Here is a 64810-nt window from a genome sequence, read left to right on the forward strand (position 1 = left end):
AACAGACACAAAGACAAACAGACACACAGGCAGACAGAGCAACAGACACAAAGACAAACAGACACACAGGCAGACAGAGCAACAGACACAAAGACAAACAGACACACAGGCAGACAGAGCAACAGACACAAAGACAAACAGACACACAGGCAGACAGAGCAACAGACACAAAGACAAACAGACACACAGGCAGACAGAGCAACAGACACAAAGACAAACAGACACACAGGCAGACAGAGCAACAGACAAAAAGACAAACAGACAAACAGGAAGACAGATCAACAGACACAAAGACAAAAAGACACTCAGGCAGACAGAGCAACAGACACAAAGACAAACAGACACTCAGGCAGACAGAGCAACAGACACAAAGACAAACAGACACACAGGCAGACAGAGAAACAGACACAAAGACAAACAGACACACAGACAGACAGAGCAACAGACACAAAGACAAACAGACACACAGGCAGACAGGCAGACAGCGAAAAGCAAGAAAAGGAAGGAAGAAACGCCCACTGCACTGCCACGGCCTTCACTCACTCAGTCATTACAGTACAAACAATCTCCCCCCCTCTCCTCTCCCCCCCCTCTCTCCTCTCCCCCTCCCCCCTCCGCTTCCTCCTGCACACCACCCCCACAGTCTTTTATCACCCCTACCCTCACGTTCCTCTCCCCCATCACCTCCACTAACACCCAACACCCCTCTTCCCACACCACCACCAACTCTACTACCTCAGCATTTTAGCACCCCCACCCTCACGCTTCTCTCCCCCATCCCCTGCACTCCCCCCCCCCCCAACTCCCCCTAACTCCCCCCAACTTGTGAATGCCCCGTGTGTTCACCTCTCGCGCCATCCCTCTCCTTCGTTCATCTTCTCTTCTCATCTCCCTGTTTCTCTCCCTCTTCCCTCCCTCTTCTAATCGTTCTCAGCTTCCTCTCTCTCTTTCTTCTTCTTTCATCCCTTCAGTCATTTCTTTCCCTCTTATCACATTTTCCTCCCTCGTTTATCTCCCCTCCTTCCATCCCTCTTTCCTCATCCTTTCTCATATCTCTCCCCTTTTTTACCCCCGTTATTCTCCCCATGCCCATGTCCCTTTCTTCCTTAAATTTCCATGTCCCTTTCTTCCTTAAAGGCACACGGTGTTCTCTTCTAAATATTTAAAGGCACATGGTGTTCTTTTCTATGTTCTGCCCCCTTCTTTTCCCCTCTCTTCTTCCCTTCTCCCTTATTTTCCTTCCTCTTTCCCCTCTCCCTCCTTCCTTCCTTCCACCCGTATGTCACGATCCGTAGCTTCCTTCACCCTCCACTTCCTTCTTGTTTCGCTTGAAGGAGTTGTCGCTCGAGGGGAAAAGATGAAAAAAAAGTGCTTCTGGAGGAGACATGATGTGAAGAACCATTATATTTTTGTTATTATTATCGTTTGAAGACTGTCATATGGCTAAGATTTTGTTTGTGTATTTATTTGTTTTATACTTATACTTCTTGTTGTTATTATTATTGTTATTGTTGTTGTTATTAGCTGTAGCAAAGATCTTTTAAAACCCAACGTAAACCTAACCTAGCCATATAAAAGATCTTTGGTAGTAGTAATAGTAGTAGTAGTAGTAGTAGTAGTAGTAGTAGTAGTAGTTGTAGTAGTAGTAGTGGTGGTAGTAGTTTTATTATTAGTATTTTTTTTTGTGTGTGTGTTTATATGTGTGTGTGTAGTATGGGAATGTAGACGAAAACTGAAATAGAGAGAAAAAATATAAAACTACAGAATATAGCAAAACGCGGGAACGAGAAAGAAGCAAACGATGATGAGCAGGAACAGAGACAGTCATGTGTGAATGTGAGAATGTAGAATGAAATGGAGATAGATAGAAATAAACGATAAAATTACACAATACAGAAAAAAAAACAAAGGAAGGAGAAAGAAGCAAAAGATGATGAGCAGGAACACAGTCATGCATGTGTGAATGTGAGAATGTAGAATGAAATGGAGATAGATAGAAATAAACGATAAAATTACACAATATAGGAAAAAAACAAGGAAAGGAGAAATAAGCAAAAGATGATGAATAAGAACAGAGGCAGTCATATGTGAGCGTGAAAATGTAAGATGAAATGGAGATAGAAAAAAAAAACCCCGCTAAAATTACAGTGAACGAGAAAAAAGGAAAAGAAGGTTAGTTGATGAATCGGAACAGAGGCAGTCATGTGTGAATGTGAGAATGTAGAATGAAATGGAGATTGAAAGAAATAAACGATAAAATTACAGAATATTGCAAGATGAGTGAACGTGAAAGAAGCAGAAGAAGGTTAGTTGATGAATCGGAACAGAGGCAGCCATGTGTGAATGTGAGAATGTAGAATGAAATGGAGATTGAAAGAAATAAACGATAAAATTGCAGAATATTGCAAGATGAGTGAACGAGAAAGAAACAAAAGAAGGTTAGTTGATGAATAGGAAGAGAGGCAGTCATGTGTGAATGTGAGAATGTAGAATGGAGATAGAGAAAAAAAACGTTAAAATTACAGATTATGGCAAAACGCGGGAACTTGAAAGAAACAAAAGGTTAGATGATGAATAGGAAGGGAGGCAGTCATGTGTGAATGTGAGAATGTAGAATGGAGATAGAGAAAAAAAACGTTAAAATTACAGATTATGGCAAAACGCGGGAACGAGAAAGAAGCAAAAGAAGGTTAGTTGATGAATAGAAACAGAGGCAGTCATGTGTGAATGTGAGAGTGTAGAATGAAGTGGAGACAGAAAGAAATAAACGATAAAATTACAGGATATAGCAAAACGCGGGAACGAGAAAGAAGCAAAAGAAGGTTAGTTGATGAATAGGAACAGAGGCAGTCATGAGTGAATGTGAGAATGTAGAGAAGGTTAGTTGATGAATAGAAGCAGTCATGAGTGAATGTGAGAATGTAGAATGAAGTGGAGACAGAAAGAAATAAACGATAAAATTACAGGATATAGCAAAACGCGGGAACGAGAAAGAAGCAAAAGAAGGTTAGTTGATGAATAGAAACAGAGGCAGTCATGTGTGAATGTGAGAGTGTAGAATGAAGTGGAGACAGAAAGAAATAAACGATAAAATTACAGGATATAGCAAAACGCGGCAACGAAAAAGAAGCAAAAGAAGGTTAAAGGTTAGTTGATGAATAGGAAGAGACAATGATCGGGTTTTCTGCTTGGGTGGAAATCACGAATCGGCGGTGCTCTGTGAATGGAAGAAGAAAAAGACAGATCGGGAGATAAGACGCTGCCGTGATCTTATCGGGGGAGGAGTCAGAGCTATGCGTCAGAACATGCAACACACAGATTGAAGGCAGTGTAAAGACAATGATCAACTTGGGAACATTGTCATTTCTAGGCCGTTTTTTTTTATTTAGTATTTTGTTTCATTTATTCATTTATTTTTTTTATTATTTTTTTTTTTTGCCTTTTTTCCCCCTTTCCCTTCCTTCCTTTTCTTTGTAGTGGAAATAAACGTCAGAAATTTTATACGTCGTTTGCTAATTTATATTTCTACTGTTACCTTCTTTTTATCCCCTTCCTTCCTTCCTTCCTTCCTTCCTTTCCTTTCCTTTCCTTTCCTTTCCTTTCCTTCCTTCCTTCCTTCCTAACCTCAACCTTATCTTTTCTCGTCCCCTTTTTGCCTTAATTACCTTCCTTCTTTCTTTTCTGTATTGTGCTATTTTTTCTCTCATAACTCCTTCCGTATCCCTTTTCCTTTCCCTCCTTCCCCTTTTATTTGTTGTCTTCTTCCATTTTCTTCTTATTTTTTTCAGTGCTCCTTCCTTCTTCCTTGTCCTTTTCTTTCCCTCTTTTTCAGTATGTTTTATTCTTTTTCTGTTATTTTTACTCTCAATCTCTTCCCCCTTATCTCTTTCTTTCTTTCCGTTATTCATCTTTGTTATTTCCTTCATCGTATTCTTTTTGTGTGTGTGTGTGTGTGTATGTGTGTGTGTGTGTGTGTGTGTGTGTGTGTGTGTGTGTGTGTGTGATGTAGATGTAATTTCTTCTTTGTCTTTCTTTCGTAGGGGAGACATCGTCATATCTACGTATTTTTTTTTCTTCGCCACCGTATCTCACCTTTACCTATTACCTTCCTCTCTTTCCTCCTTTCCTTCCTTCTTTTGGGTCTGGCAGTCACTCCCACCTTCCCCCTCCCCCTCCCCCTCTCCCCTCCCCTTTCCCCCCCCCCTCCCCCCCCTCTCCCCCTCCCACTAGTGTTTGCAATTCGACAGGAGATGAACACAAAGGGAACGAGGGGGAAAAAAAAGGAAACGGTAGGATTAAAAAAAAGAAAAACACGATAAAGAAAAGAATAAAACGAGAGAGAGAGAGAGAGAGAGAGAGAGAGAGAGAGAGAGAGAATAGTGAAACAATGATAATAGGAAAGGCCAAAGGGATATGGAAGGAGTTATAGTAAAAAAAAAAAGAAGTACGATACAGGAAAGAATAAAAGAAATAAGAGGGAAATAAAGCCGATGAATAGAAAAACATAATTATGATAAGGAAAGGATATGGAAGGAATTATAGTGAAAAAAAAGGTCTTGATATAGGAAAGAATAAAAGAAATAGAGATAGATAGTTGACGAATAGAAGAGAATAGAGGAAAAGGATAGACGACATAAAAATAAAAAAAAGATAGAGAAAAATAGTTAATGAATAGAGAAAAAGGAAGAGAGGAAAAGAGGAAAAAAAACACGATATAGAAAAGAATAAATGGAAGTAGAGAGAAATAATTGACGAATAGAGGAAAATGAAGAGAGAAAAAGGAAGGACGATAAAAAAAAGAAAGAAATAATTGACGAATAGAGGAAAATGAAGAGAGAAAAAGGAAGGACGATATAAAAAAGGATAAAAGAGATAGAGAAAATAGTTAATGAATAGAGAAAAAGGAAGAGAGGAAAAGAAACACGATATAGAAAAGAATAAATGGAAGTAGAAAGAAATAATTGACAAGTAGAGGAAAAGGAAGAGACGAAAAGGAAGGACGATAAAAAAAAGAATAAAAGAGATAGAGAAAATAGTTAATGAATAGAGAAAAAGGAAGAGAGGAAAAGAAACACGATATAGAAAAGAATAAATGAAAGTAGAAAGAAATAATTGACGAATAGAGGAAAAGGAAGAGAGGAAAAGGAAGGACGATATAAAAAAGAATAAAAGAGATAGAGAAAATAGTTAATGAATAGAGTAAAAGGGAGAGACGAAAAGAAACACGATATAGAAAAGAATAAATGGAAATTGAGCAATAAAGTCGATGAATAAAGGAAAAAAAGAGTAGAGGAAAGAAATACGGTAATAGAAAAAAAAGAGAGAAATGAAGTCGATGAACAGGAAGAGGAATATAGGAAAAGGACCATGATATAAGAAAGAATGAAAGGGAAATAGAGAGAAATAGTTGATGAATAGAAGAATGGAGATAAACAAGTATATTGACTCAGTGCGTGACGTCAACGATTTCTTGTGAATGGAGATGGAGATTGCTGATTAAGATAGGGCAGAAGGTGATGGAGAAGGAGGAGGAAGAGAAGAAAAGAAAAGTAAAAAGGAGAATAGAGGAGAGGAGAGGAGAGGAAAAGGAAGAGGAGAGGAAGAAGAAGAAAACAGGGAGAAAGAAAGAAAGAAGAAAAAGGATAATGGAGGAGAAGATGATGGAGGAAGAGGAAGAGAATAATAGAAAAGAAAAGGAAAGAGAGAAGAATAGAGGAGAGGAAGAGGAAGAGGAAAGAAAGAAAGAAAGAAAGAAGAAAAAGGAAGAAAAAAAGAAGAATGGTTATAGAGAAAATGGAAAAAAATGGCATAAGGAATGAAGGCGTAGAGGCGTAAAGGAGGAGGAGGAGGAGGAGGAGAAGGAGGAGGAGGAAACAGACCGTAAAAATCTCAACAGGAAAAGGTTGTGGTAAGAACGAACGGTTTGGGGAAAATAGAGGAGGAGGAGGAGAAGGAAGAGGAGGAAAAGGACGATAATGGCGGGAACAGTAAAATAGAGGACATGGGAGAAGGCATAAAGAGAGCAAGAGAAAATAATGTAAACGAGAGGAGCGAAGAGAGAATCATGATGTAAGAAGAGAGAAGGGCAAGAGGAGGGGAATGTATAGACGATAATAAAGGAAGAGGAGGAGAAAAAGAGAAAGACGGGAAGAAGCAGCTTAAAAGAAAGAGAGAGAGAGAGAGAGAGAGAGAGAGGGGGGGGGGAGGGGGGGGGGACTGGAGAGAATGAGAGCAAAAGAGGAGTGAAAAGAGTGATTATGATGTGGTAAGAAGAGGGAAGAAAGGACAGAAGGGGAGGAAGGTGTGACGCGAGACCATGATGTAATTAACCATAAGGAAGGAATATCAAAGAACACGGCGATGGAAGGCACAACGAGATAAAGAACCGGCGTAAGAAGGAGAAGAATGAGGGGAGAAATTGCATCCACATTTCACACACACATAAAACAAACAAAAAAACGGGAGTACGATGAAGGAACAGTAGAAAAAAAGTAGATAAAATGAGAAAACAAAGAAGAAGAAGAATGAGGGGAAAAATTGCATCCACATTACAAACACATTAATAAAAAGAAGAAGAAGAATGAGGGGAAAAATTGCATCCACATTACACACACACAAAAAAAAAACGAGAATACGATGAAGGAACAGTAGAAAAAGTAGAATAAAATGAGAAGACAAAGAAGAAGAATTTAGAATGAGGGGAAAAATTGCATCCACATTACAAACACATTAATAAAAACAGGAATACGATGAAGGAACAGTAGAAAAAAAGTAGAATAAAATGAGAAGACAAAGAAGAAGAATTTGGGACAAGGCGATGGAAAGCACAGAGAGATGAAGAAGTGAGCGTAAGAAGAAGAAGAAGAAGAAGAAGAATGAGGGGAGGAAAAGAGCCAAGGAGGAAATTGCATCCGCACTACACACATAAAAAATAAAAAGACGGGAATACGATGAAGGAAAAAAAAAGTAGAGTAAAGTTAGGAGACAAGGAAGAGGAAGAATTTGAAGAAGACGACGAAGACAAGGAAGAGAAAACAGTGAAAATGAATTAGAGAAAGAAAAATGGAAATGAAAGTAAAAAAGAAAGAAGAAAAAAATGAAGAAGGTGTAGAAAGAGAAAAGGTCAGTGGGAATGAAGAAAAAATAAAAATATGAATGGTCAGAGAAAGAGGAAAGGACAAAAGGAATGAAGAGAAAGGAAAAAATAAGAATGGTCAGAGAGAAAGAGAAAAGGTAAAGGAAGTGAAGAAAAAAAGAAAAAAAAAAGAAGAATGACTAGAAGAGGAAAGGGGAATGAAAAAAAATGAAAAATAAGAATGATTACAGAGAAAGAAAAGGAAAGCGCAAAGAGAAATAAAGTACGTAGAGGTGTATTGCTTGATCTGGCTACAGTGCGTGTGTGTGTGTGTGTGTGTGTGTGTGGAGCAAAGAGGTAGCGAGCGTCTATTGTTTTGCACGGGTGAGCGGCGGCCCTTTGTTCTCGTATGTGTGTGTGTGTGTGTGTGTGTGTGTGTGTGTGTGTGTAAGGCAGCGCTCACGTCACGCCACGTCCGCCCCCCCCCCCCCCAAAAAAAAAAAGAATAAAATAGCAGGCTGGTGTGTCACGTTCTCCTGGCTACCCTTTATTGCACTCCTTCTATTTCTTTCTCATTTATTCATTTGTATTTCTATCTATCTTTTTTTTCTCTCTATATATAAATCTGTTTGTCTATATCTGTCTTTTTATCGTTATCCTCAACCTCTAAATATATGTCTATCTATGTTTTCCATTTATCTATCTATGTTTATCTATATCTGTCTATCTATTGCTATCCTCAACCTCATCTTCTTTCCTTGTCCCCTTTTGCCTTAATTTCCTTTCTTCCTTCTTTTTTTTGTATTGTGCTATTTTTTTCTCTCATAACTCCTTCCGTATCCCTTTTTCTTTCCCTCCTTCCCCTTTTACTTCCTTCCTCTGTTGTCTTCTTCCATTTTTTTCTTTTGTCAGTGCTCCTTCCTTCTTCCTTGTCCTTTTCTCTCCCTCTTTGTATGTTTTATTCTTTTTCTGTTGTTTTTACTCTCAACCTCTTCCCCCTTATCTCTTTCTTTCTTTCCGTTATTCATCTTTATTATTTCCTTCATCGTATTCTCGTTTTGTGTGTGTGTGTGTGTGTGTGTGTGTGTGTGTGTGTGTGTGTGTGTGTGATGTGGATCTAATTTCTTCTTTGTCTCTTTCTCCCATCATTCTTATTTACTCTTTCCTATTACTCCTTTTCTTCCCTCAAACCTACACATTCCCCTTTCCTCTCCCTCTTTCCCTTACTCCCTCCTTCATCACTCTTACCTTCTCCATTCCCTCTTCGGTCTGCCCTCCATGGCCGCGCCCTGCCCTGCCTCAACCCTCTATTTGTTTTTCCTGACCCTTCTCGTGCCTTCTTTCATTAGTTCTTATCGTGACATCGTCTTCATCTTCCCTTGCCGCCTCTCATCCATGGCCCATCTCTCCTTTGGTTCCCCACTTGTCTTTCCTCTTGGACTGAATCGTGGCTATAAGAAGAGACCTCCCCGCAGAATCCCCCCCATCCGCCACTTTCTCCTGGACTGACTTAGTGTTGTTTCTCGCTTTCTTTTCTCTTTTTCCTCCACTTCGATCATCTTCCTTTACCTGTGTTGTTTGGGAAGGGTGGAAGTGGACGTGTGGGGGACAAGCTTTCGTTATGTATGCCTTTCTTTCCTCCCCTTCCTTCTTTTCCTCCACCTCGATCATCTTCCTCTTCCTGCGTTGTTCTGAAAAATGTGGAAGAGGACGTATGGAGGAACAAGCCTTATTTATCTCTTTATTTCCTCCCATTTCTCCTTTTCTTCCCTTCCTTCTCTTCTTCCTCTTGTTTCTATTGCTCTGAAAAATGTGGAAGAGGACGTATGGTGGAACAAGGCTTATTTATCTCTTTATTTCCTCCCTTTTCTCCCTTTCTTCCCTTCCTTCTCTTCTTCCTCTTGTCCTGTTATTCTGGAAGAGGAGTATGGAGGAACAAGCTATCGTTATTACATTCTTTCTTTCCTCCTTTCCTTCCATTCCTCCTCCTCTTCCTCTTGTCCTGCTGTCTGGGAGAGGAGGAAGAGATGTATAGAGGAACAAGCTATCGTTAATTCAATCTTCCTTTCCTCTTTCCTTCCATTCTTCCTCCTCTTCCTCTTGTCCTGCTGTTTGGGAGAGGTGGAAGAGGACGTACAGAGGAACAAGCTATCGTTAATTCAATCTCTCTTTCCCCTTTCCTTCCATTCCTCCTCTTCTTCCTCTTGTCCTGCTGTTTGGGAGAGGAGGAAGAGCACATGTCAAATCCTGCGTTATTTATCTTTTTTTTTCCCTCCGTCTCCTCCCTGGTCTCTTCCCTTTCATCCCGTTCTCAACCTCGATTTTCTTCCTTTCGTGGCGTTGTTTGCATGGGCGAGGTGAAAGGTCACGCGAGGAGTTTAGTGTGAGGGGGGGGGGGTGGGGGGAGGGTTGAGTAAACTGAACTTTTATCTTAATGTGTCTGTCTTTTTCTTTCTTTTTCTCCTTTACCTTCTTTCCCTCTTAACCTTTCATTCGTTTCTGGTTCTTCTTTATATTGTTGACCTTCCTTCATTACGTTGAGGGAAGGAGGAGGGTGAGTAAATTGGTCTTTTTTTCTTTTTCTTTTTCTCTTTCATCATCTCCTTCCATTCCTTCTTTCCCTTTCATTCGTTTCTGGTTCTTCTTTATATTATTCTCCTTCCTTTCATTACGTTGAGGGAAGGAGGAGGGTGAGTAAATTGGTCTTTTTTTCTTCTTTCTCTGTTTCTCTTTCATCATCTCCTTCCATTCCTTCTTTCCCTTTCATTCGTTTCTGGTTCTTCTTCATATTGTTCACCTTCCTTCATTACGTTGAGGGAAGGAGGAGGGTGAGTAAATTGGTCTTTTTTTCTTCTTTCTCTGTTTCTCTTTCATCATCTCCTTCCATTCCCTCTTTCCCTTTCATTCATTTCTGGTTCTCCATCTCGTTGCTCTTCCAGACAAAAGGAGGAGAAGGTTGCGTGGTGATTATTTTTCTTTCATTCTTTATTTCCTAACTTTCCTTCATTCTCTTTCACTCCACTTCCTCTCCTGTTCTTCCATCTCGTGCTTCTTCCACTCATGTCGTTGCCCGAGGAAGATGGAAGAGCCGACTGAAGGAGGAGGAGAAGGTTGAGTAAAGTGATTATTTTTCTTTCATTCTCTCTTTCTTAACTTTCCTTTCCCTCTTTCTCTCCACTTCCTCTCCTGTTCTTCCATCTCGTATTTCTTCCAGTCATGTCTTTGCCCGGGTAAGATGGAAGACGCGACTGAAGGAGGAGGAGGAGAAGGTTGAGTAAGCTGTTTATTTTTCTTTCCTCTCCTTCTTTTCCTTTTTTTCCTTCCATTTCTTTCCGGTTCATCCATCTCTCGTTACTCCTCCATTCAATACGTTGCCTGTGGAAGATGGAAGGGAGGGAGGAGGAGGAGGAGGAGGAGAAGGAGGTTGAGCAAACTACTCTTTATTTTTCTTCCTTTACTCTTCCTTTCCTTCTTTTTCCTTCCATTTCTCTCCGGTTCTTCCATCTCTTTCCTCTTCCGTTCATAACGTAACCTGGGGTCGAAGGAAGGGGGCACCTGGGGCTGCGTTTACATAGAGCTATACTATACGGGTATACGGGCACGTTTTCGGGGGGCACGCGTATAGCTGGAATCGAACAAAGGGAATTCCATATACCGCGCTACATAGGAGGGCACTATACGAAATGCCGTATAGCTGCGTATAGTATAGTATAGCGAGAATCGAACATGTTCGATTTTCGTGCACCGTATACCGCCAGATAACCATCGTGCTTAGTTGTGGCAGGCTGTATTTTTTCCAAGGTAAGTTAATAAATACATAGATTATTGAGATTCATTTCAGCGGAATTTCGAAGCACATGCACAAAATTAGGTTTTTCAAGATTTTGTAGCTGTTGTATGACATCCGCATGTAGTTGAAAAACACCGTCTCATCAGGATGATCGATCAGGTTCTGAAATGTGGTGTGGAACTCCCCCAACTCAGGTCTCATTTGGAAGTGCTGTCGTACCCATGTTTTTCTTTTCTTCCCATGTCTCTCCTCAGCCTCCATCAGTAAAAAGAGAGCCACATCTTCTTCGTCTGAAGAATCCATGTTGACGGCATCCGACTGGAAGTATAGTGTACGTGTGCAGCCCTATGTAACCCGCCGTGTCCGTATAGAGTATAGCGTATAGCGTATACCGAATAGCGAATATCGTATACCGTATACCGTATAGTTCTATGTAAACGCAGCCTGGGAGGAGGGGGGAGGGGAAAACAATTTTACCCCTCCTGCCCTCCTTCGTGACGTCTTGTGGGTCTTTCCTTCCTCCCCAGGGGCATTTTAGGGGCTGGGGGTGGCGGGAAGGGGGGGAACTGGGCGGTGGTGGTGGAGGCGACCTTTATGCCGCTCCGCTGACGTCATTCCATTCCATTCCGTGCCTGTGTGTGTGTGTGTGTGTGTGTGTGTGTGTGACGAGAGAGAGAGAGAGAGAGAGAGAGAGAGAGAGAGAGAGCAGAGCAGAGGAAAATTAAATTGTTTCGCGGTATGTAAACATTGAAAAATCCTCCTCCTCCTCCTCCTCCTCCTCCTCCTCCTCTATCATCACCATCCTCATCATCATCATCATTTTCATTGACAGGTCTCTGATAACATTAATTAAGGCCTCAGGCTCCCGACTTTCTCTTCTCTTATCCTCCGTCTCCCATACACACACACACACACACACACACACACACACACACACACACACACACACACACACACATCGTCTTTATGTCCCTGAATGAAAGTAATGGTAAAGTAGATACGCTTGGCCTCGGTGCTCATCTCCGTCACACTGGCCCCTTGAGCTTGTAGCGGGAACACAGGGACAGAGGGCCAGTGTGACATCCGGGTTACATTAGTTTACCATTCCCAGTCCTTAACCTGGTTGTAGCGGGGATCATGTTTCTTATTCGTCCCTCTAAGCGAGAAAAATGAGGAAAAAATCATTACTCACACGAACCATTTCATAATTTGTATCAAAGCATTTGTGATCAGTTTATGTATCATCTGTTTTTGGGGGTTTATATCATGGCACAAATTTGGTCCGTCGCTGCTACCGGGTTAAGGGAGGATGAGCAGCTGGGTGGGTTGTGCTGGTTGTACGCCGACTGCCTGGGCCGGTTACCCAAATTTGATGACTTTCCTCAAATCTTCACCTCTCTGTCTATCATCGGTCTACACTCTACAGCCATAAACACCTCGGGCCCCCATTACGGCTATTTTCCAAGGCCACAGAGAAAATTTACCAGTTATTCATGAGTGAGGTTCCCGCTGAAGATGCAGAAGTCGGGTAAAACTATCACTAGGATCACAAAACAGCCCATGCAGCAACTTCTACGAGAGGCTTTTCAAATGAGTGCCGATATGTTTAATTAAGTAAACGGGCTTTCACTTCAACAAACACCCACACCTCGTCTCCGCCTTTTATCCATTTCTCACCACTCACTCCAACCGACACCTCCCCTTCCCTCACCTCCACTCATCCCAACTAAATAAACCTTTCACCCCGGTCTCTGCCTATCCATGCGCCATCTCCCCTCCTCGTATTTGTGTGTATCTCTTCCTATTTTCCTCCTTTTTCATCACACTTCTTCACCTATTCGACTGACAGCTCCCCTTCCCTCTCCTCCACCACTCATCCCAACGAAATACACCTCTTTCAACTTTCCGGTCTCTGCCTATCCATGCGCCATCTCCCCTTCTCTTATTTCTGTATCTCTTCTTATTTTCCTTCTTTTTCATCACCCATCTTCACCTATTCGCCTGTCACCTCCCCTTCCCTCTCCTCCACTACCCAACTTACACCTTTCACCCCGGTCTCTGTCTATCCATGCGCCATCTCCCCTTCTCTTATTTGTGTGTATCTCTTCCTATTTTTCTCCTTTTTCATCGCACTTCTTCACCTATTCGACTGTCACCTCCCCTTCCCTCTCCTCCACCACTCATCCCAACTATACACCTTTCACCCCGGTCTCTGTCTATCCATGCGCCATCTCTCCTCCTTCTCTTATTTCTGTATCTCTTCTTATTTTCCTTCTTTTTCATCACCCATCTTCACCTATTCAACTGTCACCTCCCCTTCCCTCTCCTCCACTACACAACTTAACACCTTTCACCCCGGTCTCTGTCTATCCATGCGCCATCTCCCCTTCTCTTATTTGTGTGTATCTTCTTATTTTCCTCTTTTTCATGGCACTTCTTCACCTATTCGACTGACACCTCCCCTTCTCTCTCCTCCATTCATCCTTACTATATACACCTTTCACCCCGGTCTTTGTCTATCCATGCGCCATCTCCCCTTCTCTTATTTGTGTGTATCTCCTCTTATTTTCCTCTTTTTCATCGCACTTCTTCACCTATTCAACTGTCACCTCCCCTTCCCTCTCCTCCACTACCCAACTTACACCTTTCACCCCGGTCTCTGTCTATCCATGCGCCATCTCCCCTTCTCTTATTTGCGTGTATCTTCTTATTTTCCTCCTTTTTCATCCTACTTCTTCACCTATTCGACTGTCTTTGTATTCCTATCTCTACCTATTTTCTATCACATTTTGCTCATCTATTCTCCTTTCCTTCCACATCCTCCTTTGCATTGCTCTTATTCCTTTTCCTAGTATTCTAAAACTGCCTATTTTCCTCCTTTTTCACCACCCTTCTTCACCTCCCATTCCACTTTTTTTTGTATATTTATCTCCACATCTTTCCTATCACACTTTTCTCATTGACTCTCCTCCTCTTTCACATATTTTGCCCTCCTATTATTCTATCTCTTAATATTCCAAACACTGCCTTTATTATTTTCCTCCAACACTAATAAGTTCAGGTTCTCGGTTCTCCCCACTTCTACAATCACCGCATGCTACACTCTGCTATGTCGCTTTCTCCTCATCACAACTATATCTTCGTCCCTTCACCCTACAGCTACACACCATCATGCCTTCCTTTTTTAATCCATCACTCAGTAAAACCAACAATGACAACAGCAACGTCTTCCTCCTCTCTGTATCCTTCACCTTCACAAACACAGTAACGTCATCACCTCAAGTATTCCCCACACCACCTTGCTTTTCTAAGAGTATTTATATCCATCACTTTGCAAAATCTCAGGCTTCTTCCATTCTATTACAAACTCCATCTTCCACTCCTCTGTATCCTTCACCTTCACAAACACAGTAACGTCATCACCTCAAGTATTCCCCACATCACCTTGCCTTTCTTAGAGTATTTATATCCATCACTTTGCAAAATCTCAAGCTTCTTCCATTCTATAACAAACGCAGTCTCCCACTCCTCTGCACTCTTTACTTACACAATCATCATTACCTCATCTTATCGCCCTTTTATTTACATCCATAACTTTGCAAAATCTCAAGCTTTTTCCATTCTATAACAAACGCAGTCTTCCACTCCTCTGCATGCTTCACTTTCACAATCATCATTACCTCATCTTATCGCCTTTCTATTTACATCCATCACTTTGCAAAATCTCAGGCTTCTTCCATTCTATAACAAACACCATCTTCCACTCCTCTGCATGCTTCACTTTCACGATCATTATTACCTTATCGCCTCAAGCCTCATCCCTAATCTCATCGCCTCATCGCCCGCCCCTTCTATCGCCTCGCCCCCTACACCACCATGGCTTTTCATTTATTTCAGTCACCAAGGAGTTTCAGCTCACTTCTATGCTAACAACAACAACAACAACAACAACAACAACAACAACGTCTCCTGCCCATCACCTCCTATCGCGCCAAGAAGCCTAAAGTTCATCTTATCACCACGTGTATTTCCTTCACTATCTTGCCGTTCCATTTATTTATATCACTTAGCACAGTCACTTCCTCTCCCTTCCCCTCGCTTCCCTTACCTTTCCTTCCTTTTCTTTCCTTCCCTTCCCTTCCCTTCCCTTCCTTTCCTTTCCTTTCCATCTCTTTCCTTCCCTTCCCATCCCATCCCTTCCCTTCCCTCTCCTTCCCTTCCCTTTTCTTTCTTTCTCTTCCTTTCCCTTCCCATCCCATCCCTCCCCTTCCCTTCCCTTCCCTCCCCTTCTCTCCCCTTCCCTTCCCTTCCCTTCCTTTCCCTTCCCTTCCCTTTCCTTCCCTTCCCTTCCCTTTCCTTCCCTTCCTCTCCCGTCCGTTCCGTTCCCTTCCCTTTCCTTCTATACCACCACCATCTCCTGCCCTTCATCTCTTACCCATCTCCCTTCTTCCCTCCCTCGCCCTTCATCCTCCCCAGCCATATCTTCTTTCTCTCCCCTCCTCTTCCACACCTTCCCCAGCAACGAGGAAAACACCCCTTCCCACTATTCCTTCTCCCTTGTCAAAACACCCCTTCAGCCTTTCCTCCCCTTCCAAACATCCCCTCAGAACATCCCCCCTTGCCCCTCCTACACCTCTTCAGCATCCTTTCCTCAGCTCATCACCCTCAGAAGCCTATAGATTCCACATCCTCATTCTCTCGCGCCTCGGACAGTGTACCCGCCAACATCTAGGTTAATTCCGCTCGTTTTGGGGATTGTTCTGAGTGAAAGGCAAGATGGCATGGTGTGGTGTGGCCTTGGGTTACGATGGCATGGTGTGGTGTGGCCTTGGGTAATGATGGCATGGTGTGGTGTGGCCTTGGTTAATGATGGCATGGTGTGGTGTGGCCTTGGTTAATGATGGCATGGCGTGGTGTGGCCTTGGTTAATGATGGCATGGCTTGGTGTGGCCTTGGTTAATGATGGCATGGCTTGGTGTGGCCTTGGTTAATGATGGCATGGCGTGGTGTGGCCTTGGTTAATGATGGCATGGCGTGGTGTGGCCTTGGGTTACCACTGGCGGCTTGATTTGATGCGATGAGGCTTGAGGTCGTATTATAAGACATTTCGCGCGGCCAAGAACACATATTTGACAAGGCTTTCGTAGGAGTTGTGGGCATTTCCAGGAGTAGTTTTATGACCCTGGTGTTAGTTTGACCCTTCTTCTGTACCGTGAACCTAAGGAAACACTCATTAGAACCCGACTGACCCGCTCTTTAACCTTTAGAAATTGTTAATGTGAGAAGCGAAAGTGTCTTAAAATACCAACCTTGATGTGGCGTGTTCTGGTGTAGGGTTGAGTTGGTGTGGTTTGCTGTGGTTTGGTGTGTGGAGGCTTAGTATGGCTTTGTATGGCTTGGTGTAGGGTAGGGTTGGGTTGAGTTGGTGTGGTTTGCTGTGGTTTGGTGTGTGGAGGCTTAGTATGGCTTTGTATGGCTTGGTGTAGGGTAGGGTTGGGTTGGGTTGGGGTGGGTTGGGTTGGGTTGGGGTGGGTTGTGAGATTTACCATAGCACCTTCTTTGGATACTGAACGGGAGGAGCAAATAGTCGTATCCATTAGCGTGTTGGTTGTTTGCTTTTTCGTTTCATTCCTTCAGTTCGTGAGGATCGTATTCTCAGACGTTTTCGGCTCTCACAGCACAACGGAGATTAGTTGGATTCTCATGAGTGTTTTTTATTAATTTTTACGTTCATGGTGCAGAAGCCTTGTCAAAGTATCACTAGGCTCATAAAACTACCCATGTAAGTATGCACCACCCACCTACAACAACCTCTACGAAAGTCTTATCAAATGTGGGTAATGTTTGAGAATGTGGGCCTAATACTCTCTCTCTCTCTGGTAATGCGGGTGGAGACATCAATTAATTCAGTATACTACCACTATCACCACCGTCGCCGCCACCAGTAGACTGTCTACGTTAGATGGCGGATACTAGCGGAATAGTCTAGCCTGGAGTCAGTTCGATCCAGCGCCCAGTTGGTAATGATCCCTCATTCCTTAGGCAGGCCACGCACCGGGTTCTGATAAGCTACCAATGTGCGCAGGTGTATCTCGCACGTTAGTCGTATTACAGTGTAAGAAAGAATAATAATTGGATGACATTGCGTTATGGGAAGTGATTTGCGTGGAAATCAGTTCGAAGCACAAGAGCAGAAGGCACAGCAAAGAAATAATAATAAAAGAGGGTAGAGAGACTATGGCAATGAGGAAGAAGAAGATGAGGAGAGGAAGAGAGATGAGGAGGAACATTTTAAGTGGCGCCCTCTGCCAGAAAAGAGTGGGGAGGAGAGAAGATGAAGAACATAAGAATAAGATGGATGAGAAGGGGGCCAGTGGCTCCTGTAAGAGAGGCCTGTTTAAGGCCTAACTCCTTTACAACTCTAACCGCTAATATCCTTCCCCATCTAATGTCCTTAATCATGAATGGTAGTAGTAGTAGTAGTAGTAGTAGTAGTAGTAGTAGTAGTAGTAGTAGCAGTAGTAGCAGTAGTAGTAGTAGCCTAGCAGAAGTAGTAATTTATGAACAAGTGCTAGCCAGTCAGTCATCGCTTTACCAACCACCCAGATGACGAGCACCGGTGAATAAGTGATGACGAGCCCGGCCACCCATTGACACCGCAACATGACTACAATATCACCCGCCCTGTTATCGTTATGTTGTTAGGGCCTTTGTAGTAGTTGATGGAGTGTTTGCTGTTGGAGACTATTTGAGTCGTTCGTTTGTTAGCCCCATAGAAACAGTTGTTCCCTAAAAATCTCCTTAGTAATCCTTTATGACCGAGTTACAACCCTTTGCACCCCAGAAGACTCCCTAGAACTCCTCCTCCACGACCCAATTAGAACCCTTTGCCCCTCAGAAAACTCCCTAGAACTCCTCCTTCATGACCCCATTAGAACCCTTCGCCCCTCAGAAGACTCCCTAGAATTACACCTCCACGACCCCATTAGAACCCTTTGCCCCTCAAAAGACTCCCTAGAACTACACCTCCGCGACCATATTAGAACCCTTTGCCCCTCAGAAGACTCCCTAGAACTACACCTCCGCGACCCTATTAGAACTCTTTGCCCCTCAGAAAACTCCCTGGAACTCCTTCATGACCCCATTAGAACCCTTTGCCCCTCAGAAGACTCCCTAGAACTCCTCCACCACGACCCCATTAGAACCCTTTGCCCCTCAGAAGACTCCCTAGAACTACACCTCCACGACCCTGTTAGAAAGAACCCTTTGCCCCTCAGAAGATTCCTTAGAACTCCTCCCCCAGTACTCTGTTAAAACTCCTTGCCCCTCAGAAAACCATATTAAGCCTATTATGTAGCCTCGTTAGAACCTTTGCCCCCCTGAAAACTCCCTTGTTATCCTGCCCAGTCGACCACCCTCTAAAAGCCTCTTTACTGATCCTCCGTGTGTCGCCCTAACTTAGTTTTTCTCACTCTGAAAACTCCACCTGCGGCCATGTTAAAACCTCTGCCCTGGAAATCCCATCAAATCCAGTCTTGTTGCGCACTGAAGAGCCCCGTCGTTTTTAAGCCTCTTATCTCATTCATAGACCTAATGGAGTCCTGTTCAGTTCATACCAGTTCATACTCCTTTGTCGCCTTCGCATAATAGAACCTTTGCGCATCGTCTCTCATTTAAAACCTTGCCGTAGTCTCCCTGTCCTGCGCACTCTCTTAGTCTTATTCCGTAGAGTAATTCGATGCGCTGGAAGAACATCAGAACATAAGAACATAGGGAGACTGCAAGAGGCCGAGTGGCCTACACAGGGCAGCTCCAGAATCCCCCCGATACTCACGATGGGTGAGATGTAGTTTCAGAGGTTACAGGTAGAGGCTTGATCCTCATTTACCTTCGGTACGGGCGTACACTCCAGTACCCTGTTACCTTACTGTACCCACACCTCACTCATCAGAGTCATCTTCTCTAATGAATCCTTTGATAACCCTTCTGAATTTTGCTTCGACTCTCATTCGACCGGCTTTGGCTTAGTTGCCGCACTACACTACCACCTGTCATCTGTTCCTTTATTCTTTGCCGATTCTGATGAGCTTGTGGTCGAGGGCTTAACAAACCAACCGGTTCCCATTTTCTCCTGTCTTTCCTCTATACCATACCTGTTGCCGGGTCAGTTTCGATTCTCTTGCTTATTCGCCAAAAATCCCGTCGAACCGCTTCTGTGTATAGTGTTGCCAACTCGAGTGTGTATGTGTGTGTGTGTGTGTGTGTGTGTGTGTGTGTGTGTTTCTGGGGTCCGGCGGAAATTGGGGCCTTATGATGGGATGAATTGATACCTTTGAAATCAACAACAACAGCAACAACAGGGTACAATCGTGAGTCATGGAAGGTGGCGGGAAAAATATATATAACACCTTTTTTTTTCGGTTTCATTTCATGGGACAAGGGGAGTGAAGGGGGGTAGGGGGACGTCGCGTAATGGTATATTTTTCTCTTATTTTATTGTTTTCTTGAGTTGCGGAGGCGTGGACTTGACGTGGTGTGGAAGAGGGTTAAGTCCCCCTCTCGCGTGTGTCGGGTTTTGCAGGTAACGTTCTGTGCAACCTTTTGGTGGGCCCAGTGTTGCGAAACGTAGGACTCTCTCTCTCTCTCTCTCTCTCTCTCTCTCTCTCTCTCTCTCTCTCTCTCTCTCTCTCTCTCTCTCACATCAGTACAACAGGCCCATCTAGTTGCACACACAGACGCAAGCGAATCGACTACAAATGAGTCACTCTGATCTGTATTTCGCATTATCTTCAGCCCTGATAACTTCCTTCCATGTTAGGATAGGAAACTCATCGAATATTTCACCTGTACACCTGTGCTCCCCTCTGTTAGTCAATCACACCCCCGGCTGTACCCCCAAACCCACTCTTCGGGCAGCCAACCGTCCCCCAACCCCACCCCTTCCCCACCTCACCTTTCCCCTCTTCTCGTCCTCGCTGATACGCATTCCCGAAGCCTCCTCAGGTGAGCCAAGAAACTGTCTTCATAATCCGCGTTGGCAACCTGAGTGAAGGTATATATACACGGTCACAGCCTGAAGGAGAGTAGTTGTGTCTCTGGACTTGTTGTGTTCAGCACTGTCTTACCTGAAAATGTTCGCTGGATTCAATGAAAGCCCCTTCAGCTTGCTCAGCCCGAATAGAAGCCTGTTGGAGTGGTGATACCCAGAACGGGACACTTCGTACTGCAAGACACGTGGTGGTGATACTCGGCTAGACTGTACGTGAGGACGTCTGCTACTGCTACTTCTACTGCCACTACTGCTGGAACGTGCAAGAAACCGGATCTTTGATTACGCCTACCGCTAACAAGAGAAACCTTTTACTTAGCAAAACGTCTCGAATCTCGCAACCATGACCGTGGAAGATTGTGGTGAGTTTCATTATTTTACACCATTTCTATCGTCATCTTAATCATCATCAGCTGGTCCATAGTTTAAAAGGAGGAGATACACCCTTAGACTTATTAGGCGGTATACTATTCTATTATTTTATTTACTTTTACTGGCATATAACTGTGATAGAGGCGGTTATTGTTTTTGCTGTCATCGTTGCTCTCATTCGTTGTAGCAATTGTCAGTGAAAGCCAAAAAAAGAGGTGATTTCGTACTTTTTTGTTGACTTGTGTGAAAGCCGTGAGAGAAAGTTCGGGAATCGCGCGGAGTTTGCACCACGTCTGTCATGACAACGCTAAAAGCCACACTATTGCATGATGATGAGAGAGAGAGAGAGAGAGAGAGAGAGAGAGAGAGAGAGAGAGAGAGATGCAACGACTGATTTTTTTCTTCACGCGGTGAATGTTTGAGTACCGCCTAATAATGACTTGCTGGGAGTTCAACTTCGGAGTGGGGGCGGAGGCAAAAACCTGTTAGCGTGTTTCTATATAATCTTATGCTTGCTTCTCCTCATTTCAACTCATTGCTGGCAATACCACCAACCCATCAGTATTTTTTGTGGATATCTTTTTTTCTTTGAGTACCGTATTTATTTAGCGTCTTCTGCCAATAGGGATTTTTTTTTTTTTGTGGAAGGACTTTTATCTCTCTTGTTTTTCTCTTCTGTTATGTCAGGAAGTCACTTTAGTTACTGGTCTTGGGGCGGAGGGGAGGGGGTGCATTATATATTTTTCCTCCTTCACCATTAAAACTCGCGTGACACACAGGATAGCAGTGCCGCCAGCACACCACTTGCGTGGACACACAGTAAAGGCGGCTTTACACCTGGCAATTTCTGGTCGGCAATACAGCCGCGACGATCTAGCGGCTAGACCAGCTGGGTGCTCTCGGGAGCAAGTACGTTCACACGTGGGAGGAGCCGCCGGGAGCATCAAGACGTAAACTGCTAGTAAATGCAAGGGCATGAATTCATTCCAGACACCCCAAAAGGCTACTGCCATATATTAAAACCACAATGAGTTTGGTCCATTAGCCTAGTATTGTAGAAATACTATAAGTAAACGAGGTTTACCTTCAGTAGTATTGATTGATTGAGTGTTCATTGTTACATTTAACAACAAAGGAGAAGGGAGGAACATGCCATCGCAACCCCCAGGCATTACATAGTGTGATTATATAATACACGAAAATAATCGTTCCTTGCCTCCTTCGATATCTCGCAAAGAGATAAACATTTCTCGTATGTTGCTGCCACTCTCTCAAAAGTTGTTTTGCGTAGACTCAGCTTCTCATACAGCTTATCTTGTGGGTCCCACAAGTATCTATGCTGCCTAACTTCTTCTAGTAATGTCACCTCGGCCTCCTGGCTCCAAATATTGTTGTCTGTATCTGTCATTTTTTTGTTTTATTGGCGCCGACATGTTGTACTCGGCCGCCAGTCGGCAATACAAGACGGACGCGCTCAGCTGCAGAAAACTTGCCGCGAGAAGGGCTCCCAGACCCAGACCCAGACCAAAAATGCAGCCGCGCCTGAATTGCCGACTAGGAATTGCCAGGTGTAAAGTCGCCTTTAAGTTTCTAACTAATGATGTTTGAGGCCTGGCCTGGCGCCCAGCACTAGCAGGATGCCTGATGGAAATTTACCGTCCAGACTCACCGTGTCCATTGATGCGTGGCCGAGGGCGGGGGTGGAGGGAGACCGGAAATGAAATGAATACTCCTCACAGTTAAGTTTGTGGATTAAAATAGCACCCTGCGAACTTTAAAGAGGCAACCGTAATGGTGCCATTACTTAAATATTTTTTAATGGTTATGCAGTCGCTTAAAACGTCTCGTTTTCTATTTTTGACATTGCAATCTATTTTTTTTATAATAATCCTAGATGTTGCCAGGCAACAATCAGTGCTTGATTCACGTGATGAGGCATTATTACCAAGCGCCGCTTAACCGGCAACCTTGCAATCAGCGGCTGACAGGACGAGGACCCTGACCACCGCGAGATAAGGACACGAGGCCCAGCTGCGGGGCGACGTAGTTTAGCTTCTGGCTCATGGTGGGGTTGGCGGCGGTGTGTAGCGTTGCTGGTCACACCCTGGTCCGTGAAAGGTCCCGGCCGAGAGAAAGTGACAATGTGGCGCCGAGCGGGGCCTACCACTACCAGACAGTGTCAGCACCGGGGCGCCAGCGGCCAGGCAAACGTGACCACACGGAGGACCATCCTCGAGCCCCCTGGTGCAGGCCCCGCCCCCACGGCCCACCACCTGACGGACGGCCATGGGCGTGTGGCAGGCCCTGACAACGCTACCTAGAGCCCGCCACACACTGTTTAGGTTGACACGAGTGGTGTGACCCAAATGAAGTGTGTCACAGGCGGTGGCTTGAGAGAGGACGGTTGTGGGGGGACTGGTGTGTTCTGTGTTGGCTCCGCGACCTCCCGTGCTGCTGGGAACCTGTGTGCTCGTATCGGTGCTCCTAATTGCTGCTCTCGACGAGGAAATGTTAATAAGGGGGGAATTATAAACCGCTTTGGCAATGAAGGAAAACAATATAATTATCTTCCCTCAGTGATGCGGTTATAATCCTTTCGTGTGGTTCATTTTTTTTCTTTACAGATATATATTATGAAAAAGAAATGGAATGCGTGTGATAGACTTGAAACTATTTGAAAGTCTGAGTTATCCATAGACTATGCAATATGCTAATTCTCCTGCAAAGACATTGTTATTTGTTGTTGTTCCGGAGTTGTCAAACCTTTAGCCCAGTCCTTTACTGATTGACAAGTTCTATAGTCTAGCTTTCCTATCACACTCTATACATAAACATCAGTGTGCTTCAACACCATCCCTGTGACCACCCCTCATTCCCTCTATACCAACTTTACAAACTCTTCACAATGTTAACCTACGACCTCATCACTCATGTGTATCCTGCGGCCCTTGCAGCCACCCGCTGTGTCCCCAGTCATGAGGGCTCCAGCAGGCCTCATCGACCACGGGTAACTTCGTCCAAGAGGCCTCAGCACCTCATCGGGGGTCAGCAGCAACAGCCCAACAACCAGTGCAAGAGCAGGAAGCGAGAGCAGCAGCAGCAGCAAGAACAACAACCATACACCTTCTTCCTACCAGAATCCTGTGGTGTTGATTTTGAAGAGGACTCCTGCTTCCCTGATGACCCCTATGATGCTGGCAACAACAATCAAATTGACATCCTTGACCTCAATCATCTAAAGGTGAGTACCTAGTCATTTTCAAAAAGGACGATGACCCAGAGAAATAATAGTTTAACCTACTGGTTCTTCATTGTCTTGTCTAATAATTATGAACAGGACTAGAATTGTTTTGAAAACTTATTTATGACTATTTCTATTTTCCAGGAAAAAGAACTTACATCTGTCCACATCCCCATCACAGCTTACCCGAAGTCCCTGATTCAGTGGCCTGTTGACGGCTCTACAAAGAACAGGAGAATATCTGAAGTAAAGAAACAGGTAATGGACAATCACTTATGAGCCAGAATCTAGTCACTATTTTGAGGCTTAAAGTAACATATTTGTAAAACACTAAAACTATTATATATATATATATATATATATATATATATATATATATATATATATATATATATATATATATTAATTTCAATCATTGTCTTGACAGGTTAAGCTTCTTGGAAATTTGATCAAGATGACTGTAGGAGGAGCTGCACACGCTGAGGCTGTCAACGATGACAAGACTCCCACCAATCCCCCGCCCTTCTCTGGGCATGTTGATATGTCCAGAATCCCTGTCCATGACCTCGCCCACTCTGCCGATGAATCTACCATGGCCAAGTGGAAAGACATTGAAGCACATCTTACTGTTGGAAAATTAAAGGAGGTATGTACAAAGAGGGTGATGATGCTTGTCCCAAGAAAGAGATGTAAAATTGGCTACATTATAACAAATTCTAGCAGGAAGTCTGATACTTGCAACTAATAATTTTTGTTCCTATATATTGCACTAATTGTAGTATATCATAATCCATGGAAAAATCTTTTTTATAATTTTGTTTTTAAGACAGCAAGAACCTTACGACGCTTCATCAGTTCTTTTACCCATTTGTCCTGTGGCATTAAGCATTTTTAATTAATATGCCTATGTTTTTTGTTTCAGGCCAAACAGATTCTTCGTGACACAGACTGGAGCATGGGAAGCCCAGCCCGTGAGAACCTGTGGAGGGAACTGTGCCGCCACCACTCACGGGAGAAGGACTTTGGAGATTATTACTACTGGGACACAGTCAAGCAGATCTATGGCACAACAGGTGAGAACTTTTGTATCATTATGAAGACATGCTGGGGATAACTTCCATATCATGTTCTCTTTTATTGGGTTATCCTGTAGACACAACATTGGGAATTATAAGAAAAAAAAAGCTCTTGTTCTGAGATCATAATACTAATGACTCCTTAATCCCATTCAGAACTGTCTGAGTGTCATGTGCAACTTCCTGCCTTCATTGATGCCAACCACAAGGTGTCTCACTCCTTGTCCCCGAGGGGGGTGAGCGTGTGTGAGCGAGTCATTTCCCTCATTTCCTTCAACCACCCAGCCATCACCTATGCCCCAGCCCTCTACGGCCTCACTGCCCTCCTCCTGCACTACATGGAAGGTCAGTGTCGTTGTTATGTCCTTATTTTTTGCAGTACTTCACCATTTGTATTGCTTTGCATAACAGTTCCTTATATTCCTCATTTGAAAAGTCACAGTTATTGATTTCCACATTCATAATGATTGGTGTGAAAGAAAGGGAACATGAAAAGAAATTGGCAAAGATGGTTCAAGGATATCAAGAAATACAGTTTTTCACATAGTTAGGTGCATTGAACTTTACAACAGCCTGGACAAAGAGATTATCTTCTCTAAAAATTTAAATGAATTTAAACTTGATGGAGACTGATAAGGCTTATTTCCTTTATATCACACTTGGAGTAATACACGCCTGATGATGATGATCATTCATTAGCATATTTTGATATTAATTCTACTATATTTTTCTTTCAGAGGTGGATGCCTACTACTGTATCTCTGCCTTGGTTGGTGGATTGCAGAGCAAATTTCTTTCCCAGACCAAGATTGCCAATGAGGCACACTGGAGGGCTGCCATGATTCTTGGCAGGAAACATATTGTAAGTTTTATTTGCTTTCTTGGTGAGAATAGGTTGATAAATATTTGCAACATAAACTTGTGCAAACTTGTCCTTGTCTGTGTTGGTAGCAATCAATTTTGGCTTCTGTGTAACATGGATTCTATTTCCAGAGAGGGGCATTCACCACACTGACAAAATTTGGGGTGCCTCAAGAACAAATTGAGGAGACATTCCAGAACTGGTTGTGGTGGATCTTAACAGCATTGCCTCTCACACACACGGTAAGAATGATGAGCTGAGGTTTTATGTTGTTGTGTTGATAGGTTCACAGCATGGTTTATGAGGTGACTTCCTGGTTTCAGAGAAGTAATGTATCATGTGTCTCCTCCTCAGGTGCGAGTGATTGATTGCTTCCTGTTTGAGGGCTCCAAGGTTCTGCTGCGAATTGCTTTGGCTATTTTCCATCTGTTTGTCAAGACCCTAACTCATGATTCTTCCATGGTTGCCTCACTCCCTTCACGAGGCCTTCAAGAAACCCTTTACCAGTTTTGCCAAAATATTCAAGTAAGTAAAGAATATTTTTAATTTGAGCATAACCAATTGAAAGTCATATGAGTAGCAGATTTCAAGTTAAAGAATACATCAGAATGATGTATTCTGAAGTATTCATGCTTCATTCAGTGAAAGAATTGGATGTATTTATTGTAATGTACTCTGGTAGTGATTTGAAAGATTATAATACTAATTGTCTTTGCCTTTTCAGATTTCTCCCCAGAAGCTTCTGAAGACTGCCTTTGGGATTCGTGGCTTCAGCAAATCAGAAATTACCAAAGTGATTGTCCAGACCGAGATGTGCCTGAAGAGCCAGCGCACGATGGGGGGCACGGGAGGTGTGGGATCCGGGCAGATGAACCCCCCAGAGAGCCCCTCCCTGCACCGCTCTGTCTCCCTGGAGGGTCTGCCCACCTCAGAGTCCCAAAGCAACATCCAGATGATGTCACACACTCTCACCATCAAAGAGGTAAGCATCTCAAATTTTATGCCTGCAAGAAATCTCATTTGAATTACTTGGGGAAGCTTTTACTGACAAGACAGTTATATTGTATCATTTCTTTTCCTATACTAACAGCTGTATCTTAATATGGCGCTTCTGTGGGAAGAATCAGTATTTAACTACAATAAAATTCTGTTTGTCCATTTTCATGATTTTCAAATTTTACAATATTCAAGTTCCTGTCCTTTCATTATTATATAGTTTTCTTTTTTGATGTTTATACCAGGTAGTAACACCAGTGGATGACATCCGTAAAAAGTTTACTATTCACATGTTTCAAACAACTGGAAAGGCATATGCTCCACCTTGAATTGTCAAGATAAACAGAATAATATTGTACAATTCTTTACATATCGCTCCTTGTAAAAGGTTGGGTGCTTTAAGAACATATTTGCATCGTAACATACATGTACAGGATGATACTAATTAACTTTATAGATGATAATTACATCATAACATGTAGGAAAATACTTACCAGCTTTGTAGATCATAACATGGTGGAAAATACTTACCAGCTTTGTAGATGTGTCAGTTGCAGAATGTGGCTATGGGCTAACTTTTTAAAATGTTGATTGAATTAATCAATTATTGATGAACAGTCTCCAAAAGCCTGTGGTTTTTATTGATTATGGGCATTTGAAGCTTCCCATTTAGATGACTGAATTCATGTATATTTTTCTTGTTTTGCTGTGTTCAAGCTGAACTAATATTGTAGATGTGGAAAACAGTTGTGCTTCTGTCATGCTTTTCAAAATACCTTTCCTAACTTTCTGATATGTAGATCTGCTTACTAATCTTTTTCAAAACCTCAGACTGTGTGGTGCTAATGGTTCTTCACATTAACCTCTTTTTGTGCATGCTTACTCAAGGGCTCTCGCTCTCCTGCGCCCCGGGTTCGGGCCATGGGGCAGTACCCCATTAACAACGTCAAATCTGTGATCGTCTCAAAGGATGAGGTTTGTTGCCTGATGCAGGAGAAGGGCTGATGTGTGAGATTATATGGAAGGATGTGTTTTTACTATCATTTCCATCATCATTATTTGGAAGCAACTTAAATTAAATTTTAAAAAGGAATTCCTTCACCTGTTTACAGTTGGATATGGTGTGGTGATGGTGATGATAATGAGAAAATGTGTAGTGGCATAGGGTACTGTATGACTAATCTTAGTATATTGGTGAAGTTCTAAAACTGAACTAATCACATTTAAAAGTCAGACTTTGGATTTTAAGTATGAGAGCAAAGTTTTGTCAATAACAGAACAAAATTTGTGATATGTGAATATAAGCAAAGGCAACTGTCTGTATAAGAGTATTGTTTGCTGGACTTTGGTCACTGTGTATTGCTTTTCATTTTTTTATATAGTTTAATTTAATTGTTTTCTTTGACCTCACCAAATTTGTGAAAGGAGCAAGTTATAGCATCATTATTTTTTTTATTTAAGAAGTAACTTTCATTCATAATTTGTGTTCTAATTCTAGCTTGATTTCTTTTGCCATTAGTGTTTATGCATTTCTAATAACAAATCTTTTTTCTTAAACCTCCAGTTGCTGACACTGTGGTCTTGGCTGCCGATGAGAATGACTATGTACCAACCAACTCTCATTTACACCACTGAGGAGCATGGGTGTTCCCTCACCACCTTCTTCCAGGTGGGTGTAGAAACTGGACCCAGTATTTCAAGGTTCAGAAGGCCTCTCCACCTTACTATGAATATTGTGTGTGCTATGAGTTATAAAACCTGAACATGTGAAAAGAGAACATTTACAAAGTTCCTCCACATACCTAATACTCCTTAAATCATGCCACAACAAACACTGGAATGCAGATATGTACTTATATTTTTTTACCTCTTAAAGATTATGTCATTAAGGATTCTCTACATGATATATTGATGTAGCAGAAGTAGATGTATGTGGCAGTTTATGTGTCTGTATAATGCGTCTTAATAACCTTTTGTCTTCTTTGCAGCGTGTAGATAAGTATGAGCCTTCACTCATCTGCATCCGTACAGTGGAGGACAATGTGTTTGGTGCCTACTGCTCTACAGCATGGTCTCAGAGACACTTCAAGGATGAATTTGGAAACCGGCAAACGTATTTTGGAACTGGAGAAACTTTCCTGTTTTCCCTACGGCCCACTGTTGCCAAGTACCAGTGGGTGGGGATCTCCAGGCAGCAGGATGATGCTACACTGTCTTCGGTAGAACATTCTGCTGAGCTGTTTATGCATGCTGACACTAATATGATCACCATTGGTGGAGGGTGAGTAATTGAGTCAAACACAATTCTCATGTAGATGAATATACCCTAGAAATATTGAAGCTTTGAGATTTGTTTTTCCAAGCCTAGTGATTAACCTGAAATTTGATATATTCAGGACACTTGCACTGTAATTACCCCATGAACAAAGTGCATTCATTTCTAGTCAGCAGCCCCTAAATGAATGAATTTCTTCTTCCACAGGAATGGTCAGGGAATCATGCTGGATCATGAGTTGCGATATGGCAAGACAGAGAGATGCCAGACCTTTGACAATCCTCCACTGGCACCAAACGGAGACTTTGAGGTGAAGGTTATTGAGGTCTACAGCTTTGTGAACATGTAAAATACTTATTTATTACTTAAACACAAGATTGTATATATACTTTTTAGGCTGTTTATGTTATATTTTCAGTAATTGAAAAATGATCAATATTATTGTTTTTCATTTTTTTTCAATTACTGAGTTACCAATTATCATTATATTTTACATATCACTATTGCCGTCTGATACAAGACTTCTTCTTGGCAGTTTATGAATGTCATTAGTTGCCATTTACGTCTGTAATTATTCATAGATTGCCATATGGTTCACTTTGGTGAGCTGCATTAAGTGAGCAGTTTCCTCAGTGAACCAGCTGCCTTGGATGGGTTTTGGCCCTTTCTAAGCTGATATACAATCCTAGTCATATATTTATATATATCTACACAGTACCATGGATGAAACAGGATCAATTTCAAGTTTCACATTTGGTGAGGTGACTGCACTGTGGTAGGAAGTAGAATCTCATATGAGTTGATGAATAATTAACTTAGATGAAGAAGCAATAACTGTAAGCCTAGAGAGCAGTTATGAGTTTCACTGCCTTTAACCAACAATCTGTATGTTGCATGTATATGAAGTATTTTATGTATTCAACAGTATGTTCATTGTTGTGCTGCATGAATGTTTTCATCATACTCCAGATGTTCAGTGCAAATAGAAAGTTAATCAAAAAGCAGTGTATATTGTACAATAAGTTGCCAAGCAGTGCAAATTTGTTATCACATATAGTTCCTTTATTTATCATAAGGGTTCACTATACAAATTTTTATTGTCATATTACATGAACCATGATGTGGATTATGTTCTTTAATTTTAAAATGGAAATTAAAATTACTGCGCATTAGTTATATTCATATCATAGTGTAGTGTGAAAAGTTCTTAATAGTTTGCTTGAGAGCAGAGACCATCCCACCCAGCAAGTTTTCAGACCAGCTCTGCATTTCATTAATTTAGAGTTCTCATTATGTATTTTGCTTGAATTTGAGGCTGATTTCAAAATGTTTTATTTATTTCATTCTGGCAAAGTTTATGCCATACCAATATTAGTAGAATTATTTGTTTTGCTCACCTTGTTTCAAAGTAGATAATGATGCTTCAGAACATGAGAATCTTTGTGTCCACTGTACTGTGCTTAACCACCCCATATGGTTCAGAGTTTGTAAGTGTAGACATATTTTCCTTTAAACTAACTGTTTTCTCCATGTCTGATGTATTCTGTAGCTAGCTTGGTGTTTGTGATTGTCCTTGGAAGGTGTGTGAGTCAACATCTCAGTGTTGTGTGTTAGTGAGGGTAAGAGAGTCATTGTGATAAATTGTGATGTGTGTAGCTAGCTTGTAAATCAGTTCAAATTAAAGTATAATGTATGCTGTTACATTATTTTCAGATACATTTTGTATAGACAACATATTTTGATATTAATGTCTGCCAAACTGTGTTAGAGATTTAAGTTTCTGCTGAAAACACATATGCCATAGGACAAGAATCTCCTGTGTTGTTCAATTATATATTTAAGAATTATGTTGATAAGTTTGTAGATAAAAGATGTTTATGGCCAGTAAGTTATATCATTGTCGTAAACGGATTGTTTTAGATAATCACGTTTCACCAGTTGTTATGTTATTTTGTAGGAGAGGAAATAAAGAATGTTAAAAGAAGTGTTGCAACTATTTTTTCTTGATCAGATATGAGAAGATAGCCAGTAAGGAAGAAATCATGACCTTCACTTCCTGCATAAGCAAGGTAGGGAAGTGGAAAAAGCCTTGCATGCAAAGAGCAACAGCAAAAGATCATGAAATTCATCATTCATGACTTCCACACGTCCTCAGTCAATGCAAGGTAGCCAGATTTCACAGCTCACACTACTCATTCAGGCCAGCATAAACACACCAGTGATCTCCCATGTCCTGAGGGAATCTGTAGGGCAGCAAGATGATAAATAGTAGCAGGAAACTAATTATTCAGTGTTGCCTGCCGTTTAATTCTGAAAGCTGCTATTTTTCTCGGATCCTGATGGGCCGTGCAGTATTATTCTGCACAATGATCGATGTAGCCTATTGATGAAAGTCTTTTGTTACCAGTGATGATAATATTGTGTGGGAATGTGTCATTTATATTCCATTAGACTCGGCAAAGTTTTCATTCCTGACCCAAATGTGTTTTTTCCCTGCAAAAGATACAATGTTTGCCACCAATTAACAACAACAACAATTAACAGACATGAATGAGGTAATGCAGCAAGATGTGGTGGATAAATGTAGTAGTAATTGTTAATAAATGCTGCAGTAGAATGATGTTTATTGAGAGTTTATTTAGCAGCTCATTACGAGATAATTATGGTATAGGCCGAGGTAATAAGATATGAACAGATTTTGAGAGGGAAAGACGAAAAAGATCGAGGAAGAAGATATGCATATAGGGAAAATTTGGCCTGAAAACTTTTGAGTGTTGAAGGAAAGAAGAGAACAACGAAGGAAAGGGGAAAAAAATAGGTGGTAGCTATAGGAAAGGGTTAATAAGGGAGGCTAATAGAGAAGGGATCTGTGAGGAACGGACATGTGAAAAGGGTGTGATATGCAACAGTAAGTGGGTGCAAATGGTAGATGGGAGGCCATTAGTTAAATAAAATAACAGTTAAGGACTAGACTGTACTGGTATCCCTGGTTGAGAAATAGGCAGAGAAAAGGTCATAGAAAAGAAGAGCAGTTCTTTTTTTTTTTTTTTTTACATTGCAGCCTATTGCGCTGGATCCTGATGGTCGGTCCAAGGCTTTTTTCGTAGGTCCTGATGGTCATCTTGCATTGGCTCATGCTGCCCTCCCAGAGCTCATCTTTGATCCTAGAATCTAGAGTCCGGGTTGATAGGTGGTCTTCTGGACAGCATGTGGGTAAAATGGAGTGCAGAGAAAGGGAGACATGTAGACATTGTTAAGATGAAGTGACTCGCATCCCACTTATTGAGTTTAGAGAAAAAGGCCATGAAAACTGGTTGGAAAATAGGCTTATAAAAGGTCGTATAGGGGAAGAAGAGGAATTCACGTTAAAATGGAATGCAGAGAATGGGAGACCTGTGGACATTGTTAAGATGAGGTGCCTCTTATGCCGCTGGCTGAATTTACAGATAAGGAAGGCCATGTAAACTGATAGAGGAATAGGCCTCTATAAAAGGTAGTAGCGATCGGAAGAAGAGGTACCTATTCATGTAAAAATGGAAGGTAGAGAAAAGGAGACTCGTAGATACTTTTAATATGAGGTGATTCACATGCCACTATTAGGGTTCAGGGAAATGGCAGGGCATGGAAACCCCGATTTGAAGGGTAGTCTAAATTATACATGTGGAACATCGGCTGCTGACGTCACTACTCTTCCCGCCACGTGGTCAAGCGAGAACCTAAAGTTATCGTGACAAGGAAAATCGAGAAAAAAAATATTTACCCTTACTGAAGCAATCTGCATATTATAAAGTACTTAAAAGTTGATAAAAATTAAATACATGATCAGTAAGTACTTTAAAACCCCAAAGGTCTGTATAGTTAAGCCCTCAGTTTATGACAACAAAGTAATCATGGCTGAGAGGAAGAAGGCGAAGAAGAAGGCTCAGGTAATTCGCCCCATGTTGCTTCTCCTCTAGCACAAAACAGCACTAATTTCACGGAGCCATTTTAGGAGAACATAATCTTGGTGTGGGTGAAATGTGAGGCGCGGCCATCCCCTGGGGGCGCCGCGGGGAAGGGAGAGGCGGCGGGGAGGGAGGGAGGGCCAGCTGTTGAGTCGCCCCGGGGCCTATGGGGAGGAACGGCACTTTGCAGTCCCCGCCACGTCCCTCAAAGGTCGCTGACTCCTCCCCAGCTTAACGGGACCCTCAGGCCGGGCCACAGTGCCTGCTCATGCGTCAGTGTGTTGGTGCGCCTGGGTGGAGGTGACGTGTACACGTCCCCGTGAGGGAAGACGTGGTGACCCTCGGGGAGGGGGGGGGGGAGATTGGATTTGTCAACGCGCCCATACCTTGCTTCCTACCAAACGAAGCACTCTTCGGTTGTGAACTTGTGATGTGTCTTCACACCTGGTTGGCCCATCCATTCTCGACAGCACGCAAGGATATGTATGGAAAGTTGGATGGGCCAAAAAACTGGTGGCACGCCAGCCCATAAGTTGATAAATCATAATAGGAAAGCTACGGGTGTCTATTTGGGCTGGAAGGATGTAGAGAATGGATGGGCCAACAAGGTGAGAAGACACATCACAACCGAACTCGGGGGGAAAGATTGGTTTTGTCAACGTGCTCATGTCTCACTTCCTACTTTATGAACATAAGAACATAGGAAAACTGCAAGAGGCAGAGTGGCCTACACAGGGCAGCTCCAGAATCCCTCCCACTACTCACAATGGGTGAGGTGTAGTTTCAGGGGTTACAGGTAGAGGCTTGATCCTCGTTTACCTTCGGTTCAGGCGTACGCTGTCTCCTTACTGCACCCACTCCTCACTGCCACCTGTCATCCTCGTCCATCTTAATGATATGCCTTCTCACCTGGTTAGCCCATCCATTCTTTACATTACGTCAAGGATATATAGTAGGAAAAGTTGAGTGGGCTAAAAAACTGCTGGCATAAGCTCTGTGTGGGACTACTTGGGCTGGAAAGATGTGCCATAAGCAGTGTACTTGTGTTCAGTCATAAAAATCATAAAGCACATCAGATAAGTGAGTGTGTAAGACAGACTTGGGTAAAGATTCATTTTAGGTCCGTGCCATTATCTCATAATCTACTTAATGAAACATCATTATCTCTTCATATATCTTTTCTACAAACCTTCAACAGTCATGGAAATGCTTTGAAAATCCAATTCAATTTTTTTTACTCTTGAAAATAGGGGATAATGTTTACGAAAGCGAGTCGCCTCCTTTGGTGACGACCGTGGCGACACTGCAGCCGCCGCAGCTGTAAAATAGCTCGCAGAGGGTTCAGGGTCAGGGAGCATATTTAAACTACTCCAACCGAACTTTACGACCTACTAACGGGGGGGGCTGTGCCCCCCCGTTAATTTTAACCCCCTCACTCTGGCGACGGTGGTGTCCGACGGCATCACCGTATGGAAAGGGTTAGTTCTCTTCTAAACCTCTTAAGAGGAAATGGAAGAGGAATTTAGAGGAGGATTGAGAGGTTTAGAAGAGGACTTACTTTTTCCATATGGTGACGCCGTTGGACGCTGGCCGGAGTGAAGGGGTTAAAGCTTTGAGTCACTAGGAAAAGGGAACCTATCAAACTTCCTGGAAAACTAGAAGTGTTAAGATCAAAACAAGTGTGAAAATTGTGTTGAAACCCACACAGATGGGGGAGGCTGAGTAGTCCAAGGGGATGAAGTGTGAACATAGGTGGGTCGAAGCCCTTGTTAAGTGGTTCATGTTCATTCATCTGCCTTTAGTGGCCCTGAGAGGGGGTTGTAAGTAAAAGCATATTGAATTTTGGCTACGGTGAGCCATAGATTTTGACTTGTGGGATACCATGGGCTACTCTGCTTCCCACAGTTGTATGGGTTCCCATACACATCTCATGGCTCTTCACACTAGTTTTGATCTCTACACTCTTTCCTATGTTTCTTTAGGAGATTTATGGGTTAGTAGAAGACATGTGACAATAGAGAAGCAGTTGGTAAAGTAGGAATGAGATATTGACGCGTTAATAAAACCAATCTACCCCTTGAGCGTCTATGACACCGTGCGTAGGGGGAGGGTCACAGGCTGTGTGAATCTTTGATGAAGTGAAGGAATCCTATAGTGAGAAGCATCATTCTGGATAATATTTACCTAGTGCAAGTCCACTTTTATGATTCTGTGCTTCATGCTGTAGATCTTTGCCACTGGCCATTGGTGTTGTGTTCTGGTCACAAAAAGTGGAGTAAAAAGTTTGGGATACTTAAGCATGAAACATTAAAGCTCTCTATGTTTTTGTATATACAGGTAACTCCATTTACGTGAGTTTGGTTTATGCGTTTTTTAAATAACGCGGGGTCCAAAATCCAAATAAATGTTTAATTTACATGTTTTTTCACTTATACAGCTGAGCTCAGTTCTTCCCGCGTGCCACTTAAACAACAATACAGTGCCCACGCTGCCACGCTACTCAACAATAGGGGTGGGCAGGTGCTGGTACCAGTACCGGTACTAACGGTACCAGCCATACGGTACGTACTGGTACCAGACTGCTCCGTACCGGTACCAATACTATCCAGTTGCTCATGGTGTCCCTCATTTCTTCCTCACACGAGTGAGGCTGATATAGATATTCTCTCTCTCTCTCTCTCTCTCTCTCTCTCTCTCTCTCTCTCTCTCTCTCTCTCTCTCTCTCTCTCTCTCTCTCTCTCTCTCTCTCTCTCTCTCTCTCTCTCTCTCTCTCTCTCTCTCTCTCTCTCTCTCTCTCTCTCCACTGAATGAAGTGAATATTTATATTTTGATAGAAACCTACCTCTTGTTTGATTTACATTGTTTTTGATTTACGCGACCTCTTCAAGGACACAATACTCGCGTAAATCGAGAGTTACCTGTACAAGAACATCAAACTCACTGATGGTTGATGTTATTTTATCCTGATGGATCTTAATGTACTATTCATCGTTCTTTATTTTTCCATCAAAAATTGCAAGTGTTGTGAAAATTACCTTGGTAAAGATTTGTCTTAAATCCCTCAAAATATTTGACAGAAGGGGTCACAGTTGCAACTTCACCTGTTTAATTATGTTGCATGAAATAGGGTTAAGATTCGTTTTAGTACCGTACCAGTATCTCATTATCTACCTTATGAAACATCAGTAGCTCTTACTTTCTACAAACCTTCAACAGTCATGGAAATGCTTTGAAAATCCAATTCAAGGCATTTTTTTTTACTCATGAAAATAGGGAATAATGTTTATGAAAGCGCGTCGCCTCCTCTGGCGACAGTGCAGCCGGTGTTGCTAGAAGTACCTCCTCGCTGAAATAAGTCACATATATACGTGGGGGGGGGTCCAGGGGGGGCATAGACCCCCTGGTTAGAAGGGGGGTCCAGGGGAGCGCAGCCCCCCCGTTAGTAGGTCGTAAAGTTTGGTTGGAGTAGTTTAAATATGCTCCCTGACCCTAAACCCTCTGCGAGCTATTTTGCGGCTGCAGCATTGCTGTGGCCGCCGCCAGAGGAGGCGACTTGCTTTTGTAAACATTATCCCCTATTTATAAGAGTAAAAAAAATGTCCTTGAATTGGATTTTCAAAGTGTGTCCATGACTGTTGAAGGTTTGTAGAAAAGATATATGAAGAGATAGTGATGTTTCATAAGGTAGATAATGAGATACTGGCACGGTCCTAAAACGAATCTTTACCTGAAATTGTATTGCAGTTAAGTTTTTGTGTTTTAATTAGTCTGGTAACTAATCCTTGCAAAAATCTTTTATTTCTTGAATTTTCCTCCCTTTTACAAATGTTTGTGATTTCTGTAAAAAATAATGCAAATTGATAGCAAATACATCAAGACTCACCAGAAATAAAGTTTCATCCATAATTCTCAGAAAAGAGGAAAACCAAGTATTTAGCCCTCATAAGACTATGAGGAAGGTGAACATCACCTGACAGGAAGGCTTCACTCCCTCTTGACCCACCCATTAATCAGATGAATAATATAAAAAGATGCCAGAAAAAAAATAGTTTCAGTGGTGGGTGTAAAGCTAGTTAAATACCAACCTAATTGGAAGGTAAAAGTAAAGTTGGGGGCATACACTATAGCTATGCCTGGCCTTGGTACTCATCTCCATCGCATTGGCCCTGGACTGTAGAGTCCTGCCATGATGAGTTCTCACAAACTAACAGAACTCCACCTTAACCTAATGGATAGTAACCTATTGGTGTCAGAAAAGTGGGCTGGTGATAGGTAAATAATTATCCATTGTTTCTAATAGACTGAAAAGGTAGACTGAAAAAGAGGCACAAGTGGAGGAAGAATAAAGATGTCCAAAAAGAAATTAAGGGTAATTATTAATTTGGTTTGCAAATCTTTTTATCTTCATACATTTTTGACCACTAGACTAATGCATGAAACTTTTCAGTTCCAGATGTTTAATATAATTACTACATAGAGAGGGTTCTGTGTTATCTGGCATCCATGGGGAACTGCTGTTGCAGTTAGTTCAATATGATAAGTGAACCTCTACATTTTACTGGGATTCATGACCAACCCTACATGCATATAGGCTTTGCATATTGAAGTGTAGTGAAAAAAGAAAAAAAAATAAATAAAGGATAGCACTTACTAATATAGTGTGTATATTCCTTGTGCTGAGCAGCACGTGTATGTAGCAAACACCATTATTATTGTACACACTAATGTTCTCAAGTTGGTTTAATGTGTCTGAAGAGTTAACAAAACTTTATGTGCTTTGTTGACTTATTTTGGGGGAAGTTGGAAGGGAGAGGATAAACAGAGGAACCATTGCTAACTTCAGTGTAATTGACAGAATGAAACAAAAATATTGGGAGGCTGTTGGTAGCTATAATTGATGGGTAAGGCACAGTGCCTTGTGGCTGAAAGTAATGCCAAAATCATGAGGAAAGTAAATTGTTGTGAGGATGGTGCTGCAGAAAAATCCAAACAGGATGTTTGAATGGAGACGAGTGTGGAAAATTCATTTCAATGCAAAAAATTGTAAAGTATTGGAAATGGGCAAAACTCAGTTATTCAATGGGAAAATAACAAAAAAAGTAGAAGCAAGGGAGAAAAAAGACCTGAGTTCTGGTCCTGGACGATTTGTCACCTGAATAGCACATTAATAAGATTGTAAGAGAGACAAACTGTTGATAAATGTACTAAGTCACACTTAATACATTTATCAACAGTTTGTCTCTCTTACAATCTTATTAATGTGCTATTCAGGTGACAAATTGTCCAGGACCAGAACTCAGTATAATAGATAATAATTTAAAGGATAACTGTCTGTTGGCATGCATTTCTCTGTGAGAGGATTACAGTGGACACAAGCATTTGTATCTTCATTATACTTTATCTTTTGAAGCAAGATGAGGACTTAACATTCTTTAGTGACTATTTGTTTCAATCACAGGATGGGCAGGAACACTCGGGTCCCTTTATAAGGCGCTGCACACCTGACAAAAAGGAGGTGATCACCCTTTTCAAATACTCCAACACTTTGGATAAATGTTTACTTGTGGCATATGCTTGAATACCTTGTGAGCAGATATGACCCTGACTGTTGGCAGAACACAGGTCTTGGCTTCTGTGGCACAGTGTGGCTCTTAGCATCACTGATTTTTATGAATTTTTAAGAGTTCTTATTGTATTTTAAGGTGTCAGTGATTTTTGATGAATCCTCTCCCTCTGTCGTAAGAAAATCATACATTGAAGGTCCGTGGATATACATATGTACCTTTATGTATCTTTTAAGTTTTCCTTTTTGTCATCTGTTGGCATGCAGAGTGTATGTTGCCTGCTGAACATCCTGTGAAACTTGTTCATTTGTCAGAAGTTGTGTGGAACTTTTGAAGCAACACTGGGAAAGAGTGACACTGGTGGGAAAGTATCTTGGTATTTCATTCATTTGTAAAAAAAAAAAAAAAAAAAAAAAACTACTGTATCTAGGCAGTGTTGTTTTATTTGTGGCACTAAATCTGAAACAATCACCACATGAACTAGGTAAAGGTTTAGAAAGTGTGTTGTAAAATGAGAAAAAAAGGGGGGAGGGAAGTTTTACATACTCTACTTGTATTTGATGATAATTTTGCAGTCGGTAAAACCAGGTGCCAGTAGTAGCCTCTCCATTTCCATACTTGATATTCCTTGACCATTAGTAAGAAGTTGTGCCTTTTCAGGACATCCCCGTGCCAGTGGAGGAGAAGCCCACCAAGCAGGAGTATGCCATAGCCACGTATCTCAAGAAAAACTGCCCCACCAAGAAGACAAAGTTTCTGAATCACCAGGTCCAGTATTTTTATGGTAAGCTTATCTAGCATATCATATCATGTTACTTATTTGTTGTGGTTGACCTGTGAGTTACTGAACTTACATCAATAAGTAACACACCTTTTAGGCTCTTACCTGTCTGCCCTTCACTGGTCTCTCCTTTACTAGCTACATGTTAGCTCCTGGGGCCTGCAGTGTAAACAAGGTAGAAGCTACTGCCCTGTAAGTTCATGAGGTCCATGGAGGTAGGAAGGGTTGACCTGAGTACCTTACCTGTGAAGCCACTGAACTGTCATTTTTGGGTGCTGGCAAGATGGCGGATACCTGTCTTGTTTCACGTATCGGTCAGGCCAGGCTCGCCAGGTCGTAGTTCACCGGGGTTTCCATGGTGTGGAATGATCACAGTGACTCATTTTTAGTTCAGCTATGAGACCTATACGCCTCCGTGGTCTAGTGGTCAGTGTGCCTGGCTTCTACTCTGCGGGCCCAGGTTTGAATCCCGACCTGGGCAGTCGTCATGCAGCTCACCCAGCTGTTCATCCTCTCTTTTGAGCTGGTCGATAAATGGGTACCTGGGAAATCTGGGGAAGGTAAACTGTGATAACCCAGATGTCACAGTGGCCCTGTGTCCTGGGGTAATGGGCTCCCTCCCACCATAGGCTCAAGGGGCAGTGTGACGGAGATGAGCACCGAGGCCACGCGCTGCTACAGCATATGCCCCCAACTTTACTTTGCCTTATGAGACCATTATAGTCTGTTTCATTCCATCTGGCCATCAACAAAGCGGGAATTTTGATGTATGTGGCACCTGCGTATTTCTTGTTCGTGTATGCGTGAAAATCAACTGTTGTGATAGACATTCAAGCTTATTTTTCAATAATATATTTGAATATTTATGTATACAAAAAACAACTGTTGTTTGCATCGATAATCCAACATACAAGCACGTGAAAAGACAAGATTGTATCAAATAACATAATCACATCATGCTCGAACGATCTGTGTTTTTTCAAATTCTTTGATTGATAGCTCATTTCAGGTATATTAAAAGACATCTGGCTCTGCAAGTGCAAATAAAGGGTATCTTAATAATTTACTGCATGTAAATAATGATTAATAACATAAATAACATGAAGGAGTATAACTGTTGAATGCGATGCTAGGCTATTTTAAATATTAGGCTACCCATGTTATTTACATGCAATATGTCAAAATTCCTTGTGTATAGACACTTGCAGAGTCGTATGTCTCTTAATTTATGTAGCCTTTACCTGAATGAGGTGAAATATGAGTATCTGAATGGCTATAGATCATTCGAGTATAATCAGACTATACTGTTTGATAAACAAGTTGTTCCTTCGTGTGCTTGTATGGTAATTATTGATGAAAATCTTCTGTGTGTGGTTCATATATGATGGCTTGAGGGTCTTTTGTATTCACAAACATTTAAATATATCACGTAAAATATAAAGTTGATCTTCACGCAATCACGAACTCAAAATGCGCAGGTGCCACATCTACGTTCGCGAGTGGCCAGACGGAATGAAATGGACTATAGTATTGCTAATCAAAGTTGTTGCTGTTTACAGCTGAGGTATTCCTATGCAGGAAAACAGTTTGCAGCAAGAAACACTGTTCTAAAAGCTATTAGAAGTAGGAGTACTGTGAATAAATTAGTGCTGTTTCGTGACAGATAAACATGTATGTAAAGAAACATAATTGAATTGGTTGTGTAATAAGCTTGTGAAATCTCAAAGTTGGTTTCTGTTTCCGTTTAGTTTGTTCAAAAATATATTTGTATTTACGAAATAGATCTATCTCATCAATAAGTGTACCGTAATAAAAAACAACATGATCACAATGGATACTAAGTGGCCTGGAGGTAGTAGCTAAGGTGGTAGTCGTGAGCTCACTCCCGGGTATCCGCCATATTGGTAGCATCCTGAATGACAGTTTGGCGGTTTCACCTCACTCTCTAGGACTAGCGAGCCATGCTGCCTCCACCCTTCCTACCTTCATGATGAGGTCAAATCTGGTCATAGAAAACAATGCAGATTGGATGTGCAGAACCACTGATAAGACTTTTATTCTGTGTATAGGACTAAAATTTCCTTAAACTTTATCCAAATACTTCATATATCTGCAAGGGCCTTGGTTGAATTTTTGTGTATAGCTGAAAGTTTGCTGTATATTGATGTGAAACTCTAAAGCTTTGCAGTGGTGCAATGAAAGTAGTACTACCAACACTTATGCTCTGGCAGACATCCTGTGAATTAAGATTGGTGTTCAAAGCTGTTGCTGGTTACATTATTGTGTTCAAAGCTGTTGCTGGTTACAGATTTAATAGAAAGTTACATATGCTGTAGCTGCACTTGGCCTCAGAACCCATATCTGTCTCCTTGGCCCTTGAGCGTGTGCTGGGTGAGAATTCATTACCCCAGGCAAGTGCAACATCTCGCCCTGAACAGGAGTAGGAACAGCTGGATGGGCTGCACACTGACTGCCCAGGCTGGGATTCAAACCCAGGCTTGTGGATTCATAGCTAGGTGAGCTAACCACTATACTGTGGAGGAGGTATTCTACTAAACTGCTTTATATATATATATATATATATATATATATATATATATATATATATATATATATATATATATATATATATATATATATATATATATATATATATATATATATATTTGTTAGTTGGTATGACTTGTGGAACTCTAATAGTGCAAAACTTGAGTACCTCTTGTTTAGCAGTGTTTTAATCTTTCAGTGTCACTAGATCAGAATTTGGACTAGTAGGAGTGTAAGACTACTCTTTAATATGACTACTACCTTGCATATTTGTTAATCTCCGGCATTAACTTTTCAGCCAACAAAGCAGTTGATACTCTCCTGGATTCCCAATGGGCCACGGGCAAAGACATCGTCTTCACTGATCGTCAGTCTGCTGTAGACTACTGCAACAAGTAGGTGCCTTTTTCTGAAATGTATGCAAAAGTTGATAAGATTATAAATATAAATATTTCCTTGACAAAACTAAGGAGTTTAAAGCATCATTCATTATCTTCCTTGTATAGACCTACCGCCCTCTTGCAGACTCCTTATGTTTGTATGTTTTATTCTTTTATTTATTTGGGTTACCTCATGGGTCCAGAAATCAATATGTATATATGTGAACAGAAGTGAGAATTCTTTAGTGCAGAAAGGGAATATATTAGAAAAAAATGCAGTGATGTGGAAGTTTCAGCATCACCTGCCTGAAACTTCCACATCATTGCAGTGCATGCACATGTTTTTCATTACTTTTGACAGAGTCCACTTTGACTCCTGTCTCTACCATAGCACTGAAACTGTGGTAACCTGTTAGAGATGATGATTACCCAGTGAATTCCAAATTATTCATTGTCTGGCTTGTCTCTTTCTGGTAAAAGGCTACATCATTGTCCTTAAGCATACACATAGGCTGTCAACCATTATTATAAGTTTCTATTGTAGGGATGCACCGATGTATCGGTATCGTCAATATCGTCCCATTTTTAGAGCATCGGTATCGGATGATTTACTGCCGATACTACCGATATCCAAAAGAAATTTACTACATTGCATGTCACTCATTGGAAGTTATTTTGTTCAGCAGATATTGGATGTTTCATAGTGGTGAAAAAATTACAGTCAAACCTCGGTTTTCGTATGCCCTAGTTTTCGTACGATTCGTTTTTTGACGAGTTTTTTCATCAAAATTTTGTCCCAGTTTTCGTACATCCGCTCATTTTTTGTACAGTTGAAAATGGTCTGTACCAAACTCGTCCGCCTGCCCGCGTGACTCAGCCACTCATTTCCTGGAATCGAGCGCCCACCCGAAGCATCCCATGCGTTCACGACTCACAGCTGTGTGCTCGTCTCCCAACATCATCTTCGAAGGAAAACTAGCATTTCTAAGGTATCTCCAGACCTCCCTTGAACCTTTCCCTTGGGACATAATTAGGAATTATATCGTCATTAATGCACGATGAAGTTCTAGTATATTCTCATTGGCGTAAAATAAACACGTTTATAAGACTTTGGTGTTCAAGCGATAGGGAAGTAACCCCAGACAGAGCCTTGATACCTGAAGTCCTTATGGAGGGTGATTCCCCTTCCAAACAATAACCTCTCCTCCTCCCTCTCCCCTCCTCACCATCTTTCATATGCCAATAAGAGTTTTCAATAAAGGTAAAAGCGATGTTAAATGTTCATTTATCCATTTCATTAGTCATTTATATTTATTTCTCATTGTTTTCTGTATGTAAAACTATAATTATTCTCTTTAAAATGTATTTTTTGTTAATATTTTTGGGTGTCTGGAATGGATTAATTGGATTTACATTATTTATAATGGGAAATATTGCTTCAATTTTTGTACATCTGGTTTTCGTCAGACTTTTTCGAATGGATTAATCACGAAAACCGAGGTTCCACTTTATTGGCAATAGTAGGGTATTTAGTATCATATCTTGAGTAGCCTACATGGTGATTTGTAATGCAGAACATATGATAATGAGCCACATCTGCCACCGTGGACATGTACAAGATATGTTGGTGGCCATGCCACAGCCCTCACACGGCCTCACACTGCTGTCTACTCTGGGCTGCCTATGTGATAACATAAGTGAAGGTTTCCCAGCTTTTATAGTTTTCTTATTGATAGTTCTTGATACGTTTAAGACTTTCTACTCACAAGTAGTCTGTGAATACTGGTATCGGTATTGTTAGTTATATCTGTATAGGCCAAATTTTGTAGTATTGGTATTGATATCGTTCAAAATTTTGGTATCGGTACATCTCTGTTCTATTGTCACATTATGTAGGCAACAGCTCTTGTTGTGACGAACACAAATCCCTTTAGGTCCATAATTCTATGGCAATATTTTGTCCACCACCACAGAGGAATACCTAATATCTTGTCCACCACCACAGAGGAATACCTAATATTTTGTCCACTTGAATTTCTCACCATCGTTCTCATCGACTCTTACCTGAATAGCCAGATGAAGAGTTCTTGTATAGTCAGTTAATAGTTGATCTTTCCATCAGGCTGCTGAAGTTGAAGTTCTTCCATCGAGCCAAAAAGATCCCCATAACAGACAAGGACCTCAGACCCAAAGACCTGAAGAAGAAAAAAGAAAAGGAGAAGGAAGAGAAAAAGAAGAAAGAATTAGAAAAGAAAAAGGAAAAGGAGGAAAAAAAAGAGAAAGAAGAGAAGAAAAATGTAGAGGAAGAGAAAATTGAGAATGAGGAGGAGGGAGAAGAGGAAGTCAAACCAGAAGCTGGAACCACAGATAAGGAAGATAAGGAGGGCAAAGACAAGGATGAAGATAAGGAGAAGAAAAAGAAAAAGAAATCCAAAATTAAGTTAGACATGCATTTGGAGCAGGTAAGGAACATTGTATTATGATTGAATTATTAATGTGTATGATTGCAAGAGTGAAGGTTAGAATTGTCTAGAAAGTCTCACTACTGATGAGGCATTTATGAATTTACTGAATACACAAACATAATTCTTGTTTAGGTTTTAGTTAAGTTAGGTTATGGATATCTTTAAACACATGACAGGCACCAACTTAAAGTGAAAATTGAAAGAAAGAGCACTTCATTGGAGAGAAAGTCCCATTATTGATTGATTGTTTGAAATATTCTTTTGATAATTGTTATTAGTGAGATTTGACTGTAATATGTTAGATAATATTGCTAGTCTGTCTAGGGAAGCTTGCAGTAATGAGGGAACTTGCTTTATTAGAAGACTTAGTTTATGAAAAGATCATGCATAGTTACTCCACTGTCCCGAAATGAGGCAGATTGACAAATGAAGGTTTCTGATGATGACAAGACTTTAATATCTTCAGGTGTTTGTTGATGGAGCTGACGCATACGTGTGGATGTACGACCCAATTCCCTTCTGGTACTACATTGTGGGAGCCTTGTGTCTCTTCGGGGCCATCGCCATATGTCTCTTCCCCCTGTGGCCACCGTCTGTCAGGTAAGCTGCAGGTCATCCCTGATACCTTGTTTTGATCACTTTCTCCATACTCAAATGAAACCATATTTCCTCTGGGATATATTTCCTAAACATCTGAAAATTAATGTTGAAGATCTTAATGAAACTTATACAACCTACCTGCTATACAAAGTTTTATTATCTTAGACCCTGTGGTGAAAATTTTGTTGTCACTACATGAGTGTCTGCATTAAACTTGTCTAAATGCGGCAGCTAGATAGGCCTTTTATAATTTTCAGATGCTATAAATTTGTATCAATAATTTCTTGTTTATATGTTTCCACGTGTAGAAAAGGAGTCTACTACTTAAGTATAGCAGCAGCCGGATTTTTGGGCCTGATCTTGGGCCTGGCAGTCGTGCGGTTCATTGTGTTTATCATCATCTGGATGCTGACGCTGGGCATCCACCACCTCTGGCTGCTGCCCAACCTGACAGAGGACGTGGGATTCTTTGCTTCCTTCTGGCCGCTGTATCAAGTGAGTTCTTTTTGCATCTGGGTGAGTGTGATTTAAATACTAAATCATTGGTTAGTGTATGTTGAGTTGTCTCGTTTATAATGGTGTTCAGAATTTTTTTTTTTTTCATTCCTAAACCATCCTAAATAACTTACCTCACTCACTTAACTTGTTGCCCTAAATGTTTTGCATGTGTGATCTGAATATTGACTAGAATGCCAAATTTACGTTGTGATGGGTATTTATTTATTTATTTTTTTATTTATAATTTATTATTATTATTATATTTGTGTGTGTGTGCTACGTGTAATTTTTTTATTTTGTTGGAGGCTTTTCCAGTTTTGTCAATTCATTTTACAGTATTTGTTGTACTGATTAGTTGTTGTGTTGAGAGTAGCCAACACTAAGCACAGCACCTTCCACTTGCTTTACCTTTTCAGTATGAATACCGAGGTAGAGGCTATGATAAGAAGAAGAAGAAAAAGAAGGTAAAGCTGGATGTAGATAATGATGATGACCAAGATAAAAAGTCTGACGGAGATGAAACTGTGGATGGCCAGGACACAGCAGCTGAGACAGACAAGCCTGAGACAGACGCAGACAGGTCAGTGGTGTGGAGAGCCACCCGTGTTATGCAGTACACTGTCATAAATACACTGCTGTTGCCTACACTGGATGGTCTTCAGTTTTGTTTTGATGTGTAACTAAGGAGAGAGAATGGATGCATGGCCCAATTCAGTTTCTCTGTGTGGTTTTCTTAATCTTTCTTGAACCACACGGCTCTGGCAATGCAAGAAACAATCATTGGGTACAGTGCCCCTTACCTATATTATTTATAAGTAAACTGTTGTTTCTGTAAGAGAACTATTAAGAAAAAATGTTAGGGCATGTTGACGTCATCACTCAGTATCAGTGCAGTGTAAGCAGTCATGTGGCTGAGAATGGAATCAGACATTTTTTATTTTTAAACCAACTTTTTCATACTCATAGGTTTTAGAGTCTTCTAGTCTGATCTGCAGTGCCCTGTCAAAGATCAGTTATTCTGCAAAGCTACTGGCAGATATGACCTTGACTAGTGTGGTGAATAACTGAGGAGGGTTAAGGGGGTGTTGAAACATGATAATCAGTGCAGAGACAGTAAAGGCTGTTGTACTAGAAAAGAAAGTAATTGTGTTCATTGTTTCTTTCTAGCAACAAATATATATGTGCAATGTTGAGATGATTAATTCAGAGTATCTACTGGGTAAATTTTAAATATCCAAATGCACTGGTGAAGTGAAGATCAGTACACCTTTAGGTAGGGAAGCAGCCACAGCCATAGAAGACCTGAGCTGAGATAATAAGATGTTAGATATCCAAGCAGAATCATTCATTGTGCATCGTGATGGTTTGGTCATTATCAGTGAGAGGATGAGGCAATAATATGTGATGTGTGATTTTGTACCAATTACACATCTAATATTGATTCATAATGAGGTCCATTTCATTGTGTCTTTTGTTTTCAGTAGTCTTGTTTCCCAGCACATTCTTTGTTCAGGAGGGGGATATGTGATGATGCCAAGAAGGAAATTTACTTGCTATTATTGCATCATTGAAAGTAGTTTACAAATCACTTAATGCTACCTATATCTCTCCTAGAACCGCCGGTGAGGAACAGACGGCAGCGAGTGAAACTGACTCCGAAAACTCAAATTCACAAGCCTTTGAAATAGTAGAAAAGGAAGACGTGGTGGAGCCTGAGAAAGGAAGTTGTGTGGAGGAAATCAAGACAGAACACTCGGATGGAGGCTCTGAGGTGGAGGAAGCGTCCAAGTCCTAAGGGAGTAACGTAGCATGTACTTATAGAGTTGATGCCGTCGGGGAATCTGATGGCCAGTGTTTTATATTGTAACATAAAAGTAATCTCATTACAAGTTCATATTGATTTTTTGATTTTCATGGATATGTTAAAATATTGTGAATACTTATTTGATTAAATATTGATGAAAGAATGGCCTGACATATGATATTAGCTTCATAGAGTATACTATTTTGGTTATATTTAGTTTTTAATAAAACTCTTATTTTTCCAGAGGTGATACATGTTTTACACTTTATAGCTTAGGGATCTTAACATGTGATATTTTCAGTAAATATAAGGTTTTAGGAATGTGTGCTGGGTAGTAGACCAATGCAGGGATTCTTACTTCCCAGCATTCCCTTTATAACCTGACTCACCTAGTGTAAGAAGTACCAGTGTGAGAGAAGGTTGTGCCCTGGTCGTGAACTTCAGTATATATATACTTGTTCCTAGAGTGAAATAATGGCATTGACATAACATACAAATTTCAAAGTAGCAGGGAATCAGAACTGTAAGGATTGCACATCTGTATTGCTCAGCAAATGTTTGGGTAATTGTTTACTAGCTAAGGTTTGGGATCTCAGTATTGGGCATGCATGTGAATTCTGTTCCTCATTCTTTCACCCTGACTGAATTGCACAAATAGCAATCAACATCGTGTATCTGAATTTTACTTGTCATTGTCCTTGGCATAATACAAGTAGTCACAATATGAGATGCCTATTGGTGAGTTTTCTTAACTGTCATCCTCTTGTCTCCAAGTGTATCCAGAGATTGGGAGGTAGAGGAAACTCGTGTTGCGTAATTAGCTATGTCTGAGGCAAATCATTACGAAATGCATATTCAGTAACAGGAGTAAGTACTTTAGTATGAAAGATGTTTGTAGGAATTACTGAATGGAGACACACAGGACCACAGTATATGATGTAATTTATTTTCTGACCAACACTGAAGGTAAATAAACATTAAGGCTGGGAGCTGCCAGCCACACCGTATTTTGTATGTGTCAAGGGGTATTATTTTGTAATTATTAAAATGCAATATTTTATTTAGGTAATTTATTTTGTCCTTCGCTGTTTTGGATTGTAATGCAACAGAGCAGTACTTTTTATATATATATATATATATATATATATATATATATATATATATATATATATATATATATATATATATATATATATATATATATATATATATATATATATACACACACACATACACACACACACACACACACATGAATATTCCCCATAGTGTACATACTTATGTGTACACAACCTACACAGATCTGTGCATTGTCTGAATATGACTGCTAAATAAGCTAATGTGCTGTGAGTCCTCATACAGCTTCACATTCCCCTCGACGCAGCTTGGTGAAGACATCGTGCAGCATCTTGTTGCATAAAGCTGCATAGGGATTCATTTGCACCACCTGTAGGAAGGATAATGGAAATCAGAATATTCCCCAACCCACTTCAGTTTCAACTCTGAGCATTATTAATGCTAATAAATTCAATGAATAAGGAAATAGGTGTGTGTCTGCATGTTTGTGTGTGTATCACATACATCAGTTTGTTATGCTTTTAGTCAACTCAGGATAAATGTTATTAATACAGACAACTTTTTTTCCTACTCCCAATATTCCCTAAGTAACAGCAAGTCAAAAAGCCATTCTAGCTTGTCATACTTCTAGATCCCTAATTAATAACTGATTCATATATTTAAAAGCTTGCCTTTTCATGGATTTTCTTGAATAAACTGCATGTGGTTTATGGAATAAGCCTGATTGTGAATCTGTCACTTCGCATGTTTTCCCAAATGACCTGACACCTATGGGCCCTGCTGATGGTGATAGTACTCATGGTGATCCCTTCTTGTCTTGTGAAGTGCATGGGTCAATGTAACAATTACTCCTGTTTAACTGCTTTTTTACTTGATTTTGTTTAGGTTTTGCATCAGCTCATATTTACTGTTGGCCTATTTCATCTACAATCCTTTGTAATCAAGCAGACTTTTTCCAAACTTTTATCCAATTTAAGCAGTATGTGAAAGAGCATGATCATGTCTCTAAAATTGTTTTTGAATGAAGCCTAGGTAAGAGAGTCAGAAAATGTTTTCTCAACATCTCACTGATTTATGAGACATGATCATTCCCGTAGCATTGTTTGTATGTATTGTAACTTACTTGTGCTTTGGCAAATTCAGAACCTAGATTGGCTGCTTCCTGGAAGTCTGCTCTTGCCAGGTCATCTTGGCCATGGAGGCGGTGAATCATGGCCCGCTGGGTGAATGCTTGGCATGCTGCTCGTCCCTTGCCCTCAGACAGCCTTACGGCTGTATCTAGATCTGTCATGGCCTCTGAAGGTGTTGGAGGCTTCATTAGGTATAGTGCTGTTTTATGAGAATCGCCTATAGGCAGTCAAAATAGGGGTCAAGGAAAATGAATTGGTAGCATGTGTGCAATGAAATAAATGCATGCATGAGTAATAACATAATAACATCAAGCTATAGTAATCACCTTTAAAATATGTTTAGTATAGTAATTGCCTACCTTCCACTTTTCCCATCAGCCTGAAGGCCTGAGCTCTGTTGTTAAAGCTGGAGGCTCTCTGTGGGGCCAGCTCTATGGCTTTATTGAAGGATGTCATGGCTTCCTCTACATTCCCGACCTCGGCTAACTTCACTCCCTCAAGCTCCAAATGCTTTGCTTCTTCACTCTTGGGTGTTGCTTCCTCACTGTCTGGTGGGTGAATAAGCTATCAGTTTTCATTGCATGTTTTGAAAAGAAGCTTAAGGTTTAGAAGTAGGAATTCATTGTACTGATATGCTACTAGGTTTGAGAAGTATAAACTAGATGTTTAGTAGGTAAAAGCTGATGAGGTTAAGTGGAGAAAACATGGATATAAGTTAGCTGTATAAAGGCACATGGACACACTGGTTGTTCAATACTAAAATGGGTGAGTGACAGTGGGAGAGAGTGGACGTGTCATTCGTATGCTCCTATCTGCTGACTCGACAATGGCGAGCAGCACTCTGAGAGATGTGTGTTGCGTCTGTGAAGACTATTCAGGAGATAAGTGGATTGCATGCTATTTGTGCCCTAAATGGTGTCATGTGAAGTGTGCTCATCTGACAGGGGTCAAGCAGGATAATATACCCAAAATCAACTGGGTGTGTTTGCCATGCTTACACAAGGCATCTTTAGCAACAAACATTGTGGATAAATTGGATGAATTTAAGCAAGAATTATCTAAAGAAATATTAGTTGTAAAAGATGAAGTTGGAGCCCGGGCACTCAGTATGAGAAGCTGGGTGAGGTGGTGGAGCTTTGTGCTGACAAAACAGAGACAGCTGGCACCAGCTGGGCTGATGTAGCAAAAAGGAAGAGGAAGAAGCATCTGCTTGTTGTGAAGGCCTCTGGTAAAGATAAAAAGGCTACTGAGATGAAAAATGAAGTTTCCCAGGCATTACAAGGCATTCAGATTACTAATTCAAGATTCACGAATGGAGGTAACATTGTAATGAACTTTGATGATGAGATTATAAGGAATGAAGCAGCTCAGAAATAAGAAAATGTAGAGCAAGTTAGCACAAAAAGTGTGGGAAAAATTAAGGCCAAAGATCATGATCTGCAGTGTACATAGGGAGGAGACTGGGGATAAGATAATTACAACATTGTTAAACAGCAATGAGTTCCTACACTCAATTCCAGGAGTTGAGGGAAAAATTGAGAAGAATTTCAATAAGCCTGCTGCTGGTGGTACAATGCACTATATTTTGAAATGTGACCCAACTGTTAGAGATAAAATTAGATTGGGGAGTGTATACTGTGAGAGATAGATACCATGCAATCATATGTTATCATTGTCAAAGATACGACCATCTTGAGGCCAACTGTACTGCCAAGACCAATGGAGAAGCCCCCAAAAGTTTCAAATGTGCCGGCGATCATAAATCAAAGGAATGCACTATGGCTGAGAAGAAATACATAAATTGTGTGAGGTACAAGAAGCCTGAAATCAACCACTTAGTGAATGACTAGTGTAGTGTAGTTCTACAGACTGAAATTGAGAGAATTTGTAACATAACTGAAATGTTCAGTGAGTTGGAAATAATCGTGATACTATTATGAAATATCAGACAAGAAACAAAGAAAATCAGCTTGTGATAAAACAGAAAAGAGAATACTATTGGAATAAGGTTGTGGAGGCAGGGCCTAACATCAATAAATTATATAAGGTGCTTGACAGTTTGACTGGAAACAGAAAGGTTAACAAGCTTCCGGATGGTTTCTCGGGTGAAGTGCTGGCAAATAAGTTTTTAGACTTTTTTGACAAAAAAATTGAGAGAGTTATCATGAACTTCAGAGGCGACGGCAGTTACCATGGATCCGCTGTGGAAACTCCAGTCCCTGAAATAAAGTTAATAAGCTTTCAACAAGTGGATGTGGCTGTAGTGAAAACTATCATAAACAAGGTGAAACTGACGTACTGTGATAACGATCCCTTGCCAATAAGTGACATCATTAAGAGTGAAAACTTTAGTGATTTCTTAAATATTATGACTGTGATGGTTAACACTAGTATCGAAAACAAGACTTTCCCTGAGAGTGAGAAAGTGGCGATCGTGAAACCTATCGTTAAAGGTAAACTGGACCCACAGTGTTTAAGTTCTTTTAGACCAGTATCCAACTTGACGTTTCTATCTAAGAGACTTGAAAATGTAATCTTAAATCAGCTAATGGAGCATTTGCTAGTGGTGCAGGCTTTACCGGATAATCAATCTGCCTACAAGAGGCTTTACTCAACTGAAACTACTCTCTGTTTGGTGGTAAACAGTGCTTGTGCTTATGGATGAAGGGAAGTGTGGTGTTCTGATTTTGTTAGACTTGAGTGCTGCGTTTGACACGGTGGAGCACAGTCTATTGCTTCAGGATTGTAAGAATATTGGAATTGAGGGTGGCGCGCTGGATTATCTGAGGAGTTACCTTGAGAACAGAACTTACTGTGTGCAAATAGGTAAATTGTTCTCTACTCATAAACTTTTGCAAAGAGGAGTCCCCCAGGGAAGTGTACTGGGTCCAATTTTATTCTGTGTTTATACTATTGGTCTTTCACATTTGCTAAGAAGGCATGAAGTTGACTTTAAACTGTATGCTGATGATACACAGTTCTATTTGTCGCTGAGTGATGTGGAAAACACTGAAGATAAGCTGAGCAGAATTATGGATGATGTTGGGAAATGGATGAATTCTAAGCAACTGAAGCTGAATGAGGATAAAACTGAATGCTTGATTGTCGGGAAGAACAAGGATCTCGGGAGGCTAGATATTTCCACTCTTCGGATAAAAGATGACACTATGACTGTAAAAAAGTCAGTCAAGGATTTAGGTGTGATACTTGACTGCACTCTATCATTCAAAGAACAGATCAATCAGGTGGTGAGAACGGCAGGCTACCATCTGAGAAATATTGCATTTGTCAAGAAATACGTGGATGATAAGACTTTGAAGATGCTTATATATAATCATGTAACTAGTAAGCTGGATTATTGTAACTCGCTTTATTATGGCCTTCCTAAATATCTGCTGAAGAAACTACAACTTGTTATGAACAGAGCTGCAAGGCTAATAAAGGGTCTGCCCCCCCGTGAGAGAATAACACCTGCACTTATAGACTTGCATTGGCTACCCATTAAGGCACGAATAGTCAACAAAATATGTGTCTTGACTTATGAAGCACTGCGACTTGGTAAACCTGGATATTTGAGAAATATACTACAGGATTTTCATTTGGACACCACCTTGTCAGTGAGACACAGTACAGAACGGTATAGACTATGAGCCCTGGGTCAACCTGGAACTGGGTTTCAGAGCATTTGAGAAGAGTGCCCCGCGGCTCTATAATGAGTTACCTGGGGATGTTAAGAACAGTGACAGTTTGGCAATCCTCAAGAAAGCGCTGAAGACTCACTTATTCACTAAATCCTACGACTTAACAAATATGAGGATTGAGGACAACTTTAGGTGCTAATATTACTGTTATAATGTTAGCGGCCCTGTGGAGCGCTGCTACGGCGGCGGACCGGGGCCTGAAACCTCATCAACGGTAAACGGTAAAGATGTAGACGAAAAAAAAACAAAAAAACAAAAAAAAACAAAAAACTAAACTAAACCAAGTGAGACAGGAAAGACAGTAGGAAAAGGACCCTATCGCCCAAGGTCACTTTGGTTTGTTTTTTTCTTTTCTCTTCCCTTTTTGGTTACCGCTCCGTGTTGGGTCATCTGGGTAAACATTGCACAGTACCAACCCACCTTTGAGCTCCTCCGGGATGTTCTCCTCGTAGACACACTCGCCCACGGGCAGCAGAGGGTTGAAGATGGAGTTGAGGATTGCTCGGTCACTCGCTGATGACATCCTGACGTCTTGATTTGGGTTAATACGGATCTGGTAAGCGTGCCTGAAATTATAAAGGGATATTACTTATAGTTAATTGAATTACGTGCAACAGCCTCATAGTTTGTAAATTTTTATCATAACTGTAAAATGGCACATGTCATTGATAAGTAAGTTAACAGCATGTATAGAGGCGTAGAAAGTTTACAGCTCTCGAAAACCATAAATGCGGATAAAATATGTAATGTCATGTGCAGCTGGAGGGAAAGAATGTGGTGAGTGGCATAATGTGAGAGGTTATGTGATTGTTGCGTTGGACAGCCTTGAGTCTGTGGCTTGCTGCATGCCTTCATTGTGGGAAAAAAAAGATCACTGAAACTTACCAAGGACATGAGCGAGTCTGGATGTATCCAGTGGTGGGATTCAATTTTTTAAGAACAGGTTCTCTCACTCCAAGACTCGCTAACAACGGGCTCTTATAACTTATAAAATATTAGAACCCCTGATTTAAGCTAACAATAACAACCGGTTCTAGGGATTAAAGAAATTCCAAGAACAGGTTCTTGCGAACCGGCTGAATCCCATCACTGGATGTATCCCTATCAAAATAACACCATTAAATTATCACGCATACTCGCTGAGGCTACGAGTGAGTCTGTGGAGGTATCCCTATCAAAATAACTAAATTATCACGCATACTCGCTGAGGCTACGAGCGAGTCTGGAGGAATCCCTATCAAAATAACACCATTAAATTATCACGCATACTCGCTGAGGCTACGAGCGAGTCTGTGGAGGTATCCCTATCAAAATAACTACTTTAAATTATCACGCATACTCGCTGAGGCTACGAGCGAGTCTGGAGGAATCCCTATCAAAATAACACCATTAAATTATCACGCATACTCGCTGAGGCTACGAGCGAGTCTGGAGGAATCCCTATCAAAATAACACCATTAAATTATCACGCATACTCGCTGAGGCTACGAGCGAGTCTGGAGGAATCCCTATCAAAATAACACCATTAAATTATCACGCATACTCGCTGAGGCTACGAGCGAGTCTGGAGGAATCCCTATCAAAATAACACCATTAAATTATCACGCATACTCGCTGAGGCTACGAGTGAGTCTGTGGAGGAATCCCTATCAAAATAACTACTTTAAATTATCACGCATACTCGCTGAGGCTACGAGCGAGTCTGGAGGAATCCCTATCAAAATAACACCATTAAATTATCACGCATACTCGCTGAGGTTACGAGCGAGTCTGGAGGAATCCCTATCAAAATAACACCATTAAATTATCACGCATACTCGCTGAGGCTACGAGTGAGTCTGTGGAGGAATCCCTATCAAAATAACACCATTAAATTATCACGCATACTCGCTGAGGTTACGAGCGAGTCTGTGGAGGAATCCCTATCAAAATAACTACTTTAAATTATCACGCATACTCGCTGAGATTACGAGCGAGGCTGTGGAGGAATCCCTATCAAAATAACTACTTTTATCACGCATACTCTCCAAGGATACGAGCGAGTAGGTGGTGATATCCTTATTTGAATACCACACCTTCAGTTTATCACAAACACCAAGGATGCAAGTGAATCTGTGAAGGTATCTCAATCAAAATATCACCCTCTGACTTTATAACTGAATCTCACCAATGACACGAGTGAGTCTGTGGAGGCATCCCTATCGAAGCAGATAACCAACTATATTACCTTGATTTCACTTGGAGTCGGAACGTATTTATCGCCATGGCATCAACCCTGTGGCATATACCTTACCCCCGAGATAATACATGCTGTTATATAAGTGCATTCGTGCGAATACTTAGTAATGTGCACGTTTCCAATGTAATCATCTCAGTTGTTGCGTCAATTCGTGAGTACTGAGGAAAGACAAAACGAAAGAGGCAAAAGAAAACTCAGTCTCGTACCTGTAAAAAGTATTGAGTCCAGGGATGCAATTTTTAACCAGTGTCAGGAGTGAGGAAGTGTGCGTAACAGGCAACATGTGTGTAGTATTGTGGGCCAAGAACTAATTAAATTGATGCGCGAATTTCTTTTATGGTATGTTTTTTTTTATGGACACATTTTGCAGACACATGATATTGATACAAGAATAAGAAACACTCACCCACTGCGGACTGGAGCTGACGAGAGACTAAATGCGCCAGAGTAGACAGACAGCTGACGACAGTGAGGGGGTGAGGTGAGGTCTGAGATGGTCAGGTGCGTCAGGTGTCTTTCACTTCCTTGTCTGCGCATGCGCTGCCACGCACTCCTCAGACGGCAAGGTCAACGGGAACCTGAACGTGCCTAAGCACACACGCGTGGACGTCCATACGCTGTGGCAAACTTAAAACAAACCGTCGTCTGGTGTGTGGAGTAGTGGTACTGGAACATGTTCCTCAAGGAATGCATGGAAGTATTGCATCTGGCCGTGGCGGGCATGTATTAGGATGCCTGTCACGCCCGCGGCGCTGCGGTGCGGTGGGAGTGGCGCGGCGTGTGTGTTGCCAGGTGCGCCTCATTGTCGCTAAATTGTATTCTTGTCTTTCATATATTTATCTATCTGTGCTTATCCCTATATCTATAGGTATATGTATCTAAATATATAGACCACCACACACACGCACACACGTACACACACACACACACACACACACGTGTGTGTGTGTGTGTGTGCCAGTAGTACAGCAGCATTGGAACTTGGCCCCCCGGAGTAAAGTTGGCTCTCCTGCAGGCGGAGATATATTTTCATTTCATAAATTGGATGATTCTCTATAAGCATCAAAACCCGACTCCCCCCTAAAAAAAAAAGTTAATTTGGACCCTCCTTGGCCCGTTTATGGAGAGCCTCGGCTACGTTACTGATCTGGAGTCCATTATCTCACTCCTGTGACTGGACCGTGCTCGGTCCAGTCACGTCGTGGACGTAATCGTCAGTCAGTATATCCTCCCGGAGAGACCTTTGGAGCTCGTTAGTTGACCTAGGGCAAAACTAGGACTTCACACGCCACACCCCATCTCCCTTGCTCTGATGGGGACAGTGTCACAGTAACAGCCCTTCAGAAGAAGAACCATTCGGCCTGAGCAAGGCGCGAACGTCAGCAAACTGGGAGGTTGATCACTGCGGTGTGTGTCACTGTGTGTGTGTGTGTGTGTGTGTAATTCACCTCTTGGTCTGCTGCGAATCTCTCTCGAGACAGCCAGCCGTTCCCCTACGGAAGGAGCTCAGAGCTCAGTGACCGATCTTTGGGTAGGACTGAGACCACTCACACACAACACACCGCGACGAGGTCACAACTCCTCGCCTTACGTCGCGTACCTACTCACTGCTAGGTGAACAGGGGCTACACGTGAAAGAAGATAAACCCAACTACCGGTCCTTCTGGTTGTGAGGCAGACGCTCTAACCACTGAGCTACCGGGCCGTGTGTGTGTGTGTGTGTGTGTGTGTGTGTGTGTGTGTGTGTAGCATCAGGTTCTCATTTCTTGTGATTAATTATAAAATTATGATGTAGCCTAGGTGTAAAAGGGGAAGTGGGGGGATTATGGAGACTCCCTGTTGGGGTGGGGCCAGGATTAGAGACGAGGGGACGGGAGGGGCGCTTCCTGGGAGATGTCAGGTTTTGGAGTCTGTCTGCCTTTGAACTTGCAACTCAGAAGTGCCTTACCTCTTTTTGTGGGCACAAAGAGAACCTTTTATTTTATTTAACCGAGATAAATGTGTAGCGGTCAAAGAACAGAGAAACGAAAGGTTTCAGGAAAGTTTCGCTGGCGACGCTCTGTGGACACACACACACACACACACACACACACACACACACACATATCAGGCTTGGGTTCAACTATACATCAGATGGGGTCTCGTGAGACAGGTCAGGCCATTATGTAGCTTAGACTACAGATACAGAGGTAGACTACAAATACTGCGGTAGACCGCACACTGAAATAGCACCCATCTTTTGTACTTAAGTCCAAGTACGATTACATTACAATATCACGAATCCAAGTACAAGTGCAATGATTGTTTCAAAGCTTAACTCGAGTCCAAATGCGAGTAGTTTTGTATTGTACTCGAGTCTCGGCCCAAGTACTTTTTATTGATTTATGCCAGTGGCATAAATGATGAGATGGAAAACCGAACTGAAGATGCTACTGATGAGGATGCCAGTGGCATAAAGGAAGAGATGGAAAATCGAATTGAAGATGCTACTGATGAGGATGCCAGTGGCATAAATGATGAGATGGAAAAGACAATTGAAAATGTCACCGATGAAGGAACCAGAGGGATGAATAATGAGATGGAAAAGACCACTGAAGATGTTACCGATGAAGGAACCAGTGGGATAAATAATGAGATGAAACTGACAATTCAAGAAGAAGAAACCTATGAAATAAAAGATGTGCTCAACTAACCTGGCAGTTTCTTCTTCCGGCCAGCAGCGTTTCTTCAGTCCAAGGCTCTTGTTCAAGGACTGTTCGGGCAAGATTTCTCACAAAAGCCTGTGACACCCGGGCCTTGAGTTCGCTGTCTGGACTTGCATTTCTTACATTACTTAAAACCTTTCTATCTATGAGTAAATCGTCCTGAAGGTAATATTTGAATCACAGAGTTTTACATTCAGAGTTACATGCCAGAGCGCGCGTCTCCCATCCCGCTGCCTCATGCCGGGTGGTGTCAGCCCCCCCGCATCGGCCGTGGCTGTGCCCAGCTCGTCCCAAACCGACGACTTCACACACCTCGCTCTCGCCCGGTTTCCTGACCCCGCCATTCATTACGTAGAAAAGCTGAGACCGCCATCGTCTTTCTGGGAAAATTCTGGCATCACACTAGCATGAATTTGAAACAATACTATGAAACCAAATGTACGAAAATGAGAGATAAATAGAGTGGCGCATAAACATTTTCCTGGACCTCTTTCCCTTCAACTCCTCATACTCGGCTGTTTTTCCTCCATGCAGGAATATTAGAGGTAGATAAATAGATACAAATAATTGAATAGAAGGTAAAATAGTTACATATTGATAGATAGATAGATACATAGATAGATAGATTGCCAGGGAGATAAATGGTTCGATAGAGAAATTGGAAAGAAAGGAATAAAGAAAGACAGAAAAAATCGATAAAAGTGTTTAGGTAGATATATAGAAGATGGAATAGAGTAATAAATAGATCAAGGGACAGAATGACAAACAGACTGATAGACAGACACACAGATAGACAGTTAGATAGAAAAGTATAGAAAAAAGAAAGAAATAGAAATCAGTACTTGACCTGACATTTCATATGCACCCATTGCCTTCTTGCCATCTATAGTCTTCCAAATATGTCGAGGCCGGTCTGGCGTAGGCTCCCGCGGGTCCCTTCCCCCCCTCTGCTCTGCCACACAGTCCCAACACCTATCTCATCCTCTCGTATGTAAGCTATAGGTAACATATGAAAGGAAAAAAATAGGTGTTGGGACCGTGTGGCTGAGCAGAGGGGAGAAATGGACCCGCGGGAGCCAACGTCAAAACGGACTCGACATATTTGGAAGACTAAAGTGATTTTCATGGCCCCATCATCTCCTCTCTATCCACTTTTCGGTTTTCCATTCTCTTGACATAAGTACGTACTTCAAGTTGGGGGCATACGCTATAGCTGCGCGTGGCCTCAGTGGTCATTTTTGTTACATAAGGTTGTCGTGAATAATGATGATACTAATAACAATAATAATAATAATAATAATAATAATAATAATAATAATAATAATAATAATAATAATAATAACAAAGAAGTGAGAGAGAGACAGAAGACTCCGTTGCATTTCTACTCTAGTTGTTGATAGGAAGTGAACGGTCGAGCTTATTTTTGAAGGAGTCAATCGTATTTTACTGACCACTGATGGGTGAAGCTATATTCATTCTCGCGCTATAACGTTGGTGAAGAAATTTGGTGCAGCAGTGAATTTACTTGTCTACATCTGAGTTTTACGCCATTGTTCATTAAGACTGAAAACAGTCGATCGCGACGTTTCTCGGAGAGACCGTTTCAAGAGAAGACCTTTCTTCGTAGGATTTGTTTTCGTAGGATTTGTTGCGCAAGGAAGGGCCCGACTGAACACGATCTAATTTATTAAATATCTAATTGGTGGGTGGGAGGTGTGGAGTACAAACCTCCATTAAGGGTGGGGGACTACTAAACTGTTGTAGAGACTTGTATAGCGAGTATTATCTCTTTCTAGTTTCTTTTTTTTTAACAGCATGTTTCTCTCTTCGCTTTTTTTGCTGCATCGATGCATTTGTGAGAGAATTTGAGGTGATTTGATTTTGACCCCAAAGTCCTTGACGCGCATTGAACTTTTTTAACGTTTAACGCCTCGTATTCGATTCGACTTATTCCTCGTTCCAATTTGAAGGCTTCATCGAACCGGAAGTTACAAATCTTTGTCTGCAAATTTACTTTTTTGCCGTTATTTTGTCCAACATCCACGTCGATGTTGTATATAATGAAGAGCACAAGCTGGGAGGGGACCTGAGGGGGACGCCTAGTGACAGCGCGCCACCTCTCTAGTAAATCCGTCAATCACTACTCTTTGTTGTCTGTTGCTCAACCAATTCTCGATCCATTGGTTTACTTGACCGTCAATACCAAGAGAGAGAGAGAGAGAGAGAGAGAGAGAGAGAGAGAGAGAGAGAGAGAGAGAGAGTAATAAAATAATATTATTATTATTATTATCATTATTATAATAATAGGCTAAAAATTATTATTAAAATTATCATTGTCATTATTATTATTATTACTATTATTATTATCATTATATTATTATTATTATTATTATTATTATTATTATTATTATTAGTGTGTGTGTGTGTGTGTTTTGAGTGTCTCTCTCTCTCTCTCTCTCTCTCTCTCTCTCTCTCTCTCTCTCTCTCTCTCTCTCTCTCTCTCTCTCTCTCTCTCTCTCTCTCTCTCTCGCCAGCAGGTAACCTTTCTGATATACATAGGAATACATAGGAAGAACAGACACCAGAAGACCTGGCGGTCTGTGGCGAGGGTGTCTGTTTACTACCGCTACTACTATACAGTAATCTATGTGTGGTAGGACAGGACAGAATAGATGGAGGCTCCTCCCCACCCACCTCTACCTCCGGCAACGTGCCGGCAGGAAATAATTAGAAGAGAACACCAAGTGCCTTTAAGGAAGAAAGGGACATGGAAATTTTACAGTAAAGAGAAAATAAGAGGAAATTACTACCCTTAACACTTCAGTCGTGAAATAGAATTAGAGTAAGAATACACTACAGTCAGAAGTAGAAATAGAAATAGAAATATGAACAAGTGCTCTTTATCGTCGATCTAAGGTACTGCCAGGACCTCACACACCACACACCCCATCCCTCTTTCTCAAGGGGGGACAGTAACCACTCCTAGTCAACGGAAAGAATCCGGCCTGAGCGGGCTCGAACCGCCGCCCTGTCAGACCGTGAAGCCTGGCAGTGCAACACTCTACCAGGTGTGTGTGCGTGTGTGTGTGTGTGTGTGTGTGTGTGTGCAAAGAAATTCTGAAATTCTAGAAAGTGCAGAGAGAGAGAGAGAGAGAGAGAGAGAGAGAGAGAGAGAGAGAGAGAGAGAGAGAGAGACCCTGTTCACCTAGCAGTGAGTAGGTACGCGACGTCAGGCAAGGAGTTGTGACCTCGTTGTCGCGGTGTGTTGTGTGTGAGTGGTCTCAGTCCTACCCAAAGATCGGTACTACGAGCTCTGTGCTCTTCCGTTGGGGAACGGCTGGCTGTCTCGAGAGAGACCCGCAGCAGACCAAGAGGTGAATTACACACACACAATAATAATAATAATAATAATAATAATAATAATAATAATAATAATAATAGAAGAAGTGGTGCAAATATGGGCTAGGGTGTAAATATGGGCAAACGAGATTCTAGCTATGTGACGCCCTGTATCTTGATGGGGCATATTGTGGGGTTCTTGAAAAGGGACTTTCGAAAATCCCATAAATTCTCAGCAATAAAAAATATAAAATAAAATATCTGAAAATTGGGTTTTCAGACTCGCAGCCCCTCCTAGTCCTTTAATATATTTAATTCTGACCAGTCACATCTCTCATAGGACAAGCAAAGACCAGATGAACCAGCTCTTAAGTTTATTTAAGCAACAAAGAAACTCGCTGGAAATTAAGAATAATTAATTAATACTAAGCACACAGCAACCTAGCTATCTATTTTAAAACATCCTAGTAAATAGATTACTTAGTTGTAGGTGGGAGAAAGCCAAGCCACACCTTGTCTTCCTCGTGGTCTTGGAGCCCTGGAGTCCTTCTTCAGTCCTCTCTGCAACACGCCGTGCCCTCCTTACCTCCCACGTCTACCCTCACCTGAGTACACAGTCACTCTGGACTTGTGGATACTACAAGGCTGGAAAGACCACCACGATGAGCAACGTGGCGCGGGAGGATGTAAGGGACGTCTGCTCGCTGTGAAGTCTCGGAGGACTGTTAAATAAAGTCAGGGCTCATGGGATAAGAGGGAAGGTATTTGATTGGATTAAGGCGTGGATTAGCGACAGGAAACAGAGGGTTACCATTAACGGTAAAAAATCCGAATGGGGTAATGTTATCAGTGGGGTTCCTCAAGGTTCAGTTTTAGGCCCGCTTCTATTCATTATCTACATCAATGACATAGACAATGGGATAACTAGTGACATAGGTAAATTTGCAGATGACACCAAAATAGGACGCACTATTAAGACAGGGGAGGATGCTAGAGGACTGCAGGAGGATCTCAACAAACTGTCAGCTTGGTCAGAGAAATGGCAGATGAATTTTAACATCACCAAGTGTAGCGTACTTAGTGTAGGAACACGCAACCCATTACACAGGTATAGTTTAGACTCCACAGCGATAGGCAGGTCTGAGTGTGAAAGGGATTTGGGAGTGTTAGTGAACTCTGACCTAAAACTAAGGAAGCAATGTATTAGTGCGAAGAATAGGGCTAACAGGGTATTAGGCTTTATTAACAGGACGGTAACCAACAGGAGTGCAGAGGTTATCCTCAGACTCTATTTAGCGTTAGTTAGGCCACACTTAGATTATGCTGTCCACTTTTGGTGCCCACACTACATAATGGACATCAACTTGCTAGAATCAGTTCAGAGGAGGATGACCAAGATGATTCAGGGGCTGAGGAACCTCCCATATCAAAATAGGCTGAAACATCTAAACTTACATTCACTAGAGAGACGAAGAGTGCGGGGAGATCTGATAGAAGTATTCAAATGGGTCAAAGGTTACAACAAAGGCGATATAAGTAAAGTACTGAGAATTAGCCAACAGGATAGAACTCGCAGTAATGGATTTAAATTAGAAAATTATAGATTTAGGAGAGATATAGGCAAGCATTGGTTTAGTAATAGGGTGGTGGGGGAATGGAATAGACTCAGCAATCACATAGTTAGTGCAGGGACGGTGGCTTGTTTTAAGAGTAGACTGGATAGCTACATGGACGAGGACGACAGGTGGCAGTGAGGTGTGGGTGCAGTAAGGTGACGGGGTACTGGATGCGTGCCTAGTACCGCCGGTATAACGAGGATCAAGCCTCTAACTGTAACCCCTGTAACTACACCTCACCCACCGTGAGTAGTGGGGGGGATTCTGGAGCTGCCCTGTGTAGGCCACCCGGCCTCTTGCAGTTTCCCTATGTTCTTATGTTCTTATGTGTAGGCCACCCGGCCTCTTGCAGTTTCCCTATGTTCTTATGTTCTTATGAGGAAGAATCCAGGATCCAGGATCAAGCCTCTATCTGTAACCCCTGTAACTACACCTCACCCACCATGAGTAGTGGATTGGATTGGGAGATGGCGTCGGGACCCACACTGCTCCGCTCCCCGGCCGCGGTCAAGATGCCAGCTCTCGCCATACTGACATCTCGTTTTCTGTGCAACACTTACGCTAAAACGCCCTAACGGCTATGGATTTATTATTTATTAATAACCTAACACATGCACTTGGTCATAGTGGGTCATGCATCCCGCACATAGCTCAGCTTTGGCAGTAATAACGAAATGATTAGAAAAAGGTCCTGTTTCCCGCCTTGGTGAGGGACTGAGTTCCCGCTCTCTCAATCAAAATGGCGGTCACTTCCGCGGTATTTTTCCACGGGCCACTCCCTGAATAATGAAATCATGACACATATGAATCATTACTTTCAAGGCAACGAACTTTTGTATTCAGTTGGGCGGCGATCAGCTCACTGGACAGATGCGTGACATGATCATTTATATCACAGTGTTAAAGTTTGTTTTTTCAAAGGTATTTTCTTCTTTTTTTCCATGCATAAGTTTCCTTATTATTTCATTTTCTAAGATCAAATGATAAGTTTAAGAATTGAACTTTAAAGTCAGCATATATTTTATTCGCAAATATTAAATATCTGTTGATATTACTCATATTTGAAATATGGCTTGATGCTGGTGATATGGGCTACCCTACCTGGTGCAAATATGGGCTACCCTACCTGGTGCTAATATGGGCTTCAGCCATCAGAAAGAAGACCAGTAACAGGGGTCGGAAGAGAGCCGAGGCGTGTCCCATAACAGGAAAACCTTACAAGAAATCACTAAATGAATCTCTAAAGAAGTCAAATGTGGAGAAACCGAAGAAGAGTTTAGATTTTTTATTCAAGGAAGAGCCGACCAAAGAAAAGACTCTAATACAGAGAAACAACCAAATTGGTAGGAAAGTATATACTGAAGATTCAGACAGTGGACATGGTGCAGGTATTTTACAGGACGGTGACAGTGAGAGAGTGAGATAGAAATGCCTGTTGGGACACAAAAGTCAGGAGATGAAGATGCTGCCTGCCTTTTCTGTGAGAGGAAGTTTTCTGATGATAAAAGAGGTGAACTGTGGGTTCAGTGTATGGTGTGTTCACTGTGGGCACACAGTGAATGTACAGGAGCTGAGATGGATGCATTTGTGTGTCCCTGTTGTAAGTCATTACAAGTTAAAAGCTTTTTTTTCCAAATATTTTTTCATATAACAAAATAATACGGGAATATTTTATTACAATATT

The 64810-nt window shown here is 41.6% G+C and overlaps 3 protein-coding genes across 8 annotated transcripts; 2 read left to right on the forward strand and 1 right to left on the reverse strand.

Annotated features, from left to right (window-relative positions):
• The first annotated feature begins 19941 nt into the window (after positions 1–19941).
• Positions 19942–30720, forward strand: LOC127003998 (GTPase-activating protein skywalker-like). Of its 5 annotated transcripts, none has more exons than XM_050871144.1 (14): positions 19942–20276; positions 23241–23527; positions 23672–23785; positions 23955–24173; positions 24450–24600; positions 24760–24948; positions 25341–25465; positions 25597–25707; positions 25820–25990; positions 26190–26447; positions 27350–27436; positions 28026–28130; positions 28450–28742; positions 28944–30720. In XM_050871144.1, exons 1-14 carry the CDS (start codon positions 20258–20260, stop codon positions 29083–29085), a joined length of 2271 nt encoding a protein of 756 aa, XP_050727101.1. In that variant the 5' UTR covers positions 19942–20257; the 3' UTR covers positions 29086–30720. The 5 variants fall into 5 exon arrangements, with proteins under 5 accessions (XP_050727101.1, XP_050727098.1, XP_050727097.1 ...); XM_050871141.1 differs by lacking the exon at positions 19942–20276 and adding an exon at positions 22250–22351 and having other exon boundaries at positions 22911–23527; XM_050871140.1 differs by lacking the exon at positions 19942–20276 and adding an exon at positions 22255–22628 and having other exon boundaries at positions 22911–23527.
• A 1830-nt stretch (positions 30721–32550) lies between these two features.
• On the forward strand, positions 32551–48379 carry LOC127003999 (translocation protein SEC62-like). 2 transcript variants are annotated; one of them, XM_050871146.1, is made up of 8 exons: positions 32551–32662; positions 38905–39028; positions 41871–41967; positions 44075–44414; positions 44884–45017; positions 45326–45512; positions 45932–46095; positions 47130–48379. In XM_050871146.1, the coding sequence occupies exons 1-8, from the start codon at positions 32555–32557 to the stop codon at positions 47308–47310; spliced, it is 1335 nt and encodes a 444-aa protein (XP_050727103.1). In that variant the 5' UTR covers positions 32551–32554; the 3' UTR covers positions 47311–48379. The 2 variants fall into 2 exon arrangements, with proteins under 2 accessions (XP_050727103.1, XP_050727104.1); XM_050871147.1 differs by lacking the exon at positions 32551–32662 and adding an exon at positions 36997–37049.
• Positions 48380–48555: 176 nt separating this feature from the next.
• On the reverse strand, positions 48556–56139 carry LOC127004000 (tetratricopeptide repeat protein 36-like). Its single transcript, XM_050871148.1, has 5 exons — positions 55873–56139; positions 53648–53793; positions 49886–50074; positions 49520–49692; positions 48556–48766 (listed from the first exon to the last, which is right to left on the reverse strand). The coding sequence occupies exons 1-5, from the start codon at positions 56001–56003 to the stop codon at positions 48674–48676; spliced, it is 732 nt and encodes a 243-aa protein (XP_050727105.1). The 5' UTR covers positions 56004–56139; the 3' UTR covers positions 48556–48673.
• Positions 56140–64810: the final 8671 nt, after the last annotated feature.

The sequence above is a fragment of the Eriocheir sinensis genome, chromosome 27 (assembly GCF_024679095.1).
Source record: "Eriocheir sinensis breed Jianghai 21 chromosome 27, ASM2467909v1, whole genome shotgun sequence".
NCBI lineage: Eukaryota > Metazoa > Arthropoda > Malacostraca > Decapoda > Varunidae > Eriocheir > Eriocheir sinensis.

Coding starts and splice junctions, on each gene's coding strand:
- LOC127004000 (XM_050871148.1), bottom strand. CDS start 56,003: ATGCGCAGACAAGGAAGTGAAAGACACCTGACGCACCTGACCATCTCA. Junction 49,693..49,885: donor GCTGATGGGAAAAGTGGAAG/GTAGGCAATTAC, acceptor CAACACCTTCAG/AGGCCATGACAGATCTAGAT. Junction 48,767..49,519: donor CTGAATTTGCCAAAGCACAA/GTAAGTTACAAT, acceptor TCCTTCCTACAG/GTGGTGCAAATGAATCCCTA.
- LOC127003998 (XM_050871141.1), top strand. CDS start 23,192: ATGTTAACCTACGACCTCATCACTCATGTGTATCCTGCGGCCCTTGCA. Junction 25,466..25,596: donor TTCTTGGCAGGAAACATATT/GTAAGTTTTATT, acceptor TTCTATTTCCAG/AGAGGGGCATTCACCACACT. Junction 25,708..25,819: donor CATTGCCTCTCACACACACG/GTAAGAATGATG, acceptor TCTCCTCCTCAG/GTGCGAGTGATTGATTGCTT.
- LOC127003999 (XM_050871146.1), top strand. CDS start 32,555: ATGATCAGTAAGTACTTTAAAACCCCAAAGGTCTGTATAGTTAAGCCC. Junction 32,663..38,904: donor AGGCGAAGAAGAAGGCTCAG/GTAATTCGCCCC, acceptor GTGCCTTTTCAG/GACATCCCCGTGCCAGTGGA. Junction 41,968..44,074: donor GCTGTAGACTACTGCAACAA/GTAGGTGCCTTT, acceptor TCTTTCCATCAG/GCTGCTGAAGTTGAAGTTCT.